Below are 72,089 nucleotides of genomic sequence, written 5' to 3'. Positions count from 1 at the left end.
AAATTACTTTATAACAGCCAAGTTGGCTGACTGAAACGCAGCGGCTGAGAGCGGGAAAATCCCTGGGGGAATGGGGCTGCAAAACAACTGAAATTAGGACTGCACGACTGGCCATATTTTGTTGCACTGTACTCCGCTTACTAATTAAATATGATAAATATGAGTAGATGGGGAAAACTTTGGTGCATCGCTTGTCACCAACTGAGAAGCGAGAAAATCCCAGCCCTACCCCGATCACCCCGATTTCCCCGGCATTGCCTGCACGCTTTTCACTTTGCTTGTCAAAGCTAATAAAGTTGCAGCTCGTGTTGCAGCTACTGTATTTTGTTGCAGTTTTCATACCCTGCCGGGAATGTGGCAACTAATTGGTGGCATTCGAGCCAGCTTAAAACTACCGATGGCAATTGAAATTACAGATTAGTGGATTTTCAGCAGCCCAAAGACAAATTCAATGAAGGAACCTGAAAGTATTTCATCAGCATGTACATATATTTTCCCTGCACTCAATTGGAAAAAGGTTAAAATTGTGTTGCAAGTTTCGCACAGTTTAGTTCAATATTAGGTAAGCTATAAAGTTCGTATAGCTCGTTAGTTTAGCTAGGCGTTACCCACCTGTTCACATAACTCTTACAGATTATTAAAGTTTTAAATATAATATATAGTATATAGTGTATTACTTATAACAAATTCATTGGCTAGCCCAGCCAAGCATTTCATGTCGTAATTTTTCGCCAAGGCCAAGTGCCACGCCCCCCCATGGCCGTGTCTGAGCCGCCTCCACCCCCGCCCACAAATACTCGCACAACAATTAGTGTGGCAAGAAAAGGAAGGCAGACAAATGGGGAATCAAAAAGTCGCGCACACAATTAGCCAGAGGCGGATGTTTTCAGACATCGAACAATGAAAAAGTTGTCCGGCTGCTCATATTGTCGCCGCCTTTGTATTGTGTATTCAAAGCAGCTGTTTACCACGGGGGCCGCTGGAAAGGGGCACTTTCCCGGGGGCGGGGCTGCACACGAGGAAAATGACTTTAGGCCTGCGTTGCGCCCTCATCTGTCAACCCACCATGTCATACGTACCCCACACCCACATCCACATTCTTATCCATAACCATATCCAAACCCCAAAGCGCCCCAAACTTCGCCTCCCGCTCGGGAAGTTTTTCGATTATGCGCTCGTAAAACTCGCCTCGCTTTTGTTTTTACACGTGCACTGAAACAAACAGTATCTCCTTTCATCATACAGATTTTAAGTTGCTTTCTATAGGCAATTTACAGCTATTAACATATTTTTATGGATTTTTATAGATATATAAAAGATAAGAGGGAACTTTGTTCATCATATATGTTAGGTCCAAGCCCGGTCTGCCTGATTCTGCCTAGAGATCAATATCAACACACATTATTTTCTTTTATTTTCTTTTTATTGGCGTGCAATACATTAACATAATTACTTGACGTTATACAAATACACTGTGCTCCCAAAATTAGGCAATACTTTTTTTCCAATTGTATGAGACAGTTAAAAGCTGTAATTGCTAATGAACTAATCATATACGATCAAATGTGTATGCATTTGTACTTCCTCCGACAGGAATCCATTTTTTCCTGCTTTTGTGTTGCCGAATCTAACAGCTCTGGCAACTCGCACGCACATGCAGTGCTAACAAATATCCTTTTGTCCAAACACACACACCAACAAACAGCCGAAACAAAAGATGGTGGAAAGTAGGCGCGGGGCGGTGCGGGGCGTTGGTCTGGAGGTGGGTGGTGGCCCCGCCAACGACAATGTCATAAACAAGCAATAAAAAGGCATAAAAAGCTCGGCTGGCGTAACAACAACAGCGCGACGGAGCACGATGCAAGGAGCAGTGATTACCATGTGATCAACATGGGAGAGACACCCCCTCCCGCTCCATCGCATTGAAAGCCCCCTGCTGATGACCCCCCGGGCGGCCGACCGCCCACCGCCCACTCCCACCACCCATCGGGAGGGGACGGATTTCCAATGTCCATGGCAAGGACCTTGTCGAAAAAGCTTGAGCCAGTGTGAGATTTTCCCTTTCTGGCTTTTACTGCCTCCTCGATTTCGTTTTATTATGTTCATCGCTGCTTTCTGCGGCTTTTCACCCCTTCGGGCCATATATAAATGCCATAAATAAATACGCTTTTGTTATTTCTGGTTGGCTTTATCGAGTGCATCAAGCCATCTTGCGAGGAGGAGGGCTTAAGTGCATTTACATTGGGAAGGGAATTATTCAATTGCTTGGGACTTGGCAAAATCCTCTCTTAAACAAAACTTAGCAAACGTACTTACAAGAAATATGTATCATATTTACATATGAAATCTAAAATACTTTAAAGTGGGCGTCAAATATAACGTTATATTTAAAAATCCAGAAAATTGGGATTAGGTAGCCAATGCACTTTAAATTATGTTTTTATTTTACAGCTATTCTATACTATTGTTTTAAAATCCAAACCGCCTTCATGCATCCAACAAGTATCTGATGGTAGAGGCAATCAACCTAACGTTCCTTTTTGCTTCAAAACATGTACATATGTAGTTCTTTGTTCAGGTAGTTTTTATTAAACAAGTAGTAGAGCTTATAAGTGTAACAAATCATTTATGTTCTTCAGGACTTAACACTTAATTATTTAAACTTATGACGAAATGTATTATTTAGACCTAGGAACAACCGCTCTTGGCAACTTTTTCACTCGACTCCACTTTACTCTACACTCGCTCCCTTTTTATCGATAGCGTGCTCTTGTCTAGGGTTGCATTTTAATCAGGGCTGCAATGTAGAAGTATCGAAAGATCTAATACCTATTACCACTGCGAGTATTCATACTTGAACCAATTCTCACATGTATCTGCCTATCTTTTCCCTCGAGCAATTTGAGCTGTACTTACCTTTCAGAAAGTTATGTACACAACTTTCAATTCAAATAAAACTAGCTTAATATCGTTGGCGGAACTTTCAGTCCAGTTTACTTTAAAGACTTAACTTAAAGGCGGCGATTGCAAATGCGTTTATGGTTGCCTGGATTGCAGCACGTACTTTAGCTTATTGGCACACTTAGGGGCGCCTAACCCCTTCAAGCCCCCTGGAACCCCCTGTAGCCCCATCCTCTCCTAATCTGCGCCCGTTAACCTGAACATCATTCATGGGACATCTTGCAGGGGGCTGGAGTCCTCGGATTTATCGTGAGCCTGAGGTTTCATTTGCGCTTTTCCTGTTTATGCAGCGGGTGTGTGTTTATGTGTGCGCGACTGTGTTGCTTAAAGGTGTGTTGGTGCGTGTCTATGTATGTAGGTGTACTTTAAAGTCAGCTCTGTTAGTTTCCCGCAATTTCTTCCAACCTGAATAACAAAACGAAAATTTGACACCGATAGTTTTGTAAGGAATTTCGTTGGCTCGAAAGTAGTGGCTTAACTCTTAGCAATGTGTTGCACTTAAATGGTTTAAGTAAATCTAAATCTCTTGCCCTGTTGTGCGTCCCTGAAACCAAAACTCCTTGTCGAATGCTTCCTGCCTACACCTACACAAACAAGTCATTTTTAATGCAAATATTTTTCCTTACCTTTTTTGCACACTCTTCAAGCAGGTGCCAAACGCTGGCAGCGACGTCGACTGAAGCAGAGGCAGAGGCAGCGGCAGAGGAGGGGCAGGGGCAGAGGCTCCGATCAAAGGTTAAAATAAACTGGAGCACGTCATGTAAATGTTTACACATCATCACCAACATTCAGCTAAGCAAACATATCGACCTCATCGGAGCAAGGACGTGGCAGCAGGTCCTGTTTGCCACCCCTAACCCCTAACCCCCAGCACCCATCCCCCAACACTCCCCTGGCCCACTGAGTGAGTGCTTGGTGGCGAGTGGCAAGGGGCGAGTGGCAAGGGGCAAGGGGCAAGGGGCTTCAACATTATTGGCGCATATGCTCAACACAAATTCCACAGATTGATGTTGGAATTTTTTTATTAGCATTTCTATTTGCCGTAAGCCGCTGTCCCAGTCCCCCGTTCAGCCCCCAATATCTGACCCCCTTTTCGGGACCCCACCCTCTTTCTGATCCACACACGACGCTCTTGTTTTTGCCATTGTTGCATTTGGTATATCCCCAAAATGTTCGTCGTCCTGTGCCATTGTCCTTTGTTTGCTCCGTGAACCAGGGCCAGGCGTACCCATCCACCCCCATATCATCCCCCCAAACAGAGGCATTTTTGAATTGCTCGTTCTTTTTTCCGTACAATTTTTGTTGCTCTGTTTCCTGAAAACAATGGAGGGCGACAAAAGGGAATAGCAAAGTAGGAAAATCGAATTGAAAGCGCCTAAAAGAGCAAATCGATTGATTTCATGTTGATTACCTTGATTTGTTGCCAGCTTTGTTTTGCTATTATTTTGGTAAGCGGCTTACGGAGTATCTCTCGATTTACTGGCTCCAATCCGATGTTTACATAGCCCCAGATGTAATCAGAATACGCGTTCCCATCAGTTCGATAAACGCTGCGATTTACAGATCACCAACTTTTCACCATTCGAATCTGTCGCTGATTGTCAAATCATCGGTTTGGATGAGTTACTTTCTGCCAGTCGGGCTGTCAAATGTGTGGACTTATTCCCACATTATTATTTTTGGCTTAAAAGCGAACAAAAATGTCTGTAACTCTGCACAAGCGAAACGTAACGTTTTTTTTTCCAAAAACCACTTTAAAAAGTGTGGTCGAGTAAATATAAATTTGATTGCTATTTGAATAAGCTTTATATTATTATATTATATTATAATATATATTATTTTTATTTGTTATAAAGTATAAATCACTACTTCAATGTGTATATCACTTATATGAGCCTTTATTAATTTACTAAGTACACATTACAATTTCCTCTTTCGGGATCTTTCACAAGAAATGAAATTCTAATAGAGCCGGTCATCAAGTCATAGAAAGTGAAAACTCGCAGTCGGCATCGCCGCATATTTACAAGTACATCAGCATAAGCACGCCATCAGAAGCAGCCAAATTCAATAATTTATACGTCCATCTTATCGGCTTTAACCTCGGCGCAAAAAGAGCCAAAATAGAAAATTCGGAAATCTGCAAATTGAAAGCAGCAAAGGCTGCACTGGCAAAAAAGTGGGTACATTTGGCCGAGGCGGGCGTGGCAGGAAGTCGAAGTGGAAGGCAGGCCAGAAAAAATACCCCCATTACGTATGCCAAACACGAATCGAAACTTAAAAACTTTGCACGATAAGCCGAGGGGTTGAGCTTGGTTGAGGCCATGGGGCGATGGGGCGGTGGGGCTGGCAAGGTCAGGGGGAATTTCCCCCTATAGCAGGTACTAGGGGATTGTAAGAAAGATGCGAGTGGATTCTCAGCAACAAAAAGAAATGTATTCAAAAAAAAAAAAAAACCAAAAGTATAAAGTGAATGAGTGGATCCATATAGAGGGGGCCAAATTGTCAGAGGTTGTCAACTAAAAAATGGCATTAAGGTGGAAAATCACGTACGCCGGATTTCTCTTGTCTTCCCTGTCTGAGCGCCCCTCCGCTCATCCCTTCATCTTTTCGAGAAGAATTTATCGGTCGCTGGGTTAAGATCATGATGACGTTTATGCATGTCGTAGGCCGTCGACGAATTGAAATCAAAGTGGAAATCATACGGGTAAGTGGGGGTGTACATCCTGCACAAAGAGAAAAAGCTCTCATTAGCAGGGCAAATTCAGCAAATCGTTGCTAATATCTAAACTTATATTTTTATTACATGAAATAGATTCATAAGAAGCAGTTTCATGCACTCATATTTCATATTTATAGAAACAGCTTTAATTTATTCCACGTGCTAAAAGGATTAAAGCCCATACACTACCATCTGCTTCTCGGAACCGTCAATTCAATCAGCCATTTTATTGGCAGTGTATCTCTGTGTGGACCTGTTTCTGCACGGGACATCTGAATCCGTATCTGTATCTTTTGCTGTATCCGAATCTGAAGCTGACAATGTCGAGGCTTTGGGGCCCGGTCCTCATTCCCCATTCCTCGAGCTGCTCGGCGATGATGAAGTTGCCGATAAAGTTGTTAAGTGAATTGGCCTGGCTCAGAGTTCGTTAGCAGGCTTAGTTTGGGCTCATGTGGCTGACCACGCCCACGGCCGTCCGCTTAAGCCCTTCCCCCGCTTAACCCTTAGTTGGCTGGTGAAATTTCGCGCATAAATGCGTTTTATCTTAAGGCAGAAAAAGGAACCGCAGGTTGCAGAGCGGCTTGGCCCGCAGATTTTCTCTCCCGCCTTCTCTTTGCCGGCTCATGCAGCAGCGTTAAATAAACACAATTTTCGCAGCTGTCCCGCCCCCTTTTCCATTTCCTTCGCCTTGCGGTCGCTTGTTTCATAGTTTCCAATTGCCAAGAGTTCAGCGGTTGTTGTCGCAGTTTTCCCTGTTTTTCCATTCTTTCCCAGCGAACTTTCCACCAATTTTCCACTCTCCGTTTTCCCCAGCCCGCATCTGCATCTTATGCAGCCCCTCGTGGCTGCGTTCCATTTGCTGGTTTCGGCTAACGAAAATTTTATTACAAGTTTTCTATAATCGACTTGCGGTCTGCGGTCGCCAAGAGCTGCAGTTTCCTCCATTTTCCACCCGCCCTCTGCGTTTTCACTCGCTAATATCGTAAAAATTCTTATCGAAAGTCCTAAACTTGTGCGAGTTTTGGCATTTTTGCCAGTGCATTTAACGAGATTTTTCAGCGAGAAGGTCTGTCTAGTTTTTATCGGTCGGGTGTCATCACAATCTACGAGCTTATCGTCTCTGCAAATTGAAATCTTTAAACGAAAGATACTCTGTGTGTTTTCAAGGGAATGGTGGGCAATAAACATGCTTGTTCATTTACATTTAATTATGTGTGTAAATATCACTCTAGACAGCAGTGCATTAAGCAATAAGGCGAAACAGAACTTTTTAACAATATAACAATATTTTTTCTCCAAAACTTGGCTATGACATATCATTACTTTTGGGTCGTGTATCTCTTAGATTTTATAAAACCGTTTCTTAGTTTCCGTAAAAAACATATGCCAATATCTGTGTTTGCTACAAATGTCACTGCTTAATATAAATCAAAATAATATTATATCGAAACCAATGTTTATCTGAAAAAGCCTTCGGACTTATTTAATTTTTAATACACTTCCAATGCTCTCTCCCGATTTCTCCTCTTCCATCCGGTCCAACTTTCAACCGACCCCCAGCCGGTTGGATTGGCCACAGAATCTGCTCGCTTGAATCGCAAAAGGGTCAGTGGAGCACATTTGAATTTTATTTTGGACCAATTGGCATCTGACAGGCGAAATCGAAATCGAAATGTTAAGTTACCCCCTAAAAAGGTGTTGTACACGGACGCACACACACACGCACACACTCACCTGTTCCACAAACAAGAAGTGGAGGAGCCAAAAGCCAAAATAGAAATAGGAGCAGAGACAGAAATGAAAATAGAAACGTGCTAAGTTCTTTGGACCGTTGTTGTTGCTGATTTTGTAGGCTTGTGGGTGCCCAACAACAAATTGCGGTACTCGTTATTATCATGACAGTTACACACACATCTACGTACAAGCGCGCGCACACACACTCACTCGCAGTGCGGAAAACTGGAGCGTGAGGCACTTGTGTCATTTGTAATTGAAAATGAAAATGCAAAAACAACAAAGGGATATGCCAGGCAATAAGAACGGAAAAACACTCACCCACACAGAGGCACTCAAACAAAGAATAAAGACAAAACGGGAACAATGGGGAAATGGTGCACTGAAAGAAAAGCCTGATAGCAAACGTTGCCTTTGGTCGGATTTTCTTCCTAGGTTTTTGTAAATTCGTTGAGAGCTAACTCGGAATTCTAGCTAAAGTGAGAAGAATTGACAAAGCCAATCATATAAGGAAACCGTTGAAGGCATTCGCTAATATATGAAATGTACTCAAAATTTGCATATTGGCAGAACTTGAATAGTTAAAATAGTTAAAAAAAAGTGTAACATAACGTACAAGACAATAATATGATTTTATTTATATACCCCTTACTCATAGAGAATACGATAGAAGGAAGCGTTTTCGACCATATAACATATAACTATGAAAGCTAGAAGGCTGGGATTAAGTATACAGATCCTAGAGGCATAGGCGCAGCGTAAGTTTGTAGACCCATGTTGGCCACTCTAAAGGCCGCAATCCGACCAACTGCCGCGAACACACTTCTAAAAAATGTTTGTTTTATTGTTTGTCTTGCTAATTTCTATTGTTATACCAAAACCACGCCCTCCTCACACCTACAACACGGTCACGCGCACACTTTGGAAACATTTTTAAGTTCTTTCTAATTTTACTCCCAATATCCATCGATATCCAAGAAAAATGATTTCCATTAACTGAGTAACGGGTATCTGATAGTCGGATAAGTCGACTATAGAATTCTCTCTCGTTATTTGTTTCTTTACTCTGATATTAAAAACGCCCCCGGAGAAGCACAAATCATTTTGACCAAAATCAATATAATTTTTGCTAATTACGGTGAGATATTTTTATCGTGTAGAAGAAAAGAGTGCTAAAAGCGTTGAGTTGCTTCTTTGACATAAATGCTGTGCAAAAAGCTGGCGGAAAGCGGAAAAGGGGGGAAATCCGAGGGAGACAGACACTGATAGCCCCTCTCCCTCGCTCTGCCTCGCCATATCTCTCACCCTCGCTCATTTGCTGTCTTGCTCTTGGCACGCGAACAACTGTCAATTTATATGCCGTTAGCGTGCTGTCAATGAGCATGTATATGGAGTGCTGTGTGCTGCCAAGGCCACCCTTTTGCCACCCCCTGCCATCGTACAACCGTACCTCTGTACCATCGAACCCTCACCCCCCCCCCCCCCCACTCCCCACCACCATCAGTGTAAAACGGAAACGCATTCGTCAGTTCCATCGGAAGGCACTAAAAACTAAGGACACACTAATCAACAAACATTTACGCTGACATTGCGTGCATATTAAATAAACAGTTTACTTTGCACAGGGGCTGCCTGAATGAACACCACCCGCAGACCACCCACCTCCACCCTTCGCCTGCGGAAAAGCCCACCCCCCTCGGAAAAGCCAAAGGCAACAGCGCAAGAGTTATTAACTGGGCCTGCCACGACGTCAACGTCAAAAGGAGCAAATGCTTATCCTGGCACCCCTTCTCGGCAGTCCCCCTCCACCTTCCACGTAAATTATATTCAGCAATTTATCATTTAAAAGTTTAATGTGTTTCTATAAATTTAAGTTGCATGGCTCAAGTGTCGAGTCAGGGGTCCACGGGCGTAGGGTAGAGGGGTAGAAGGGGTAGAGGGGGTAGAAGGGAAGAGGGGGTCAGGGCGCAGGGGCGGAGCGCTATTAGTTGCAAAATAAATTGTTCCCACACAGACCAGAAACCAAAAACAGGTTCATGTTCATGTTCGGTTCGGTTTTGGTTTAAGTTTCGGTCCTCAAAAGAAGAACACCGCCAACCACCCGCACCCATTCCTATCCCACTTCTGGGCCCTCCTTGCGGAACTTGCGGCCCTCTTGAAGGTCAAATGCCGTGCCAAGGTGAAATGGATAAATGCTTTAACATGAATTTCAATTGCCAATCGACAAATGGCCATTTGTGGGCGGCGGGTGGAAATGTGCTTCGAGAATAAACACCACTTACCACAAATTGGAGAGCTTGAAGGGCACATTCATTATAAAAGTCAACTAGAATATTTACACTCGATACCTCATTGATTGAAATCAGCATTTCTACAATAGATACATATTTATACTTTTAAACGATAACATGCAGCCCAGAAAAGTATGCCATTAGTGCGACAGACACTCCCCAGCACTGCGTTTTTACAGGGTATCATAGTATGATCTCAATTCTGCAAAGTGTTCAGTGGCTTACGAGCCTTTATAGGATCGAACTGTCAATTAGTAGTACATATCTATATCATGGTTTTATAATCGGATTGATCTAAGCTTTAATTTTGATCTTTAATAATATATGTACAAAAATTATGTGCATACATGTATATAAAAAATATGCATGAAATCCATCCACATATGTAGCCCATTAAATGCATTATGTTTAACAATGGATTCTATGCTCTGCTGTGCACTAGAGGACGCATCTGGCGCCTCGGAATGAGCTGCGGTTGCACGGAGGAGTCCGATGCGTGAATGGAATTGCGGTGGATTCGGCATGGTTGAACCGTTGCCGGACCAAGGAGCCGTGAGTCAAGGGAATCCAACCAGGCGACCGAATTCCAGCTCCTGGGCATCCGCACAGCAGGGCACATTATGGAAACTATTTGCCACCTAGTGGAAGATGGCAAGCGGAATGGTGGGCGGGAAACTGGGAAACTTGGAAACTGGGCGGTGGCGGTGTAAAACGGGGTGAAGTTTCCCGGCAGAGTCGGCAGAGGGACACTTCACTCTGTCGGCATGTAATTTGTTTAGTGTGTGAAAATGAAACATTTTTGTTGTCGCTGCCACTCCCCCAATCTGCTCGCGCCAGGGTTTTCTGTGTCGTCCTGGAGGACATCGTAAAACACGGCGAATGATTGATGGTTTTTCTTAACGAAGAACGGGACAAACAAATGAAACTTTTGTTTCTTGCATAATAAAATAGCGTAAACAGTGGCGAGGGGGGGATGTGGGGGCAGGACTCACCAGGACTCTCCAGGACTCACACACATACCAACCGAAAAGCGAAGACAGAAAAAAAAAAGCTGGGCAGAAAACAAAGAATCAACTTACTCCTAATTCCTTATACAAAAGAATTTTTCAATTTTACGCCAAAATAAGTTTGGCCATGCCAGTAATTTTTCACCCCAATGCGGGAGTGGGGCCGAAAGTGCGGGTGGATCCTGCCGGAGCCCAGGTTGAGGACTAACCGAAGCCTAAGTGCATCGTAATTAGTTGTAATCATTTCAATGTACCGACGTTTTAAACCCATCCGTGGTTGCAGGGGGTGGGAAACGGCCACAGGGGGTGGGATGGGGCGGCTGGAAAACCCTGCCGAGTGGCTCGACATGTTACCGAAAACCGAAAGTGTCAAAGCTTATAAACGTCAGCCATAATTATGCCTGCAGGATAATTGTTTAGACACATGAGCATAATGAAAACATGACATGGCATCCTGCGAGAATCAAAATGCGCCCACCGCCAGCTACCCGCCCCCCTTCACCATCACCACCTAACCACCCCCATCCCCCCGCACACACACACACCATGGAGTGAGTCTGTGTGTGTGTACTGATGTGTAAATGTTTGCTCGCACACATACTCCCATGTTTGCCGTGTGGATGGCTGTGTGTTGGTATCCTGGCTCTTGGCAACACTTGGGCAATAAACAAGCGCCCAAGGTGGCATGGACGGCGGGCCGGGGGGGATTAGCCGGGGGACGGATGTGCGGATGTGGATCTGCATGAGGATGAGATGTTGTTTTTCCCGCCCAGGAAGCGCCGGCAGTAAAAAGTACAAGGAAGCAAACATGCGGCGGCCACTATAACGAACAAAGTGTGGCGAGGTGAGCCAAAATAATAATTAGTACGCTTGCTTCGAAAACTGTTTCAAATTTGTGCATTAACATTAGGTAGTTGCATCTCTTTTTCACTGATTTCATAAAACTTAAGATATTATTATATGCAATTTAAACTGTGATGAAGAATTGAATTTATGATAGTTTTTCTATTTTTCAATTTAATATTTCGTAAAGAATTTAATCAGGTTAGAAGTCTTAAAACGTACCAATAGAGAGTAATACAACAGTTTAATTATATCATATTCAATTCATATTCGGGTGCTGACTATCCAGCTACGATCCTTCTGAAGAGTGCGAGTTCGTGAATTGGGCCGCCGCATAAACGTAGAAAAGAGCAGCGCCGGCAGCGAGTCAAAGTTCATCAGAGGCGGGTGCTTTGATGAAAGGACGTGGGGATGTGTGTCATACACACACACAGGCACACATGTTAATTACTGTTATCATTATGAATCGCATACAGGACTAATTAGTGTGTTACACTTTCATTTATTGTTCAGGGGGCGAGCGAGCTGCGATGACGAGGCTGACAACAACTCTCTTGTATAACAACCGAAATGCAAACACACACGTGCACCAGAGGCAACCATCCCCACCCCCTCTACCCCCCACTCACACACACCATGACACGACACAACACAGCACAGCAGAGCGCACACACACGCTCACGCACACCCACGCATGTTAAGTGTTTAACATAATGAACACGCGTATTACGAGGGAATTAACATGACATTTAACAACGCAACCGAGACAAAACCCAACGAAAGCTACAACAATTTGTTGCTGTCTGTGATTAAAAGTGCGACATTCTGAACTTTTGCTGAGTAATCCCAAAACTCCGAGTCCAGATTTTCTTTACATTCTTTTTTAAAGCGAAAATCGTTTCCGCTTCCGGCTTTGGCGGCCTGAACGGATTTCTCGCCCTTTTCGGCCAGGCCCGTCGCATTATCGTCGTCCTAGCCACTTCTATTGGATTTTATTGTTATGCTTATGTGGCACTTTTCAGTCCGGTCCCTTCATTTTCCGCGATTTTCCTCCCCGGCTCATCACATTGTCATTGCATTCCGCCATTCTGCGCAAACTTTCTGGACGAGTTCAAAGGAAGAGAGAAAGAAAAGCACTGCAAACTGTTGGCCAACTAAGTTTAAGTAGCTGCAACATAGATTCTTAGGACTTCCGCCAGTCCGCGAGGCCACGACCATAGCCCAAGGAAGAATCAGGATGCGGCGCACAGTGCGCCAGGATACGCCATTGCACCTCGAAATTAGCAGAAACTGGAAGCTGGAAAACTTTAATAAGCGTACTCACAACTCGTGATTCGTGTTTCGTATTTCATGGGCCAAATGTGAATGCTACGTAAAACCATAATATAACCTATTAAGGAGACGCCATAAGTAAAAATGCTTAAAGAGCTTGTTAGCTAATATATAATAATAATATAATATGGTAAAGCTTAATACTAATATTCTCCGATCTGTACTATTAGGGAACGTTTAGAAGCCATAGAAACAATTCTTGGTCTATTGAACAAAGGGCCCATAGTATACATCAAATTATTTTATTAATTTTTTCCAGTTTTTTATGATTTTAATGGACAGATAATTTAATCAGTTGAATGACATGCATTTATTTAAAAACCACAATTTGTAAGGCATAAAAACTTTGTTATACTATTTCACTATTTAAGGATATTAAGGTGATCAGACACAATATCATTAGATTCCAATTGGCTTCAGATTAAATACATATCAAATTTATTATATTGTAAATAAAAATGAAGCTAATTTTATTATACCCGTTACTCGTAGAGTAAAAGGGTATACTAGATTCGTTGAAAAGTATGTTACATGGAGAAGGAAGCGTTTCTGACCATAAAAAGTATATATATTCTTGATCAGGATCAATATCCTAGTCGATCTAGCCATGTCCGTCTGTCCGTATGAACGCCGAGATCTCAGGCATTATAAAAGGCAGGAGGTTGAGATTCAGCATACAGATTCTAGAGAGTTGACCCATTTTTCCAAGCCCACAAGCCGCACAAAACTGCCGTGCCCACACTTTTGAAAAGTGGGCTGATATTTTTTCACATTTGTATTAGTCTAATAAATTTATATCGACATGCAAAAAAAATTTTATCACGCCCACTCTAACGCCCTAAAGCCGCCCACAACTGCCACGCCCATATTTTTGAACAGTTGGATATTTTATCATAATTTTTACATAACTAAAATTTCTATCGATTTGTCAAAAAACTTTTTTTCCACGCCTACTCTAACGCCCTAAAGCCGCCGAACCGGTCACGCCCACACATTGGAACAGTTTTTAAATTGTTTCTCATTTTATTCCCCAATATCTATGATATCCCATAAAAATGATGGAATTTCGCGTTCGCATTCACACTAGCTGAGCTGAGTAACGGGTATCTAATAGTCGGGGAAGTAGACTACAGCATTCTATCTTGTTTATTAGTTATACCTGCTCTTTTTATTTTGTATTCTTTTGTTAAATCTGACTGAAATCTAGCTTCACTACGGTTATTATCTCTAAGACTTTAATTGGCCAGGATAACGCCATATTAAGCTCGTTTGTTTGCGCAAAACCCGTAACAGATAAAATTAAAATAAATTAATTTAGCAAGCCCCAATAATAACATCCATTTAATTTAATTAATAGCGTTACGTACATATTTTTCAATGATTTGACAGCGAATCAATAACAAACTTAAACAGAACAAAAATGCCAAACGCCCATATGGTAATCCTATCAGGAGCATTAAATAATTTATCACGAATTAAACAAATACGAGAGCATTTTTCATTAATTTTGCTGCTGTATGCGATTTGCTGTATGAGCAGGGGGTGTGTGGGCGAACCGCGGCGATCGGGATCGGGGGTGAGCGGAGGAGGAGCGTGCTGAGCAGCTGGACAGGAGCAATCAAAAATGCAAAATGCAAACATTGTTCGGCACTCGCAGTTAATAAATGGCGTCAAAAGGACATGTCCGCAAATATGCGTGTGTGTGAGTCGCATTGTTTTTTGATTTTATTTCAGATTTAACGAATTCCCTTTCTTCTTTGTCCTCGACGTTGAAATATGCCAGCCATGTTGATGCTTCTCCTGCCACGCCCCCACACCCACACAATGCCGCCCTCAAAGCTGCGCTAATGTTGTGTGTGGATGTGGGCAGGAGTGTGTGTGTGTCTGTCCATTATGCAAATTAATTTTTGGTAACACCAACACCAAACACCTTCACTCACTCAGACCAACATTCGCAGAGGAAAAGCAGCGATAATAGTGTTTAGGCTGCCGACAAAAATAGCAACAACACCAACAACGCCAACAATAACAACAATAGCAATAATAACGAGAATAACGGCAACAACAACAACAACAATTGAAGCGACAACAACAATGTCGGGCACACCACAAGAATGACGACAAAGTGATGACCAAAAACGCAGTCAGCAACTTTGTGACCATTTGAACAACAAATTTTTGCACCCCCCGATCCCTCGATCCCCGACCATCAAGGTCCTAATGCGAGGACTATCGTCCACAGCCCGCCCCACTTCCATGACCATTTTCATTTCCATTCCCGGCCCAGTTGCATCTGCCCAGAGAGCTGCATTGTTTTGGTATGGTTATATCGCGGGGTGCAGATGGGTAAGATGGTCAAAGTGGGGCTGGACAGGTAATACCATTAAGGTCCAGGGTAATACCTCTGTGAATCGTTTTCAAAAACATGGTCAAGCGACAGTTTTAATAGTGTACAAAGGTAGATTATTCAAATGTCAGTTATGGTGGAAAAAACTCGACAACCAAAGTATGATCAAATCTTCCAAAGAACTGTCGATCGGTCGAGGGAAGACATAAATCATTTTTAAAATTTAGTTTTAACGTCGGGCTTGGCGAAATCAAATGTGTTACCTAGTGTATTGAATACTAATAGGTGCCACAGCAAAATTTTTGTTTGGCCACTTTCGATTATTTACAATATATAAATTTTTTCCATATAATTTAAATGCACTTTAAACTATGGCCCCTCATCTGACAGTTTTAACGAAAGTTTCCTCACCCAGACAGCCTTGATCCAAAGCATTCGAAAAGGACACTCGCCGATCGCTGGAAGGTGGCTTTGCCAGCCCTGGCAAGTTTATGTGGCCGCAAAACACTCGTTCATGAATAAACTTTGCATACTTTGCAGGCATTCATGCGTGGCTATGTGTGTGTTGGTGAGGCCCCAACACCCCTAACACCGTGCCATGTGTGGGTGTGTGGGACGGCGGGAGTTGCGTGTGTGTGTGCATGTGGTCGCCATCAAAATTGACAAAAATGCAAATTTATTTACAACTGCAGCCAGCGTCAGGGTCGAGTTGACGATGACTATGGCGATGGCGATGCCACGTGAATGAATGCCAATGGCAGCTGAAGGTTTAACGTTGTAGAATGGAAGCAGGGGTGTAGAGGCGGAGGAGGTCCACAAAACAACTCGGCAAAATCAACATGCAACACACGGACACAGATACGCGCACAGATACACCCGCAGCCGCACCTGCTCACACTCACACACACACACAGCGACACACCGAGCACATTGCACTGACAGTTGGAGCTGTCAAATGTCGCAAGTGTATTTGAAAAACGCGGCGGCGAAATGCGCAAAACATTTCGCCTGGAAATACTTGCGTGGGCACCCGTCGCATACTCTCCGTTCTTTCCGACCGTTTTTGGCGGCCTTTCCAGGGGATTTTCGCCCAAAAGGTGGGCTCCCCAAAAAGGTGACACAGGTGAGTGGTCCACTTCGACCGAAGTAACCGAGTTAGGCGCACCGAAACAACTAGTTCGAAATGCGCTGATTTCTTGTGTTGTTGCCGGACTTTTCTGGTTTTGAGTCAGCTTTCATTGCTTGAGTTTGAAGGCATTCTTTTATCGGTTATTTTGATTTCGTTCGTGAATAGGGGAATTTTGAACGTTTTTTTAAACTTAAAATTCCGCATATATTTATTAGCATACACTAGTCGGCATAAGTGTTTTGACAAAATAAACGCTGCAAGTTTTACAACACCAAATTTTGTCAAAATAATACAAAGATCGGAGCACACCGTATCCAAAAACCTTATTCATAGCCAGCCATTTTTTAATCGTAGAAGTATGGTAATACTAGGAGAGTAGTCCATAAATTGGACTATAGGATTCACTCTTTTTAGATTGAATGTCCTATTTATAGTGTACCAAGAAACATTCAGTTCAACGAAATATCCAGTTCCAACCTCATGGCGCCAGGGCAAATACTAGGGAGTTGCAATGCCCGAGCCACCACGTTGAGCAAACAATGCGATTGCCACTATGCAATCGTCCTCGGTCAATTATACCGGATGGCTCCCGATAAGGAGCGAGGTGCAGACCACGTCCCAGACCAAAGTTGAGAAGCCCGTCAGTCGATTCCTTCGATGTCGGCGACATGTTGGCAAGCTTGAACCGGATCACTGGCCTTCCCGCCGAACTGCTGGATCTCTACGGGCTGGTGGTTCACTTTCTGCTGAGGGGAGAGACCACACTGGTGTACTACAATCCCGCAGGACTCGACTGCAGTTGGGGGGTCCTGTGGCAGCGGAACCTGACTGTCCATCCGCAGATCGTGTGGCAGCGCAACTATTCATACCCGGACCTTTACGATCAGTTCAATGCGGAGCTCTTTGTGCTGGCTTGCTTGCCGATGGACTCCACAGCTGCAATTCAACTAGAAACCCTAGCCAATAGCCTAAGCCACCTGCGTACGGTGGTTCGATTGCTTATCGAAGTGGCAGGTCCTGATCAAGAATCGCTGGCCAGGCAGTATCTCTCGTTTTGTCTGCGCCGGAGCATGCTGCATGTGGAGCTGTACTTCCGGGACTACCACCACTCCCTGATCCTCTACTCCTTCCAAGTGTTTCCCAGTTTCGAGCTGGTAATGCGTCGGATTTCAGGCGGTCAAGGCGTGAAATTGTTTCTCCATAAATTGGATGATCTGAGGGGACATCGTCTGCGTGTAATTCCGGATCTCTCGCCGCCTAACACCTTCTTCTATCGCGATGCCAGGGGCGACAACCAGGTGACCGGTTACCTGTGGGACTTCGTGGCCACTTTTGCCGGTCGGGTTAATGCTGGTCTGGAGGTAGTTCGTCCCAGTTGGCGGGCGGGTTCGGCCTCTGATAGTTCCTACATGTTGGAGTACTCCGCGAAGGGCCTCATAGACGTGGGCCTGACCACCACGCTGATCACGAAGCGGAATCACTGGGCCATCCATCAGTATACCTATCCGCTATTGGTCTCCAGCTGGTGCACTATGTTGCCGGTGGAAAAGCCATTGGCAACTCCAGATCTATTTGGACGGATCGTGTGTCCAGCGTTGGCGATGACCCTGCTACTCATCATCCTCGTAACCTGGCTGGTGTTCAGGCATCTGCGTTGCCTGGCACGTTGGAAGAACTCAAGACCGGCGCGGATCGTGCCCCACCTGCTGGCCCTGCTCCTGCTGACCACCTGCAGTGCCCAACTGCTATCGCTCCTGATCTTCCCGCCCTACCACGTGAGAATAGCCAGCTTTGAGGATCTGCTTCGCGGTGACCAGAAGATCCTGGGCATGCGAAACGAGTTCTACGACTTGGATGGGGCTTTCCGGGCGCGGTATGCAGGCGTATTTCACCTGATTGACGATCCCAACGAGCTGTACGATCTGCGCAACCACTTCAACACAACGTGGGCCTACACCATGGCCTACATAAAGTGGCTGGTGATTAAAACCCAGCAGCGACACTTTTCCAAACCGGTTTTCCGTTGGTCTAAGGATCTCTGCTTCTTCGACTTCATGCCCACCAGCGTTATTGTGGCCCCCGATTCGATTTACTGGGAGTCCTTAAAGGACTTCACCTTTCGTATCCACCAAGCAGGTCTAATGAAGCACTGGGTCCGAAAGAGCTTCTACGATATGGTCAAGTCCGGCAAGATGAGCATTAAGGACTATAGCGATCTGGAGACTATTAAGCCCCTGAATATCCGGGACTTGGATATCGTCTGGCGGGTCTGTGGAGCAGCTATCGCAGTGGCCTCTGCGATTTTCCTGATGGAGCTTTTGTATTTTTACATCAACGTGTTTCTCAATAGCTTGTAAGGTATTTTTTGAAATTAATTATTACATAACATATAATATTCAAACATCATTCAAAGAGTGTAGCTATTAATGTATATTGTCTTTACTATATAAATAAATAATAAATAATTTCTTTATAATATATAAAAAAATATAATCATCATACTAATGAGCACTTCAATATATATATATAAGTTTCATTACTTTCGTAAAATGCTATTAATATATAAAACTTAAATGCCTAGTGTAATTGCCTCTACAAATGCTATTTTTGTCTTACAATACAATATTATTCATGGCAAAAACTTTTGCGTTCAGAATCCTTGGAAATCTGTTGGGTTAAGCCTGGGAAACTAGTTAAAGTTCATGGGGAAAATTGGCGCTGGCAAATAAAATATGGGACTGTGGAAAAAGAATACGAAAACGAAACTTGACGCCAAGGAGATACAGTAAAATTAGCTCTGTTTGTTTTCCTTCAAACGCAACGAAAAGCGATTAAGTGAAAAGTTCTGTACGCTTCGGAAAAGCGGCGTTTGGCGGTGAATGTCTTCTGCTCGATTTGCTGGCAGCGGCAGCATTCAAATTGTGTTTGCATTCGTCTGGAACAGAGGGAAAACTTTTATTCTGTTTTCTATTTTACTTTTACTTTACTGCTGCAGCACGCCCAAGGTCGTCGCGGAAGAGGCGAGAGGCGGCGCGTCAATTCGAAAATAGCCCGCCAAAAGGTCCTTTAATGCCGTCCTTTAAATTGGCGCTTTCTTGCGGCCACATGCCGTACATATGGCTCATACGTAAGTACGAGTACAGCAGTCTGTACATTAACTGCCGATATTCAATGCCGACCGCCGTCCAAGTTCTCGTCCTTGTCGTCCTTGTCGAACTTCTCCTCCCCCGCGCTGCCGGAAGTGGCGATGATAACACCCCAGAAAGGAAATGAACACTTTTTGGGCAATGGGGCGCGATGGAGTTACTGCAAACAACAACGAGAGCAACTCACGAGACCAACAACATCGCCGAATGGCTATATTCACTCCACATAACAACGAATAGGGGACACTCTTCCAAAGCTTCTAACTCCTTATTGATCTCTGTGTAGCGAGCTTCGAGTGCTTGGACCTAAGATTGAAACTTGATTAAACTAAATAGTTAAGCCAAAAAGGTATCTAAATATACATATATAATTTATTTGAACGACGTGAAAAGTGGTCGATATAAGCTGACAACTTTGATTGCAGAGTATTCGGTGGCTGGGACTTCTCTTGCTTCCCCGCCCCCTTCGTTATCGGTTGTCTTCGCCTGTGACCTCTGGCACCCACAACCCCAGCCCATCCCCCCCCCTCTACACCACCACTCCTTTCGTCTGCAGCCTTTGGGCGTAAATTTTATTGAGGTCGAATTGAAAATGTGGCCAAGTGGGCGAAAGTCGTCAATGGGGGATGAAAGGTGCACTGTGCAGGGGTGGGCGGAATGAAGGGCGTGACCGGAGGGGGCGGGACAAGGCGGAGGCTGTTGTCTGAGAGCAGCAACAGTAACAACAACAACAACATCAACAACAACAAGCGAGGACAAATGTAACGAAAATTAAAAGCATTTTATGTGCAAATGGCGCGCGGTGTTTAAAACGAATGCGAAATATGGTAACACGCGATTTGGCGGCCCCAGCTGACAACTCCACCTAAACACCAACAACAACATCCCCCACCCTCCCACTGGGACTAACCCACCCACCGACCGGCAGAGGCACCGCCCCTCTACCCGCAACCATCGCAGTGCGTATAATTTATGTGGCATTTAATGAAAACGGAATTGAAATTTAGTGCGAATTTATTAAATGATTTTAAATTGATGTTGGCCTGTTGGCCCCCAGCCGAAAAACATTTAAATTATTGGCCGGGTGAGGATGAGTTTTGAGGTTGCTGATGACAGCCGCGCTGCGAAAGTTCGGCGGCGGAAGTTCGGGGGGCGGGTCAGCGCGCTTGTTGCTGTTTCAGCGAGTCGAATCGAAGATAATTGCATTTCGAAAAATGTACAAAATGTGCGACTAGGAAAGCGCGGGAAGTTATTTAACAAATAAAAAGTTATATTATCGTATAACTTTAAAGAACACTCATTATATAACTGTACAAGTTAAGTGCCTACAATTATCTAAAACAAGTTAAGTGCCTACAATTACCTAAAACTTAAAAGTCTAGTAACGCGCGACTTGATACTTGCTACCTATAGCGAATTAGTTGTAATTGAAACAAGTAATTTGGTTTGCATTGCTTCGTAAATTGGGGCTGCGAATTTTCGAACGGCTAATTAAGCGTAATTCATCAACTCGGATAACAATAAACGGAAGTGGGAGGCGGCACCAGGGGGTGGGGCACATGCGATTCGACGGTGGTCAGAGGCATACTAAAAACAAAATGCCAACTGCACTAAAAGTGAAAATTGCGCATTAATTAAATATAAAACGAGAGGAGACCGCGCATCATTAGAGTCGCACAATTAATGCGAATATTGTTGCACATGCAACTCACTCTGCGCCACGTGAAAAAAACCGCAGAAGGTAAACTTTTGGGCCAAATGGCCAATGCTCCTGTTTGCGGCTCGTGTGTGCAATTAAATTGTATAATTTTACAAAATTAACAAACAAACAGAGTGAAAAATTGGAAAATCTCTCTGCAAACAAACGGTTAACATATGTGGCAGTGGCAGTGGCAGTGGCGGTGTCCTGTGTGCGTCCTTCTTGCATTAATCACGCGCATTGCACCCGAATCGGAATAATTTCAGGTGTTATTAATTTAAAAAAAAATACGCCCTTAATTATTCACATAAATAATGTAAGCCCCGGACGGACGGACGAAAAGCGTGGGCGGAACGCGCGGAAAATACTGCTCATTATTCACATTTGTCGAGCATTCCATCAAACTCGGATTTCAATGGTTCGAAGGACCTCGAAAACGGGACACATGACCCGAAAGGCTCAGCTGCAATCGGTTGATTTTACAGTCGCTCCTCGCCTGTAAAGTTAATTAAAATCGGTAAATTTATCTAGCACCCACGAATTACAAGTTTACACCTTGGTATCTTCATACATTCTTGAGTGCTTGAATTGCATTGAGATCTGTTTTATTACCTACAAATATGCCTGCAGCGATCTTATCGATTTGGGTGTAAATACCTTTCCATTTTAATATTAAATAATGCTACCATCAATTTTTTATTGCCACAATTAATTGTTCATTGATTGCAGTACCGTTATGCCCGGCCAAAGGCCCTGCCACACAATTCATGGGCCGTAAAAAGGACATGAATAATAAAGTCGGACTGCAAACTGCTCACTTACTTTTTCAGGTCGAGTTGGCTGAATCATTAAATCCGTCTGCGGCCTGTTGACAGCACTTATGCCTCATCATCGCCATCATTCGCATCATAACCGACTCGATCGCATTGTGGCGACATTTTTGGGTGCTGTGAAAAGCGGGGAGTGGAAAGTGAAAATCGGCCAACAAGTTACCCAACGTGGGCGAAAATAAAGACCGCAGCGCCAACAATGACAACAATTGACCAACCGACCGACTGGGGGTGCGAACAATCCCCGGCGAACCCCGCTCCACCCCCTGCAGGATACCCTGCACCCACCCGCTGGACTTCCCTTTTAATTCCGAAAATACCGCCAAACGCTGCCGCAAAATGTGAGTTATTAAAATTGTGCAATATTTGTTTGCATTTTGCCATTCCGTTTGCCACCGCCGCCGCTTGCCGCTTGCCGCCTTCCCCCTGAAATGCCATTTCTCTTGGTCCACTATTTTCTTTTTATTGTTATTTGCATTTGCTGTCGCCTTTTGTGCACTTTCCTACTTTTCTTTTCCGTTTTTTTCCGTTTTTTTTGCAGGTTGCACCCCAGGTCGAAGGGGCGGATGAGCACAAGTCGGCCCAGTTTTTATCCTTTTCTGTTTCGGCATTCGGTGAGCCTAAATATGTTTTGTGCCCTCGTTCGAATGCCAAACTCTGCAGTGGAAATAAAGCCGCACAGTGACTACGTGACTGCGTCCAGATCATAGATCGATCGCAAGTCCAGAAAAAGATTGCCAAATATAGATTAAAAAGCCAATATGGTCAACTATAAAGTAGCCTAGTAGCAGCCTAGTTCTAAGACATTTTTATCATTTGGCAAAACTTTGGTTTAGACCCTAAAATTTAACAGAGAAAAGCAAATGAGATTTGATTTTTAACACGGTGTTAGACGGACTTTACTGATTGATAGTTACTCTTCCTCTTACTTACTAAAGTAAGGCGACACTCTACCTACCCAATTTAGGTGATACAAAAGACCCACTTTGATGAGGGCTGATGAGAGCTTAATAAGGGACCAGAGCCTGGCCACGGTGATTACTCGCATCCACGACCCGCCGCCACGCTGCAACAAAACCCGGACCGAACGAGAGTGGAGAATGCAACAATTTTTATTTGTTCTCGCGTGGCCATGTCGCTCAAACGTTTTGGTTGACATCCCATCAACGTGGCTGTCTGGATTTCGGTGTTTGGTATTTGGAATTTGGCCCCTGGCTGACTTCTAATGGCGGCACACACACACATGTGCTTCCCTGCTTCAGTGTGTGAGTGTCCGGACATTCATTATTGCTCCCTTCATTTCCCACTGTGTCTGTATCTGTATCTGTATCTGTATCTGTATCTGTATCTGTATCTGTATCTGTATCTGTATCTGTATCTGTATCTGTATCTGTATCTGTATCTGTATCTGTATCTGTATCTGTATCTGTATCTGTATCTGTATCTGTATCTGTATCTGTATCTGTATCTGTATCTGTATCTGTATCTGTATTTTCTGTATCTGTATCTGTATCTGTAGTTTCTGTATCTGTATCTGTATCTGTATCTGTATCTGTATCTGTATCTGTATCTGTATCTGTATCTGTATCTGTATCTGTATCTGTATCTGTATCTGTATCTGTATCTGTATCTGTATCTGTATCTGTATCTGTATCTGTATCTGTATCTGTATCTGTATCTGTATCTGTATCTGTATCTGTATCTGTATCTGTATCTGTATCTGTATCTGTATCTGTATCTGTATCTGTATCTGTATCTGTATCTGTATCTGTATCTGTATCTGTAATCTGTATCTGTATCTGTATCTGTATCTGTATCTGTATCTGTATCTGTATCTGTATCTGTATCTGTATCTGTATCTGTATCTGTATCTGTATCTGTATCTGTATCTTTATCTGTATCTGTATCTGTATCTGTATCTGTATCTGTATCTGTATCTGTATCTGTATCTGTATCTGTATCTGTATCTGTATCTGTATCTGTATCTGTATCTGTATCTGTATCTGTATCTGTATCTGTATCTGTATCTGTATCTGTATCTGTATCTGTATCTGTATCTGTATCTGTATCTGTATCTGTATCTGTATCTGTATCTGTATCTGTATCTGTATCTGTATCTGTATCTGTATCTGTATCTGTATCTGTATCTGTATCTGTATCTGTATCTGTATCTGTATCTGTATCTGTATCTGTATCTGTATCTGTATCTGTATCTGTATCTGTATCTGTATCTGTATCTGTATCTGTATCTGTATCTGTATCTGTATCTGTATCTGTATCTGTATCTGTATCTGTATCTGTATCTGTATCTGTATCTGTATCTGTATCTGTATCTGTATTTCTGTATCTGTATCTGTATCTGTATCTGTATCTGTATCTGTATCTGTATCTGTATCTTTTGTATCTGTATCTGTATCTGTTTTTTTTTTTTTTTTTTTTTTTTTTTTTTTTTTTTTTTTTTTTTTCTTTATCTGTATCTGTATCTGTATCTGTATCTGTATCTGTATCTGTATCTGTATCTGTATCTGTATCTGTATCTGTATCTGTATCTGTATCTGTATCTTTTTTTTTGTATCTGTATCTGTATCTGTATCTGTATCTGTATCTGTATCTGTATCTGTATCTGTATCTGTATCTGTATCTGTATCTGTATCTGTATCTGTATCTGTATCTGTATCTGTATCTGTATCTGTATCTGTATCTGTATCTGTTCTGTATCTGTATCTGTATCTGTATCTGTATCTGTATCTGTATCTGTATCTGTATCTGTTTTTTGTATCTGTATCTGTATCTGTATCTGTATCTGTATCTGTATTGTATCTGTATCTGTATCTGTATCTGTATCTTTTGTATCTGTATCTGTATCTGTATCTTTTGTATCTGTATCTGTATTTTTGTATCTGTATCTGTATCTGTATCTGTATCTGTATCTGTATCTGTATCTGTATCTGTATCTGTATTGTATCTGTATCTGTATCTGTATCTGTATCTGTTTTTCTGTATCTGTATTTTTTTTTTTTTTTTTTTTTTTTCTGTATCTGTTTTTTGTATCTGTATCTGTATCTGTATCTGTATCTGTATCTGTATCTGTATCTGTATCTGTATCTGTATCTGTATCTGTATCTGTATCTGTATCTGTATCTGTATCTGTATGGTCTATCTGTATCCATGGTCTATCTGTATTTGTATTTGCGCCTGTATCTTCCCGCTGTTTCCTCCATCTTGGTTTTATTTCTGCTGCTGCATTGTGGCACTTATTAAAAATTTTCTGGTATTTTTTCTGGGTTTTTGTTACAGCAGGAACCTTGGAGCCTTTGTCTGTCCACCGAAGCCACCCACAGTATGGGTGATGGGCGGTGGGTGGTAGGCGGTAGGTGGTAGGTGGTAGGTGGTAGGTGGTGAGCGGTTGTTGCTTTGCGGGGGAGTGGGGCTGTGGTGGCATGGCTAGAAAAGAGAAGGAATCTTCTTTTGTTTATTTATCTTTTCGCTCGGTTTCGAATAACAAATCCTTTTGGCTTTACACATATTATGCGGTGGCAGCCGAGCAACACAGCCGCAGCCCCCAGCAAGCCCACTGTCATTGTGCAACGTGCAGGCTGCAGCCGTTGCAGTTGACTCCACTTTTGTCAAACGTATTGTTTTAAGCTGAACCGAGCCCCTCATTCGCGGGGAGGAGTGGAAAGCCCAAGCCGATCCCAATTCGTTCTGCTGCCGGTTTTTTCTTCTTTTCACTCGGCGCTTTCCCCGTGGCTTCCACTGCGTGTTTCTTTCCTTTCAGTCCTTCCTTTTTTATTGTTGCCGCAGATTGTCATAGATACAGATGCTAACGGTCTGCTCTTCCCGCCCTTCCGTCATTTAACCCTTTTTTCTGCGCCTCTGCCCGCCTTAGATACATTTTATTGTTTTTGCTGTGGCGCTTCTTCATCAATCTTGGTTCTTTTTTATGCCTTCTCTCCAGGGACGTAGGAAGAGGGGGGCGGCAGTGGGGATAGGCAGATTTCTATTGTCATTGTCGCGTTTGCCTCGCATCTAACAACAATTTCGCATTCATTGTTGTTGTCTAACTGCATAAATGTCAGCATCAGGCCATTGTCTCAGCTCGCAAGGGCTGCTGGTTCCCAAACTCATTACAACATCATCGTCATCATCGTTACTACCATTATCATCGGCGAGGTGCGCGCTTAGCAACCACAATATATCTTAAAGACTTCGACCTTTCGACTTTATATCAAACATTGTCAACAAGTCGCGCAAAGTCTTAAGGTACAGATTCTTTTGTGAAAATATATTAAGAGCTTTAATATTTACATTTTTAAAAATGATATAGAATACTTGTTCTTTCTATTTTATCTTTTTCCTATTACCTTCTACCAAAGAAATAAATAAAAGCAATTTCTTTTTTATCTAATTGAGATTGATAATTGAGTGTATGAAAATTGAAAAGAAAACTTTCTAAATAATTAAAGATCAGAAATTTCGAAAAAATCAAATGAATGTTATAATTGTGGCACGGGTATTTCGATTACGAGATTTACCACCTGCACGGCGCAAATCTACTTTGCGGAAGAATGTCCGGCACAGCGTTCTTCGATCGGGCTTAGGTTGCAAGCCGATTTGAAATGGCTGCCTTATCGTGCAGCTACGGCCACACTGGCAGAAAGTGTGCCTTCTAAGCAGCTTTGTTCACATTTCCTCCTTGGCGACTTTTGCTGCCTCACCCAACGGACTTCGCCTGGGATTCCCCGGTCAGGGTGATTGTTACGGCCAAATACGAAGCGCAGCAGGCGGAGAGGCGAAAGGGCTTAAGCCTGTCAAACTGTTGCACCTTAAATTGCGACTTTTATTCCCCGAGTCCCGGCTGTCGACTCTTGGTTCCTGAGTCCCAGGATACCAGGGTCCCAGGTTTCTCTGGCCTGGCTCTTATCGCGTCGCCAGTCCGCTCTTCACGCTCCAGAAGCGAAACCGGATGTGACATCCTTTTAAAGTCGGAAGTACTTATGCTTAAGCGTGCGTCCACCAGCGACGACGTCGTCGCCAGTCCTTCGGCCCTTTAGTCCTTTAGGCGTCCTGCCCCCTGGCTGTCAACCTGAAATTCCGTCCACCCCGCCACCGCGAACTCCACTTCCCCACCGCCCTCTCGTCGGCTGTCTTGCGTCATTTTTGTGCTACTTAAAAATTGTTGGCAACATTAAAAACGCCATCAGCTGTCCCTGTAGCCCTGCACCGCCTTTCCGATCCCATTCCCTCCTGGTCCTCATTTCACGTCTTTCTACGCCCACATTTTGGACGAGGGCCGGGCCAATATGATGTTCTCGGTTGCAAATACATCATTTGGACGGAGGCTGACGGTCCTGAAAAAGTTAATTCACTAAGAAGGCGACTAAAGCTACTGAGCTTGGATGGAATCGGGATAAGTAAAGTTAAATTAGTCACTCTACAAAATTTGACATGATGCATCTTCCTTGTTATAGTCATTAGATTATAGTAAAGTCGAAAGTACATTAATTTGCAACATTTATATAGCTTAAAAAAACAAGAGAGAAGGGCATAGTCGAGTTTCCCGACTATCAAATATCCGTTACTCAGCTAGTGCAATGCGAACGCGAAACTTTATAATTTTCTCGACGTTCCTTCGGACAGACAGACGGACAGACCTAGATCAACTCTATTGACCCTGATCAAGAATATATATACTTTATATGGTCGAAAACGCTTTATTCTACCTTTTATATACTTTTTTTAACGAATCGAGAATATTTTACTCTACGTGTAACGGGTATAAAAACAAGTGAAAATGAACGAGAAATTGCAGTGACTACTTATAAAATGTAATGTAATTCTATATAATGGCTTTTTTACTAATTTTTTGACCGATTATACGTGTGCTTATGCTATTGAAAAATATTTTGAATGTTTTGAAATTAAATATTTAAATATATTGTTTATTAATTAGCTTTATTAACAGTAAGTGAATTTCCTTTTCATTATTTTCCTAAACTTTTCGTAATCCTATCAAAAATGGAGCTGAACAAGATAATTATTTATGAAATCAATAATGATTATATTATTGTTGGCTTATCAACTAGCTGAGATGCCTTTTTGTTGAAGTATGATGCTAGTATTTGGTCAGCCACTGTACGTGCTTATGTACCCGCTAATGCCCATTCCAGATCGACCGAAACGCCAACACTCCTGCCCAGCTCCTGGTCAAATCGCTTTACACCCGCCACTCGAACTTCGAACAGCATTCGGCGCTGTCTTTACGGCTATTTAAGTGCCGTGGTACCAGCCGGAATGGAATGCCAGTCCTGTTCAGCTCAGCTCAGTTCAGTTTGGTTCGGGTCCGTTCAGCCCGAGTGGTCGTGGTCCAAGGATTCCCGACTCCGATTCCGATTCCTGCCGGGTGCCCCGTATTTATTGGAAACAGACACGCGACCGCTGCATATTTTATAAGCGCTAATGTCGGACGCGGTGGAAGTCCCCCAAGGCCCCCGGAGCCACCAAGAAGCCACCAAAGAGCCCCACGAACTGGCAGGACACCCGGAGCTTTCGGGGCTCTCGTTACAAATTGTAATAAACCTGCACATCCGCTGCCATTAAGTGACTTCTAATCAACTTTATGGCATCATTTTTTCAGCAGCCAGGCGAGAGTCCAGGTGTTAATGATTCAATAACATTAGCCTTTGATAGCCGCTGGCGTTTGCGAGACAACCACCGACATTAACGTGGTTACTTCCGCTTTATTGAGTTTTTTTTTTTCTTATTTTTATAGCGGTAAGAGGACAGCTTCGAATGGCTGGGGCTGGTCAATTGTTGCGTGACTTTCAATTTGTTAAACATTTTCGCCCGTAATGGGAACAGTCGGTCGACGGGTGGGTGGATGTGGATGGGTGTCCTTAATGTATGCCATGATTTTTGCCTTTAAACCTAATCAATTTGCCTGTCTGGTGACACTGCCACCGACCGGAAGCTGAAGCTCACCCGCTCCGAGGCACAAGTCCGATTCGCGGGCATTAAAAGCAGTCATTAACTTTTAAATGAAGCAACGGAAACAAGATAAGCACGTGAGGTGGCAGGCGAGCCCGCGACCCTCTGATCCCGAACCGCGTCCGACCCCCGCCCACAGCCCACTGCCACGCCCACCACGTCGCCGCAACCAAATGACCCATAATTATTCAATAAGAAATAATAAAGTGTGGGACAGAGGAAGTCGCAACGAAAACGGGGGGCACATATTTCCACTGATGGACACGCCAAGGCTCAAAGGATGCGGGGGAAATGGGAAATTGGGATTTTGAGGGTACACTGCAAAAAAACCCAAAGCTCGGGGGCTCAGCAAATTGAACACTCTTGTGGTGTCTGTATTAGAAATATTAGAAATTAGTTTGTAAAAAAACAACGTTGCATAAATGAAATTTTAGTTTTAAGAAATCTTTGATTTTTGCTTCAGATTACAGGGCTTGGTTTAAAATATTTTTAATACCACCTGTTACATTACCTACTGACAAGAAATCTAAAGTAGATTTCATTTCGTTTCTAAGTTTAATTTTTTCTGTGTAACTGGTATTTGTTGACGTTGACTCGGGCCAAATGATTGTTGCGTGACTGGCAAGTTTTTTTCAATGAAAATTCCTTAATTTGCCAAGCCATAAGGTCCTCCGAACGCCCGCTGACCCGTGACCCCTGAACTCCGCAACGCCCTGCGGCAATGTTGTCGCTGTTAAGTAGTTACATTTTGTAGCGATTTGCCCGACAACACCAATATAGCATCAAACAGAAGGGACGGCACGGAAAAATAGGGATTTCGATGGGGGCAGGGGCCAAGTTTGTTGATTTCCGAACATCAAATTATAGCCGTGAAAGTCGGGACCTCACATTCTATTTTCGAGGGCAGGGGAATGCGAAAAGTGACTGATTGGGGACTGGTACTCAATCTCGATAACATCCCCACGAGAGTGACTGACCTCTCGTTCTCTAGAGCATTGAATAGATGTTGCGTTAAAATATATTAAATTCATAAATGTAGAATGCAAGCTTGTAGTGTTTTGAGCATTTAAGAAATCATTAGTTTAGTTGCCAAATACCGGACGAAAAGACTTTGCCATAACTACTGAGGTCGCGATTTCTTTTGTGAACATTCAACACGATAGCTTACAATGCATCGATAAACATAACATAATGTTCAAAACCTTTGGAACTTATTTTTTTTAGCGCATACATCGAACAAATTATAGAAAGAAGTTGGCTTATCATTCACAAGAATTTTAATATTACCCAAAAGAACCAACACCACACCGCCTCGGCTATCATATACCCGTTACAAAGCTCACAAATTTTAAAATATAAAATAACAAACAAAAATTAATTTAATAAAAATTTCAAAGATTTTTCGGGCAAACATCTGATCCTTATCAAAAATATATTTTTTTTATTGGGTCGTACTTGTTATTTACATTTTAAATCTATTCCACACACGTTACACTAAGAGTTAGGCTTATATACGGGTATGTAAAGTAGTTCACTCGGTTTTTACGACAAAGATATGCTTAAATTGTATTTCTTTATTACCGTATGTTTAAAACTCCAACTCGAAAATTACAGAATTCAACAAACTAACACAGTATTATTTCTGAATTTGAATTAAAACTAGAATAATAATAAACACTAACCCCAAACCGAGATTTCCCTAGATGCCGCAAACTTACAACAATTCCGATTAGTTACATGCCCCATAACCCAAACGCTATCAACGGTTAGCCAGATCCCAAATTGTATGGTTTTTAACACGCATCTTTTGGTACCTCCGGTGCAAAGGTTTGGGAAACCGGAATCCGAGGACGGAGTCCACTAATTATATGATGTGCTGTCATCTGTTTCGAATGGCAGATGTTTATTGTTTTTGGCAGGATGCATTGCGGATTAGTGGAAACAGGAACCCAAGGCTTTGTTATGCAAAAGTTCCGGCCCAAACAGGATGCGGGGCTTTCGAAGCCTTCGTCGAGTATTTAGTGTCACATCATTGAAATCGACAAACAACTTTTGTGAAACAACAATTCAGCAGAAACTAGGATGCTACACCCGCCCGGCCCATCCGTTCATCTATTCTAACTACGAGCGAAAATCTACAAAATTAATGAGTCATCGTAAAAGTTAACAACTTGCACAAAATTGTTTATCTAAAGTGCTAAGCTCCTCCGTTGGCAACTCTATAAATTGATGTCCTCGATTGGATTGCTCCCAGCAAAGAAGGGTCTCTCCATCGGAAAGGAGCAAAGTAACGGGGGTGGAACACGCAGACGTAATCACTTTTTAAGTGTTAGACAATTTATGATACATGAAAATGTTTTTCCTGCTTAGCACACACACCTGTGCACCCTTCGTAGGCTGACAGTAAGACTCAAAGATTACTTTGGGCTCGGTTTACCTCAGTCCTGCTCAAAGGGTTTTCCCCGACCCTCGAAGCTCTGTGATGTATTTACATGTTTCGGAGATGAGTGCGTGACTTCTCTGAGAAGTCAGCATTCTCTTCCAGGAATATATTTCTTTCGTAGGGCCCAGTCTGTTTTGTTTCGGAAGCAACTTGCTCAGCTTGAGTACTGAGCCCAAGCCGGGCTTGCAGCGCAAATTAAGTGATTTTGAAGTCTTCTTATTGAAAATTAAAATCCACTCACGCACCCACCGCTGATGTAATTCTTGCCCGGGTTGTCAGCGCAATAAACACCTCAAAGTTGAAGACATTTCATTAAGTCCTGGGTGGGGGTCGCGGGAGGAACAGGCTGGCGTGCCAAATGAATTTACTTATGAAGCATGAAAGTGGGTTTCTTTGGTTACTTTCGGGTATACGTAGACCCCCATTTCGCCCATTTTGTCCCAGACATTGATGAAAATTTTCGTGTTCATTTGGTGAAAGGTTTGACGACGTCGCCGCCGTCGACACATTGAATTTCATTAAAACAAGCGCAAAAGTGCTTTTACCTAGCTCACCTATGCCCATCCATCCACCTATCCCTACACCCACGCCCACTTTCCCACACATGGAAGGACGACTTATGATAGGCAAGGACTCTCGCTCTCATCGCGAGCTGGCTGACTAAGTGTTGCCGCCTTTTTGCCTTTATTGGTCTCCTTGATTTGCCTAAGTGATGTGTGGATGGGAAGGCCCGGATTGGAGAATGGGGAACGAAGAAAGGCAGGGTAAGAAGTCCTTTTTTAAGCACCTGTGAGTGAATTTCCCAGATGGAAGGAGAGCGCCAACAAAGTGACTTTGATTGCAAAAGCCGCAGTTATTTAAGTTATTTAACGCTCCTTTGCCGCCTGCAGTCGTAATTATATTTTGAGAAGGAGGGATCCAGAATATAAGGAACATCTCAGCTGTTCAAGAAAATTTGGAAGTACTTTCAAATGATCGCCACAGCTAACCGCCTGTCTTGCTTTACTTACCTACAATTGCAGTCCTTATTTTTAAGGTGATGTGTTTAAAACTTGTCTTACTACAAGTAAGTATGTATGGTAAGTATGGCAAGTATGTAACAGGCAAAAGGAAGTGTATAAACACTAGTGACTAGTGACGCCTTCACAGCACAAATTATCTTCAAACGTTATAGTTATAGTAGCAGTTAATGTCTAGCTAAAATTCTAACTTTCCTAACTTTCCAACACAAATATAAGTGTCAAAAACTGCTTAAATCGAACTATTGCAAACCTCTTAAAAGTTAAGGAAATGTCTTTTGAGAGTTCTGCACGCTTCCACGTTTTCATCTCCCTTGCACAGTCCTTAGGTGATTAATAGATATCTGATAGTCGCGACACTCGACCACAACGTTCTCTCTCATTCATTAAATTCGTTTTTGGACACTTAATCAAAATGTTTTAAAAAGTTAGCATGCAAAATAAAGATATATTTTCAAACGTTTGAATTATTTTCCATATGCTTTCGACTTTCTTTTACTTTTCCTAACTTAATATCCGCACAAGATAAAGTTAAAAATATCTTCAAAAGTCGGCTGATATAAATTCTATATGTATTTCAGAACAGCTAAAAATGTTATATCCCCTTAGAAAAATTATGAAAGCGAACAACCGAAAAATTATCTCTCATATCATACTTCTGCAATTGGTTTCTGTATAACCTTAACTCGTTTTTGTTTTCTTTTAGAATGATTTTCAGCCAATAATAATCAAATGGGCTAAACTAACTACTTATGCAGATCTCTGCGCTTCAAGGAAAGGCAATTGCTTTGGTAAATTTACCAGCTGCGAAATGTTGCTGGCAACATGTTGACAAAGGACAAGCGCTGACGCCTTCGTCCGCCACACGAGGGGTCCTTCGGAAGCACTTCCTCGCTTCGGCTGGCCTCGGGATGGCAGGCACGGGACACGGGACTCCACAGTGCCAGGACATCGGAAGTCGGGAAATTGGGAAATCGGGATGGCCGTGCTGCCGAAGGACGAGCACATTGCGCTAGGTCGGCCCAATGCGAAACGCGCTTGGCGCGACAGGTTCAGTGCTCGGGCAACTTCCTAGCGCGTCGGTTCAGTTCAGTCCAGTGGATTCGAGACACGAAAGGACTCAGTTTCAAACTAAAAATTCCAAAGTTTCGAAAAAGGGTTTCGAGTGGCGCGAAACAACAACGAGTGATACAATTACTCTAGCTGAAAGTCAAGAGAAGAGTTTTTGACAAGTGTTAGTTGATTATTTTCCAAGTTTTTTTTTTTAGTGTTGGCCAGTGCTTTGGACCAGTTTCGAAGCTTCGCTTGTTTTTCGAACAAGGTAATTCTAAAACCCAAAAATTCAAAAGTTTTTCGCGGAGCATCCGATGTGAGCTGTGACTGCGTATTCAGAAATTACTACACCAGTGAGGTGAAGTCAATCCCTCGTTCAGTCCTTTACTCCATTGCCCGTCGATCGCTGCCTAAATCATTTCACATACGCTTGTTCACTCAGTTGTCAATTGCATTATCGGTATGTTAGCATTCCCATTCTTTTCTCAGCCTTTCAACCAATTGTTACACCAATCAAGTTGTTTCCTTGCGAATTCCCTCGCCTGTTCATGAGTGAATACCTTTTCAGTTCATTGCATTTCTATGTCCTTTCCGTTTTCTTACATTAACGTTCTTTGTTTGGATTTGTGTGTGTCTTAAGTCACTCGTTGGAATCCTTTATCCTCGTTTCTTGTTTTCAGTAAATAAAACAGTTGATTTGCCAAGTTGCAAATTAACTTTTGCCAGTATTTTCCCAAGAACAACTATCTTTGTACTTTCGTGTATAATAAGGCATTCACCGTTTCTTACCAGTGTTGTGCAGGGAAAATGTAGTCACCTTTTATGGTCAGAATCGTATCGTACATTTTGGTGCAATGTAATGTCAAACTCCACTTAAAATGTAATTGCAGAGAAGAGCGACAAAAGACTTGTCGCATACTAACGATTTGATATATTGTTTAACATAATTATAAAACTATCTTCTTCTTCTTTTTGTTTTTAATTGTTTGTAATTGTTTATTTTGTATAATATGATAGCATATTGCACATTGCACATTGCAAAAATTAAGAAAGGTTTTCCATATCTTTTTTACTGGTTTGCAAAACTATCCGAGTTATATTTTATTTTAAATCTGGCATCCATGTATTGCTTTGAACCCGTTTTGTGTTTCGGATTTCCTTGAAGAACTTCCACCCACCTGAACTTTAAAACCCCATTCAATCTCTCGCTCATCCCTCGCCATCCGCCACCAGTTTGGCACATTCTTGAGGTACCTTTTCTGGAAGACTCCTCCGAAACTTTTTGCCATCGAACAAAAGGCGCCAAAATGAGACTGCAGCATCCAACTAGCAGGCCAAGTTTTTAGTTGGCAATGATTTATGTTTTATTAATATTAAAAGTGATTTATTAGCCATGAAATTTGTGAGCCAACTTGGTCGTTGGCCCTTATACGACCAGGTGAAGGGCGTGCTTGGCTGCATGCGCGATTGTTTAATTACAGATGGAGTGGGTCAGGGAGTCCTGTCCGGCTGCAGGCTCCATTATCCTTAAGCGTGGACCCGGCCGCTCATTATCCCGCCGTCCGAACTTAAGCTAAACTGCTGCACAGCGAGATTAAAATTGTAAATGACAGCCAGCGTGACAGGACAAGGAAGGAGCAGGCATCTGCTCGTCCTTTAATGTCCTGCGCCGCCCAGCCCCGCCACGCCCCTCCGCGCCACGCCCACCAGCCGTCGCATTTTGTCGTGTTTTTAATGAAAATTAATTAATTAAATAACGTTTTTACTCATTCGCATCGCCTTGCCCAGCAATTGTCTTCCCTTGTGCGCAGGTGTGCGTGTGAGGATGCATTTTATATTAAATAATGAAGTGTGTACAATGTATGCAGTGGCACACAAAAGGAGCAAAGAGGCAAATGAAAGGGCTTTATGCGGCAAATGTAAATTTGGACCTTTTTGGGGACAGGAAATCTCGAGCTCCGCAGTGCACAGAGAGAATTGTAAAATTTTGGGGAACTTTACTTGTAGCACGTAATTAATTTGATTATTGGTGTCAAATAATAAATATGTATGTGCCACATTTTGTCATTATATTTTGGAATCCAAATACCTAAGCAAAATACAACGAAAAAATGTTTATTGAACTCATGATTGTTGAGAAATTCCCCGAAGTTTCCCAAAGCCATTGCCAAATTTTGGCATCTTGGTCAAAACAAAGGTCATGCACTTCAATTAGCGTTAATTTGAAATTTGACTCAGACTCATCTTGATTCCATCTGGTTAACCGGAACCAAGGCAAGAAGCTTGGCAACTCCGGTCTCGCCTTCGGATCTCCGTGTCCGCCGTGTCTACTGGTTAATCAACTAATGTCCCATAATATCCGAATGGAATCCATTCGAATCCATAATAGAAAAGGGGTCTTTGGTTTTGTGCTGCGTCTGGGAGATTTTAAATATTTCTGGATCTTGCAAGACATTTTACCTTGGCGTCCATAACTCTAGAACCTGTCTGGTATTCAGGTTCACGCTTTAACATCTTGTTGAAGGTGGAGAGGAATATTTGATTATCACTATCCATCCACATGCCAAAAATTGTTTGCATCCATTCATTAAAATGTTACCAGCAAATAATGTAACCGCCACTGGCGGAGCTCCTAACCACATCCTCCATTTACCTAGCCCTTGGAGTTATAATTAAAAATGAGGTCTAATTAAAACTGTAGTTTACCCTCATAATTCGTTTATTTTTCAAGCTACTCTGTCTCAGACTCTGACGTAGCTTTCGAGACTTTGAAAGGATATTTAAATGTCGGCTTGTTGGGTCCAAGCGAAACAAGTTATGTACGTATGAATAGGTAAGTTTATGTAACCGAACAATCGAAGCACAGTAATAACAATAAATTCGAGCAAAAGCTGCACTCCAAGTCGGATGCACTCCGCATTGTGCCTGGAATTGCGAAGCTCCGATTTCCCTGTCGAATGGAGCAAACTGACGGGCTGCCTAGGGCATTTAATCGGCGCTATTTGGAAATAGGATATGTCCGAGCAATCCGAGTGCTGACTGATGATGTGGGCATCAAAGTGCAACGGAGGGAACATGAATTTTGGGAAAAGTGACTGGTCATGTTACCTGCAATTAGTTGGCAGTCGTTCGAATCAAATCTACATTAAATTATGGAATCATATTTCCCAAAATTTTGTTTTCTGAACCCCCTCTTTTCGATTCAAAATGAAACTTCGAACAATAATTATGGGGAAAATCGGCAACAAAAGACATTGCCGAACAAAGGACGACCACGGCCACCGCCCAGCGAAAATTAAACGAAATTTCGCAAGCATTATTTTTCGGTGCAGACCCGTTTCCGCCTCCCCATTCGCCCCGAATCCTGTTGTAAATAACCCCATTTGCTTGTTTAATTTTTTGTTCCGGCGAAGGCAAACGCAGCGGAGAATGGCTCCTGCATATAATGCAAAATGTCAGCGAATAAATCAGGCTGCGATACATATTTAACCCCAAGATTGATCGAGCCCCCAGTGAAGATATATGTATGTTTGGTGGAGTGAACGAAAAAGTTCTTAAAGCAGCATGATTTCCGTTTTTTGTGGGCTAATAAATGACGTGTCAAAGCGAAGCGGAAACAAACACAATTAAAAACGCATCAGTGGCGAATGGTTACACATGTGAGAGTTGGCGCTCGGGCAGCAAATGGTTAAGGACGGGGTTTGGATGGCCAACAAAGCAAACCACAAACAACCAGAACTTGCACATTAACAAAAGGCAAACAACGGCGGCAGCAGCAACACAATAAAAGAAATATTTTCCATACATTAAAAGAAAATTGCACAAACAATTGAGAGGAAATGCCGGAGCGCAACGGTTTCAGTTGCTTTAAGTGAAAAAAAAATAATGCCACTGCAACAAAACCGAGAAATGGCAATGGCAAAAGCTTTTCCCCAACAGACCACGCTGCGTATGCGTAATGTAGTTGAGCAGGGACAGAATGCATAGAAAAGCGAGGGCAATTTGACAACAGAAATTAGCCAGCGAGACAACAACAGGTAAATAGCGAAGGGAGGTGGTGGTGGAGAGGCCAAGAAGGGGGCAAATGCATCCTGGGAAATACAAAAAACCATAGCTGTTGCAGGAAAATTGAAAAGATCAACTGCGCACGTACAATAGATGAAAATAATGAGAAGTATATCTAGGCGGCTGCACGCGGAAAACAAAAATATTATTGAAATTTACAAAAGTAATTGGCCATTATAAAAGTAGAGATGAGCACTCGAGCAAATCGTTCATAGGCAAACTATAACTCTTTCGAAATGAATAGAAATTCTATCTTTAAATGCACTCTGCGGAATGCTCAATTGGCTTTTATAAACAATTATATACAAATAATACTACACCTGAATTAAAGATTACAGTACGGAACATGGTCTGAGAAAAGGTTTTCTAAAAATGAATATTTGTTTCGATTCATATTCGATAAATATTACTCTCAGTTGTGTAAAAACTATAAAATCAGCTTTTTTGATGCATTTAAGATATATTTTCTAACCGAATATTAAATTTTAGAACGGCAGAGCTCAATTGTTACTAAGGTTGCACTAAAATATAATAATAAGGGTTGAGTCCAAAATAGTGCATAAAGTACCATTCATATTCGATTTCCATGCTGTAGAAAAAAGAGAGAATGCTATAGTCGAGTTGGCCGACTATCAGATACCCGTTACTCCTCTACTGTGAAGAGCAAAGCGAATTTTCGTAATTTTTTCTTGGATTTCGATAGATATAGGGGAATAATATATGAGATAATTTAAAAATTATTCAAAAATGTGGGATTGGCAGTTTTGGGTGGTTTTAGGGCGTTAGAGTAGGCGCGGCAACTTGGGCAACAAACCTGCGCTGCGTCTTTATCTCTAGAATCTGAACCTTCTAGCTTTTATAGTTTCTGAGATCTCGGCGTTCATACGGACAGACGGACAGTCGAACACACGGACATGGCTAGATCGACTCGGCTATTGATCCTAATCAAGAATATATATATTTTATATAGTTGGAAACGTAACGGGTATAACTATTGCTTATGCACTCACGAATTGCCCCTTTTCATGCAAAGAGGGAAAACGTGAAATGGGTATTGCATAAACCCAAGATGTATCGAACTGTGGGCTCCTTCCTCCGCTTTCCACAATTTCAACACCCATTTAAGCTATTTTCGAAAGCCTTGCATGCCACCCTCCCTTTCCCCCTTTTGCATGTGTAGCTGCAATAAGCAAGTTGAGCAGATCATTTACACAATATTTGCATCGGGCCAAAATCAAATAGAACACGGAGTGCTGCGTGGGTGTATTTGGTGGTAGGCCACTTGAATTTTGATTAGACTCGCTCGCAAAAATGTCGACACAAATATTCAGTTGGATATCAACAATAAAGGCCGAAACAAGAAAGCGAACAACTTAATGCATGGCAGCAGTGGCATATTAAGTGTAATAAATACAGACGTGCGTGTGCGGGTATTAGCATACATACTAACATATGTGAGTATTTTTGGCCTGATTAAAGTACCTGCCTCAAGTATGGGCTTAGGCCGAATTTAGCTTGTGGCTTCCCAGTAAATTGAGTAAGTATGAGCCCTTTGGCAGTTATGGCTTGCCCAAGATATTTCACACTTGATGGCAAATATTTGCAGACATCGAGGCACAGCTTAGCTTGGCCATAATTAAAGCCGATTTAATCGAAATTAATATTGGAACTTAGGGGCTCTTTAAAAAGACAAAGGAAAGTATAATGTTGATTAACTGGGCGGCCATGAAAGGCATTTTCGCATTGATTGATTCGCACAGTCGGTGGGTATTTATTGCGAAATAAGGACTCAAATCAATTGGCCATTTCCATTTGCTTTCGGCAAACAACAAAGGGGGCCCAACAATTCTGCAGCGGTGTTTATAAATAATATGGAGTAAATTCTACAGGCAATTGCAAGTTCATTGCTTTTGTTGTAAATCTGCTGTTGTTGCCGCCTGGCATTGCCAACTGGCCACGAAATTTAATTAAAACGATTTTCCATTGGCAAACAAACTGCGGTGTGGTGCAAAAGCGAAATTCCTCCCCATATCCCAAACCATTTTTGTCTCGCGGTGCTCGTTTTGTCATTAATTTAAAAATTTGTCTGAACCCTTTTCAACTGACAAAATCGGGACATGCAGGAACACGCCCCCACAACGCCCACCTCGCCCAGGCCGCACCAAAGTCCACACTGAAAAAAAGAATATTCGAAAAAAGCACTTTGGTGCTGAGCGAAATTCCTTTCCCTGATGAACGCCCTCACATTGCTGAATATCGCCAACTTTAAAACACAAGAATTACATTTTGACATTACTTTTTATATCGCAATAGGCGTATCCTTTTGTGTTACTCACTGCTTCTATGGGCTGCATGATGCACCTACCTGGAAATTTTTCCCAGTGCAGGCACACACATATGCATATGGCAAGCCCTGCTTTCGTTTGCGGTTTCCATCCTCTCGCTCTGCCCGCTCTGTCGGTCTCTTTCTCCGACATGAAAAAGGATGTGTCCTTGCGACGTTGACTCATTGCATTGCACACACAATCGCACACACGCGCACCCAGCCAGCCGCACACAAGCACACCACACACACGCTTACACCCACACAGCTAGAGAAAGAGCAAGAGCAACAGCAACAAGTCAGCGAGTCATGTTTTGCTTGCCATTTGTAGAGTTGACCTCAGCCTTTCCTCTCTATTGAATGGGATTCAGCTATTTGTAGCATTTAATACACATCCGCATGCCCCAAGTGGTTACCCCAGTTGACCCCACACTGACCCCACACTGACGCATCCCTCCTGCTCCTGGTCCTGCTCCTGGCACTTGTCACTTGCTCCATGCTCGTCTATGGTGCTGCACCACCTCATTCGCTCTCTGCTGCTGGCATCTCCTGCTTGATGGACTTGGAGGCGACACACGAAATGTTAGCAAATTGTTGGGATTCACAGCCTGTCACCACGAGAATACAGTGCGCACTCGGTAAATGCCATTTGCTGCGGACCCGAGTTCCAGTATATGTTGGAATGTGTTTTGTTAATTAATGAACAGCGTGGAAATGTACACATACGAGCTGCTAAAATGTTTTAAATACAATTTTGATACTCGCAACTCGAAGGTTTTGCAAGTTCGCGTTAAGGCAGCTCATCGTCCTTTTCAAACATGAAGCATTTATTCGCAAACACTAACACTGGACGCACATTCAAATAATGTGTGACATATTCTGAACAGCCTTTCCAGCGACTATCAATCACGGATTACATTGTTTCGCCATTAAGTCAGTTCTGAGCAAGCAGGCAGTACTTTGTGACCTGATTATGCGCCCTCATAGATGGGCAACACCCAGCCCACATGTCCTGCCCTTTCCTTTGCCTGCCCCAAGAAGTAGGCAATATTTCGTTGGCAAACAAGGGACCAGGTAAACAGAGTCCAGAAATAACGAAATTCATTCGCCCCAGCAATCGGATTTCTGCATGTCAACGGGCGACAAAGAAACACAAACGGTCAGACAGACAGACAGACAGACGGACGGACAAACATCAACCGCAGAGTGACAGTCGCTTGAGTGCCGGTGTGCGGGACAGGTGGACAACAAGCGGCCAGTCAATGACCCACCCACTAGCCATCGCACTCCATTGGGTGTCCAGACGACAGTTAATTTCCTATTTGATATTTGCTGTTAATCTAATAAATTTGCACGTTGGCTAAATCGACAGGCGAGCGAATGAATTGAAAGCCAGCAGACAGGATAAGTGTGAAGGGGTGTTAGCACACACACACACACACACACACACTTGTCCAGGGAAAGGACATCCAGATCCAGATCCCTGCGGCGGCCATTGTTGTGTTCCTGCTTAATCTCGGAATTAATCTCATTTAACCTACAAACTGCACTGGCCACAGCCACGAAGCCACCTCCGCCAGAATCCTCCTTGTAATCCTTTTGTCACAGTTCATGACTTGCCAGCTTTTCGGCGCTCCTGCTCCCACTCCACCTCCAGATCCAGCTCCGTGTCCAACTCGATCTTCGCTTTCTCCATCTGCTCCACTTCCATGCACTCCGCTCCGCTTCGTCGGCAGCCGAAAATGGGCAAGAGTTGGGCGAAGTCTGCTGCTCATAAATTGCTTTTCCGGCAGGATAGGAATGGACCCAAGATTACCTCGAGCCGAAGTGTATCGAAGTTTAGCAATGAAAAATCAATTTTAAACAATATACATACACACGAGTATATAAAAAAAGGGAGTTGAATAAAAGGATTACATTTATAGATTTAAATATATGTTTATAGATAATGCATTTTCAACTGATTACCCTGCGCTTTCACCTAGAAAACTGTCTAGGTTTTATTTATGAAATATTATGTAATGAATGTTAATCTCCTCAGGCACATTGTACACATTGGAGAACCAACAGAACCCTTTTTCAATTGAGTTTTAGCTGAAGCCCCTTTCTATTGTTTATTTTACACCTTCATAGGAACTGAATCCACAACAAAGCTACCCCGGACTACCCCTCACTGCGTACCCACTCTCGTTTTCGCAGCTCTAATAACATTTTACATTTCCCATAGTTTTTCTTTTCGCCTTTTTGTTTTCCCCCATTTTTTTTTTTTTTTTTTTGGTTGTTTGGTCTTGCTCGAGTTGGGCAAGATTAAAACTGAAGCTGTGGCTCCGACCAGACATGGGGTGCCCCTCATCCCGGCTCATTCCCGACCCTTCACCCCGTCTGAGGAGATAGTCTGTCGGGGATCTGCGGGTCTCGGTTGCCATCTCTGTTACACGGCAATTACATGACAGGAGCGTGGAAAGCTGGGAAAAGCAGCTTCTCAGCTTTTTTGGGCGACGCGGGACAGGGGCAAAGTCGTTTGTTTGCATACCTGGCTAGCTGGTGATAACAATAATCCTTGACAAGCCATAAACATCTTAACGTCCTTGCACCCGTCGCCGCTTTTCCGCTTCCCATGTACCATTCCCCGTTCAGCATTCACCATTTACCATTTACCATTCGCCATTCGCCATTCGCCATTCGCCATTCGCCATTCACCATTCACGATTCACTATTTCCATCCAGCGCAGACAAATAGACTAGAGTTACAAGTGTCGCAGGAGTCACAGGACTCGCAGGAGTCCTGGGGTCGCGGGTTGCGGGGTCGCTCTTTGAAATTGTAAGCCCAACAAGCGCTCTCAGTCGCCAAGTCAATTTAAATGTTTGTCCGGGGGATTTGCCTTTTTGTGCGACCTTAGCACCCGCTTTTTTACCAAGAGCCCTCGGGTCATGGTCCTTGAATAAGCAGCTAATTCGTTTATTATTTTTATTGTTGCGTTGACATTATTTACGTAAGCTGCTTGTCAGCTTTTTACTTAGGGAAAAGTGGGCGGAAGAGCGATGGCGGAAGACTCCGCGTCGGAGACTTTGTTATATTCATTTCCATTTTATTTGCCCATTTACAAGTTTCCATCTTTATGCCTTAAGTTTCGGCCCGTTCGCCCCTCGTCGTCTCATCTTCGTGGCCATATCCTTTTGGGCAGGTCGGATGTCGTGTCCTGACTGCCGAGTTATGCCTTTATTTGGCACTTGACGGCAATTGCCTTCACTCAACTCAGCCAAACCGAATCCTGAACTCAGCTGAGCCGTTGCTCCTTGCTCGCTTATTGACTTGGCCGGCTATTGATAGAGCTTATTACGGATTACGGATTGGGGTTTGCGGATTGGGGATTGGAGAGTGGAGAATAGAGATTGAGGACTGAGGCCAACGGAGCGGATGGGTGATGGGTCATGGACTTGGGTGCCAAGTGACTCGGTATTTTCGCTTCATTGCCGTTGTCCAGGGAGACGTTCTGGCAGTTCATTTTCAATCGAAATCTCATAAATTCTAAAAGCTTCCGTCTTAAAAATTTCAAATCATAATACTCCATAACACGATTTCAAGACATACAGATTGTTTTATTGTCGGTCGTCTTAAATACTTAGTTATCAATAAAACTTTACGTTTTCATTCTGAACTTTCAAATAAAGAATAGAATACATTGTCGAACATTTGAAATAGACGTATTTGCAGCTATAAACAAATACATGTTTTCTTTCGAGCTTTCGAAATACAGCTTCTAAAATCTCTACGAGATTTAGAAATCTGAACTTACGTTCAATTAAAAATACCTCACAACCCAAGAGACTAAATTAAGGAGATTTGCGGCTAAGAAGTGGCCGCAAAACGGGAAAACAAATCCTCAGATCTGGGCTTTCGACTTCCTTCTCCATTCCCATCTCGGAGTAAGGCACTTTTCCACTTGAGCGCGGGCACACACAGCATAACTAAGGATAACTAAGGATCAGGCCAATACGACAATTGTCCAGCCATGGTCGTGGCATATCAACTGCCCCTTTCCGACCCGCTACTCCTCCTTTTAGCCGGCTCAATGGCCGCCAGGTCAGGTTGGTAGAGATGATATTGAAGTTAAAGCTAAAGCCAAAGCGAAAGCCAAAGCCAAAGCGGTCAATTAGACCACAAGGCGTGGTGGGCAATGGGCGGTGAGCAGTGGGCGGTGGGCGGTGGGCGGTGCACGGTGGGCGTGGGCAAGTAACAAACGACAGAGCCAAAGAGGTGGAAAGTTGGTGAAAAACTGGGAGTTGTGCCAGCAAATAAAAATATGACACGAACTGGCATTTTTCTCGTGCATGTGGACCAGTTGACACCCACGCATATTCAGGCATTTTCTCGCTCTGGCCAGCGGGGGTGTGACAGGGGCGTGTCATGGGGCTAGAGAGCCCCAGCCCCCGCCCCACCTACTGGGCGACAATTGCGCCGCTGGCCACACGAGGCGAGAATCTCTGGCCTGGACTGCTCATTTACACTTTGCCACATGTCCCAGTGTCTCGGAAATCTGTCGCATCAGCACTAAAGTCCCAGACTAACACGAGGTGCATGTGGGCCATTCCAAGGGCGGGGCATATGGGGGGTCTTTCAACAATGGTTGGGGCAAGTCAAACGGTTTGCTGCATTGTTGAGCGAGGTATCTGAGCAGCTGGAGCTCGAATCGCAGCTAATGAGCACATGGGCCTTGGCTTATGGTTTCTGGTTTTGGATTATGCATAACTTTGATAACCATAGTGCTATTTATCCGTTAAATTGAAAAATATTACCAAAAGATAACGATACTTTCCACATGGTGTGAGCACATGTCGCTTTGGGAAAACATAAACCCAGTCTAAAAACGTCTTAAGGGCTTTTAATGATATGTATATGCATATATTTTTGAAAACACTTGAATGAAATTGGCACAGAACATTTGGGTAAGGGGTACCAAATAGTTGGACCACTCAGCTCGATTGCTAGATATTTGGATTTCATACACACACAACTATGGCATGTGGAATTCTCGGTGTGTGTGCTTGTTAGATGTTAAGCAAATACAGTTATACCAGTTGTTCAGCGATGTCCAAGCCCATTCCAGCCCCCAGAAATCTCCGTCCCCATTTCCAAAAGCGCCGCGAGAAGTAAGTTTTGCTGACCATGACAACGACCACGTTGGGGGAAATTGGGTGGGAAAGTGGGAAAATGAGCACGTTCCATGGCCAGTCGATGGCCAGTAGTCATCTGGCCCTCATCCACCCACTATCCCCCGAAACTATCTGTTTAATTCTGTTTACTTTGAAGCAAAACTTGGCATTCCCAAGTGTGTAATTTAAAATGTCAGCAACAAAAGCACACAAGCTTACTTGGCCGCAAACACAAACTGATTTACTTAAAGTTTTCGGCAGGGAAGGCAGAGAGGAAAATATTTTGCTGCAGGAAAAATCACGGAAAGAACACGGGAGTAGATGCAAGGAGAATGCCACTTAGGCAACAAGCAAAACAATTAATAGCCAGCAATTTCCGTTCGCCTTCTGCACAAACAGAAATTATATTAGGCTTCCTGAGCCTGAGATCTCGGATCCCCTGTCCCTGTCCCTGTGCCTTCCCAAGGAATATTATTTCGAGGCACCGGCAATATTTACTCTAATATTGAGTTTCAGCCATGGCACTTTGTTTCAATTAAAAGCCTGAAATGCCTGTTGAGCTGGCAAAAGGGCTGGAATTCAGATTGGCCGGCTGTGGAGGCCACCTACCTGCTGCTACCTTTCGACCTGACCCTAATAAGAGTGCACCCGACAGAACCGTCCATTTGCCCTGTTACAAGGTAATTTTTAACCATATTGTTAACTCTCCCTGTGTGCAGCCCAAAATCAATATAGTATTATCCCCGGTAATTCAATTTGTTCTGTCGAAAGTGCAGCGTAAAGTAAATGCGCTCTCCACGCGGCACACGTACACATTTTTAAAGGACACCAGATTTATTTAAGCAATATTATTTACATTCTCCCACAGTTTTCATTTAACCAATTCTGCCCAAAAGCTCAAAAAATTTCAGCTCGAGCAGAGCAACAGTATCAAATAAATGTGCCTGAGTATTTTGGGTATTGGGCATGGGTATTGTGCACTTGCAGTGAATAAACTGAATTTTTTGTGAATTTCTTTACGTAACTATAATCAAGTTTTTAATAGAGCAAAGAGAATAAACTGAGAAGAAATGCATGAAAACTAAATAATGTCCTTTCAAATAGCATGAACAGGTTTTTTGTACCTACTCAATTTTAATCCAATTACTTACCAAAGCTAGAAATATGTAATAACTTTTCGCTTTTCAGCTAGGGTAAAACATAGTAATGGCATCCGTGTTTGGTTGAGTATTTGCTAATAATAAATTAATTCATGTAATTATTCAGCCAAGCACAATAGTGATTAATTGGTAAATACCCGAGAATCCAGTTGCGCAAACTGTGTCACTCATGGTGCAGTCAGACAATTATTTGTATGGAATTGGGGTGTCCTCTGGTATCGGGACTACACCCACCTATCATTTGGCGATCTCAACCGGCTGGGCCACCAAACTGGAACGGCAACTGGGACAAGTGTACACAGTGTGGAAAGTGTTTGAGTGACGAGTGCACAAAAGACGCCCGCATAGGCGGCATCAGAAGATTATTGTGGGGCGACAAGGACCGAGGACTAAGTGCTGAGGAGCTAGGATTGGACATGGGCGGCAGATAGGACACGTTTCCAATAAAACCCCTGGCACACGTCCCCCCACTAATGTGCTGGCTGCGATCCAGACATCGCAGCTCAAATATTTGGGACCAGCTTTTGTGAGCTCATTAAATTTCGTCAATGTAAATATGTGTGCCGCTGCAAAGGAGAATGCAACACGTTGGTCCGTGTCCGTGTCCGTGTCCGTGTCTGAGTCCGTGTTGGTGTCCTTCGAAAGACGAGAGAGGAGGAGGCTGAAGGACGGGGAAGCCAAACGACAGCCGGCATATGCACTTCCGGCACATATCCTGTTACGACTCCTAGTCCTCGTCCTTCGCTCTCTGAATTTATTACGTGCAAATGTAAATATCGGCACGTGCGGGCTCCGTACCCAGAGCGCTCCGCTGTCCTTCGGCTTTGTGAAAGGATCTAGTGCCATGCCAAGAAGAACCAGATACACGTTAGAAAACCATGCTAAATATTTTTCCAAAAGACTCAGCTATATCAATAACTTATTACATATTTAACATTTTGAATACACTGACTGACTACCTTGCTTGAGATATGAGATATGTATAAGGATAGCATTGCAGAGGGAGTTATAATACTGAAAAACTACTCAGGCACATCTTTCTATCCGTTACTGTGCCTTTCGAAGTTCATAAGGACGAACAGACAGACGACGGACACGGCTGCATTCACCGCCAAATGTTACTGACCTACAATATGTACACCTGATAATATGGGTTACGATTCATTCAGCTTGTTAAGAAGTTTTAAACGAAGCTGGTATAATAATTAACTCTTCGAGTGGAGGGTGTAAAACGCTTTACCCTATCCATATGAAAAGACGTTTTTCCTCTGTACTCAAAAGGTTGTCGCTCTTTGTTGCCTTTAAAATTCCTACCGCCGATCCTTCGTTGGCTCCTCCGCTCTGGCAATAAAAAAGTTGGCGTCGCCAAACAAAGGCGAGGCAGCTCGTCGTCTGAAGTCCCTGGAGTCGGGTCCGGAGTCCTTGTGCTCTGTCGACTAGTTGCCACACTGGGCATGCAACGCTCTGTCAATAGATAATGCAGCCACAAGACACAAGATACAATATACAAGCTACCAGAAACCAGATACCATGGCAAATAGTGCAATATGTACGTACGTATATTTAGATTCTTTATTTTGACAATTTGACAGTGCAGAAAATGTGAACGGAATTGGAGACAAACACAAGCATTAGAAAGGCAAAGAAAGGAGTGCTTAAAGTGGAAGACCTTTATTTAGCTAATTAGAGTTAATCGGTGGTCCTGTTGTGGATAACTGAGTGGCACTTTATTGCTTACTATTTGGATGGGGGAAAAAGGAAAATTAAAATGATCGGTGTATACTCATACCCATTGATTTTATTTAATTACAGGAATCAAACATATCGAATCCTACAAACATTCGATATAAGTATACTCGTACCTATAATTGTTAAAGCATTTGAGAAAATAAATTCCGAATTTATACTTATTTCAGCATCCCCATCAGAGTAAATACATGAAAAGTCATGCCAATGGAAGCTAGGACAGTATTATGATGAACTTGCTGGTGGTGAAGGAGAGCGGCGAGCGGATCGCCGACATCAGCTGTAGCCAGGAGCATACTACCCAATATTCACCAAAACTGTCCCAAGTAGCCAAACATCGCAAGCTGGCGCAGCTCGAGATTGCATCAGGATCGGGATTGTTGGGATCAGGAACGGGAACCGGAACCGGAAGTGGGTGCGGTCCAGCTATTCGGTGGCAGCTACTGCTACTGCTTCTGCTCTGTAACTGCATTGGTAAGTGATGACGGATCCTGAAATCAACGAGCTCTGGCGCTGGGCAAATGCCGATTAATGTTTTCGCTTTGCTTCCTTTATTACGATAATCCTGCACTATCGAATGGCTGGAATATGGGTAATCGAGCACTTTACTGTAATCGATTTACCTGTATTCCAGCTTTTACTACGTTATGCCTGCTTGATTTTCCCGTTTAGGTCGATGGCAGTTATCGACCTAATTGGTTTGTTCAGCTTAACCATATTGATTTGCCTACCGTTAAAAGGCCGCTCGCTACTGACACTAATCCACTTGTACAGAAGCATATGCACGGAGAAAAAATATACAACACCATATGAACATTCTAATAAATTACCCGAATAGCCGTAAAAAAAATTCTAAGGATTTCTTTATGATTCTATGGCATTAACATGGCGTTCAAAGCATTTTAAAATACATAAAGAAAGTTGGATTTCCATTTTGTGATGGTTGTTGATATGGACATACATTTTTCTTCTCTGTGCACTATCGCTCACACGCACACATAAACATCCACTTACACGCACACACAACACATAGCATATGTAAATTTGTTCGAAATTGTGTTAATTGTTCAATCAATGTCTTCTCTTCATGGAAATGTCAATTGAAATGAAGATCTTACCGTTTCGAACAAAATCTCCTCAGTGGGCGCCTTCGAGCCGGACTTTGTGATTCCGCTGGAGAACGTGACCATCGCCCAAGGTCGGGACGCGACCTTCACGTGCGTGGTGAACAATCTCGGGGGTCATCGGGTGAGTGGTGACGGTTCGTCAGCCCCAGCCAAGGTATGTATCGGTTTCAAGCGCAGCGTTGAATTCTCAACTTCCGTTCCGTTCCGTTTCGATTAGTTTCCGGTTCGTTTCGTTTCGACTTCTTTCGTTTTGTTTCCGATCTCTTCCGTTCCGTTTCATTTGTCATTTCAAGTGCACAATATGCATATAACTTAATACCGTTTTAACGATTTTCCAATCTAAAAGGCACCAATAACAATAACGAGTTCCCAACTGCACCACAATTATCGCAATTATGTAACCGTTAAGCGCACCTATTCCTATTATACGCATATCTATAGTTAACTACCAGTATAACAATCATAGCACCATACAATATTTACGATATATATAGTACCCACAAAAAATATGTATATAGAGCACTCTGCATATTAAACGCCCCGATGCACAGCAAAAGCAACAGCAACGACTGAGGCAAAAGGACCAAACAATAACAGTAGCGAAAATATCAACAATCGCATTGAATCGATTCGAATCGATTTGAATCGCATCGACGAATCGAACAGCGGCATCAAAATAAATTTAAATAAACATGACACAATTTGTGCGATGCGAAACCGAAACCGAAAAATGCATAGCTTATTGTTTTTATCATCGTATTATATTATTATTAGCACTCACATTTAATTTATAACACTCACAAAGCGGCGAGTCCGGGGACCCGGGGATCCGGGGATCCGGGTTCCCGACTCCGGCATTGTGCCAAAGAATTTAAGCGATAAAAGAGCAGCGCACAAAAACCACCAGCTGAAAGCGATTGTTGTTAACAACAATAAACAATCGTGAATCGTTAAAACACAAAAAATTAATATTACAATAATAAATGCGAAATAGCTTTTATTCAGCGCATCCCAGGGGGCTGTACTTACATATATGAGGTCGCATCGCACTGCGTAAACAGTGAAAACAAATTAAGTCGTTGTATCAGCGAGGATTTAATCTCTTTAAAGCCTGGTTATCCCTTAATCGCGAAAGTCATTCGTTCTAAGCGAACAACATGGGATTTTATGCGATTGTTGAATTCCATGAAGCACGATGGGTTAATTGATAATTTTTTCTTTTAAATCCCTGTAAAAACATGAAATGCATACAAAAATTAAAAGGAGTTTTAAATTATCTAAGCATTACATGTCCATTTTCTAAGACAAAATCCATGAATTCCTTTGTAATATCCTCTAAATATCTATTACCTAGAGCAATCGTATCGAAATTATTGAAGGGAAAATATTCCCGTGAAACTAAACAACAACTTTAAATGTGACCCTGTCGGTCAACTTCTTTAAATTTTCTTCTGCTTCAATTTTCGATGTATTCGAGTTAAGTGCGTTTTTGAGTGTACAATGTCCACACTTTTTCGAATACCCATTAAATAAAATTCAAATGAGTTTCTGAATTAATAATAAAAGGTTTAGTTTCAGATTATCCAAATTTAGTCACATAGTCTAGCCATTGAATCCCCTTAATATCGACTAATATCTTACCGAAATGCATGACTTCACATATATTCTTGGGTTCCACAGTTTTTGTAACCCCATCAAAAAGGGTATCTGGTAGTCTTTGCTACCACTCTTTCTTTCGTCCGACTATCCGACTTTGTCTCTGTCCCTGTCGTTTGCGTCGCGCATCAAAGAGTGTTAATCAACGAAATGGCATCATAAATAAAAACGCCATTTCATATAAATCCTTCGATGTTTCAATCAAACAAAGAGAACAAAGCCAAACTGCAATGAAATGGCTGAATCGGACAGAAAAAGGAAAGTAGTAATGCCCCATGTCATTTCATTTAAAGTACGAATATATTCCAACAAATAAGTTGTTTTCAACGTAATAAAACAAATGGCAAGGCGATGAATAACAGCTAACATTGAAGAATATTGGATGCCCCAAAGCTTAACTACAATTAATTTTGTTGGTGATAAAATAAAATAAGCTTACTAACGTAATATTCCATATTCTGATCATTCGTTTTCTAGTTATATATAAGCTAGCATTAAATCAGACTTGATCAAATGGTCAGGTCGATAACATCGTCCGGTTTTGTATTCATGGGGCTGCTCTGCATAACATTCCCCTAACATAGAATGTCAAGTGTGACCAGGATTCAATCTGAAGCAGTCGCTTGCCATACACTCAATTCCTAGTCGGCTTTGCATAATTAAAGATTTCTTTCACAGAAAACTTTGGATGAATTTGCGAAACGCGACTTCTGCTGCTCATCCATCATCTGCGAACAATGCGATGGCATTGGCATTGTTTCATTTGTATGTTACCCTCTCGGTCGCACTCGCACTCCGGGTCTATCTCTATCTCTGTCCCTCTGTTTGTACTTTCCTTTCCGCTTTTCGGTTCGTTTTTAGCCCAAATTCTCGGGCATCTTTTACTGTTTTTATTTTTGGTTAGTAAAATACAAAAAATAATAATAAAAATAAATTCAAGCGCACCGAGTTCAAACCGAAACAAACTTTGCACCATTTTTGTATATGTATATAACATACGTATGTATAATCCATGAGAGTGCTGGTGTGTGAGTGTGTGCGAATGTGTTTGTGTGTGCGTGAGAGTTGTACTTTATGTAGTAGTGTGTTGTCCATGTAGTAACTGTAGATTTACTTTATGACATTTGCTCGCTTTATTTGCATTTACATTTGAAAATTTTTTGCAATCCGTTTTACATATCCACTTCCCCGCTCAGATTTTTTGTTGGCCCACTCTTTGTTTGCCTGATTTTCGTCACAATCCGTTTGAGCCTTTGTTTGAAGTCCCCGACCCTCCAAAAAGCCCCCGGTCTTCCCATCCCAACCATGCATTACTCAATAAATTTGCTTTATTGAGTAAATAAATAAAACGCCAGTGCCGCCGTCGCGCTGCAACATCAAACGTTCGTCCTGGCTGCCGTCCATGGGTATTTATTTTCCAAGAGGGCTCATAACCCATCACCCGTACCCCGCACCATCCGCTCCACATTTCCGAGCAGCCACCTTGCAACACCAACCCCACACCCACCGAACGTCCCGCTATTGACACACTCAATAAAAAACGAGGGAAAAAACGAAATGCGAAGTATGGGTCTCAGCTGTATTGGCATTCCTGCTTATTGGATTGCCGGACCCGCTACAATGTAAACGTGCAAAACGGCTGCCTGGTTGGTGGATCACAAAGGACTAATGGCAAATATTTTATCACTTTTTAGTCAAAAGTTGTATCAATCAGCAGCGATTAAAAAAAGAACCAGGGCCATGGGGATTTCAGTTTCTAGCTTTTAGAGATTCAACACAGTGCAAGGTTTTGCATCTGCACTTTGTGCTTTGGAGCTTACAGAGAATTGCGTTACTTAAAAGAGGCCAGAGGCATTCATTAAATACACCAAAAGATATATTAACGCAGTATTCTAGAACAAAAGTTTGACAAAGTCGTAAATAAAGGAAAAAATTGAAATATTTAACAGAAGCACGAGAATTTGTTAAAGTTTTAATTATTATACTTTTTAGTCTTAACATAGAGAATGACAAAGAGTAGGCTATATTGCAATAGCAATAGTTTTCCATGTTAAATTCATCGTAAAATACATATTTCCATTAAATTGTCTTCTTAATGCTTGGGCGATCTAATATTCGCTTTTAAATTAATACTCTCTAAAAACAAGTCCAGCTCATTTCAATCACCTTTTCATCAAATAAATAAATGTGCTATCATCAACTAAATAAATGTGATATTTGAAATTGTAAGCCAAGGGCTCTAATTGTTTGGTGACCTTCAAAATACTTAAAAACAAAATTTCAAATCAAAATCGCCATGAGTTACCAAATAAATAGGCTTAAAAATTAAACTGTTAATTGAAAACTTTTTTCTTAAAGCCATATATATACGCTACTTCCTCAGAATAATGACTTGGGAATTCTAAGCCGCGAAGACACCATTCGGAAATGGAAAAAATTCGTACAGGTTAGAAGATTTTTCGTAATACTCGTACAAAGCCTATATGTCCAGTTTTCTCCTGAGTGTACCGATCCGACTTTATCGTTCGTTAGTTCCTTTTTCCTTTCTCCGTCCCCGTTCCCTTTCCCCGTTCCACTTTCCGGATTTGCGAAACCCGTTTCGTTTCGTCCGCACAAAGCCGCTTAAGCCTATTAGCTAAAACCCCTAGACTGCTCTCAGTCGGGACATCATAATGTTAATTAAAACTAGGCGGAGTAGAGGAGCTGGGAGGGAACGGGGCGGGGCTGGGATTAGTGGAATGGGGGAGCATTGCGAGTGTTGCAACGTTTGCCTGCCTGCACCATACATGTACTCATATTTATCCTTTTAGTCGTTTTCCCTGTACCCATCCTCTTCCCGTGACGTTCATCCACTCTTTTTTCTAATTGTGCATGCGATGTTAATGCCAACTGATTAGCCGCTTTACAACGCACCGCCAACTGCACCCATAATTCATGACTCTTGTGTTTCCTTTCCCTTCGTTTCTGTCTGTCAGACTATCTCTTTTTCTCTCACACTGTCTCTGTGTGTGTGTCATGCACATGTGAGCGTTACTTCCTGTTGTATGTACGTTTGTTTTATCATTGCTCTTTGGTTACGAACAAAAGGAAAAGAACATGTATAGAAACGCATAAGAAATAAGAAGCGATTGCATAAGCGCAAAATGTTAACTAATTGTTGAATGTTCTTCTCTCCACACACACACACACGCACACAAACTGAAACCCATATCAACAAAAAATACACTAAAATCCATTCGCCAAATGGCCAACGATGGACGCTGAAAACCGAAACCCGAAAACCACAAACCCAATTCCACTAATTGCACTTGAAATATCCCTTTTCATATCCACCGACCATAACAACACCACCAACAATGACTCTAACAATCTGCTCTCGATGCCAAAACCACCGAAAAAAAACAAAACCCTCCAACCCAAACCAACCCATTCCACCCCAAAACCAAAAACTTGCAAAAACTTCTCCACTGCTCCTGTGCGAAATGGAAATGGCGTCAAATTGCGCTGACATCTGACGATGACAACAACAAAAATACCAATAACAATGCTACTCCAACACAATACAACAACGACCTCAAATCTGAAACCAAACTGACTATCAACACTATCGCCGGCTCCTTTGAATCCATTGCAACGGCACTGGCGCAAATGGCCAACCTTGGGAATTCCGTCACACAATGGAAACCCCACCCCTGCCCAACCCTCCAACGGACATAAAATTAACATGGTCAAACCAATAAACCGTGTACCCCAAACATTTAATAATATTTCAAAATCAACAATGCTAATATTACACAATATTCAACAACTCATTTGGTGTTTCTTCAACAACCGTACTTAACCATACGAATGTTCGATATCCAACTTAACCTGGTGTTAATTCAACAACCATATGATCCCGTGAACCTGCGTTCGTTGAAATCGACACCAACATTGGACCATCTTAACGCTCGGGTAACCAAACAACAACACAACAACGCGACAACGCGCGAATGTTGCCCACAATGGCATTAACTAAATATAATGACCCCGAAACTTTTCCTGTGGGTGGATATCAAACTGCAATTTCCGAACATCTGGCGTCCGCTCACATCCTCACGTTCACATATATCCTGAAACACAAACACAAACAACACTTTGACATGCAACAACGGCCAACCGCTGTCTTCATCAACGCACTCGGACACACACACACGCATGGACATCCAAACCGGCGCTGTCATCAACTCAACAACAACAATGGTCATCCCTTTATCCCCACCACCATTTCCCCGATTTCCCCGTTTTCCCACGACTTACCCCGACTTACCCCGATTTTCCTCGATTTCCCTTGATTTCCCTGGCTTTCCCCCCCTATTGTGCCCATTGTGCCCGACGTCACCCCCGTTTCCATTTGGCAAACTGGCACCATCAGGTCGCCTGGATTAAGGCCGATGCCAAGGCAATTCTGGCCATTCACGAGCACGTGATAACCAACAATGATCGATTATCGGTGCAGCACAACGACTACAACACATGGACGCTCAACATACGCGGCGTCAAAATGGAGGACGCCGGCAAATACATGTGTCAGGTCAACACGGATCCCATGAAGATGCAGGTGAGTGCGGCGAATGCACAGCGGGCTCCGACTCTCCAACTGTCTTGCCCGGAAAAACGAATCATTTGTTTTCTGTCCAGATTATAATAAATGTCACTGCCACCGGTTACTCTGCCAAGTTGAAAAGGCCATAAGGGCTTGCCACAAGCCCTCCTTGACTTGATACAAAGTAGAACTGTTGGCCAACTCGCTACCCACAATATTTGCTATTTGTTGCATTTTTAATATTTTTCGTAAGCAAGATGGTCGAGATGGTAGCAATTTTTTGAGAGCTCAAGGGTCTGCTAGCTGTAATAAGTTATGCTGATTAAAAAGGAACAAGAATATAAACTGCTTGTCTTAGGTTAGACGCATTTATTTTATGAATGACGATAGAAAATAAGTTGATGTGCAAAAACGTTTCATATTTAATTATACTTCAAATATAATATTCCTTCGTATTCCTTTCGTGTTAGCCACCCCCAAACATTTTCAGTTATGTTAAGATCTGGAGAATTATGAATATGAATTGTCATGTTTAAAAATCCAAGGAATTGGTCCAAAGAAATCTTTTAATTTTGGAAATACGGACACAACAATGTTTTGAAGCGATCGCCATTCATCTTTCGATCGATAAGAATCAAGACAATTGTTCGATAGAATGTGATAGCACCCCACACCATTATTCCCCCTTCTCGACTTAAATATAGCTCATCTTTCCGCCAATCGTCATCAGGGCCATCTAAATTAAAACGTTTTTCATTAGTAAAGACAACTTAAAGCTTCATGTATTCTTATATTTATATATGCGAATAGAAGCCACTTTTCCATGCGTATTGCATTCAAAGGGGCCTTTTTTCTGATTTTAAGACGCTTCAGATGTTCTGCATTTCTGATCGTACGCTGAATACTGGAAAGATTTGCTTTTACTCCGGCCAATTCCTTGATCTTAGCAGCAGTTAGTCGAATTCCAAGCAATTCTAACACTGATTATTTTGATAGTCCCTTATTTTTAGCCCTTACTTGTTTGACAATGTTCCAATTGGAAAGTCCTTGCGAGTTAAGAAAGTACTTTTTCACGTTCCAATAAGCTCATAGGCATTTCTCATTTTGTATTATACCCGTTACTCGTAGAAAAATTTGTTGGATATTTTTTCAAATTTTATTAGCTTGGTATACTTCTATCAATTTGCAAAAAACTTTTTTCCACGCCCACTCTAACGCCCTAAAATTGCCCAAAACTGCCACGGCCACATTTTTGAAAAATTGTTGGATATTTTTTTCATAATTTTATTAGTTTTGTAAATTTCTATCGGCTTGCCAAAAAACTGTTTGCCACGCCCACTCTAACGCCCTAAAGCCGAATTTCAGAAATCTTGAATGTACCGCTATTTCTTCGCAAATCAAGCAGCTGTAATAATTTTTTCGAACAAGATACGAACTTACTCTATATACATTGCTGTATGGCGTGCACTAGGCGTATGCGTAATATATTTATAAGATGTTGAATTTGCGAAACCTTATGGGGAATTTAATGTGTATCCTTAATGCTTTCGCTTGCAGACGGCCTTGGAAGTGGTCATCCCACCGGATATCAAACGGAAAGCATTTTAGACAATTAGAACAAACATGATAATAAATAATGGACTTTGTTGAAAAAAACGATGGTGCGTCTAAACTAAGACCAGCAGTGTAAAAACTTTTCGTGCAATATGATTATTCAATACTCCATTTAATGACTACTTTCGCCTGTATAGTTTGAGTAATGTTCACCTGAATTTGCTAGTTTGCATTGAACTTTAGGTAAAAGTTTAGAATGTTCAGCACATCAATTAATTTGGCAATTAGCTTATGCTTTTGAAATGAATCAAACAGTTTTTTTATGAGTAGAACGAAGCGATATCAACCATTGCAAAAAACAGACATCACAAAAATTGATGATAACTTTTAATTACAAGGGGTGATTTAAGAAAAGGAATAAGTGCCATTTATTTTGATATGATTTGTTCACATAATTCAAATCAACTCTGGCTTGTGTTGACGTATAAAATAAAGTATTTTAAGATTAAATACTAAAAGGACATCTGCTATATTGTTATATAATAGAGAAGAATAGTGCTTGCAATAGCAATTGTAAGAACCAGAACATGCACTACCCTTGAAAGATATCATGTTCTCCTTTAACAAAGTGTTGCCTAATCCTTTCCCTTATGCAAATGTTCGGCATAAGGCGATACAAAGAGGTTCACGTATGTACATCAATCCCGTATTTTTTTGGATCTATTGCTGAGGCGAGGCATCAAGTATTTGCATCTCCCGTGAAAGGCTTTCATTTTTTGCTGCAGCCTAATTTCTTGAAACTTACAAAGCATCAAAGCTATCAACTTTCAGTTGCCTCTCTCCGAAGGCCGGCGCAAAAAATTCCTAAAAGAGTAGGGTATAATGAAATTATTCCGAGAATGTTGGAGATCCCTCTTGGGCCTTCGCTTGTGTTGGTGTGTGGAGTGTGTGTGTGAGAGTGTGTGTGTGTGTGTGTGTGCATATATCCTGGCCTCCTTCTATTTTTTCCCACTTCTTTGTGTCTGTGCGGGGTGACATTTAAACACGATATATAAACAATGAAGCGCTTTAATGACAAAAATAAATAACAAACACAGCGCCTCTGCAATGTTGACGTCACCAAAGAGCGCTTGTGTGTGTGCGTGCGTGTGTGTTTGCGGGGGTCCTCTGGAATTTTGCGGGGGAATTTTCCTATGTGTGTGTGCGCGTCGTTTTCATCTGACGTTTGGTGTTACTCGAGTCGAGGCAAGTCGAGTCGAGTTGAATTGAGTTTTTTTTTTTTATGCAGCACCACCCCGCCATTAAGCGACATGTGGAAAGCGATTGCGTTTTCAATTTCATTTCATTTATGCTGCAAAGATGGCGATGAGGAAAACGTGGGTGGGGTGGCGGTACAACCCATCCCCGGCCGCCACTTCCCACTTTCCACTCCCCCCTTTGTAATAAAATCAACCTAACAAAGCGAATTGAGTGAAAAGCAAATATGAGACAAATAAAACGCAAACAGGCTTGACATTTCTCCAGCTTTCTCGCATGCCGTCCTGCTTTCCAGCATTTTTTACCCACTGCCGTATAAATTTCGCGCTTGGCTCGTTTGGGGTTTTCCCTTTTTTTGCTGCCAGCCAGCCTCTCCTTTTTCCCAGTGACGTCAACTTTATTTTATGACACAACTGTCAACTGACAACGACAATGATAGCAGCAATTCGGTTATTGTTGCTAGCAGCCAGCAACCGCAGAATGAAACAAATGTTAAAAAAGGCAAAAAATGGTACAAAAAAATGAAAAAAAACATTGGCCATGGGACATTGGGCTCTATAATGAGACGGCTATTTGCCGCTGAGTGCAGCTAAAATGTTGACCAACACTTATTAAAAGGGCTCACATTAGGTGCACCTACAATTGCATAAAGCGTTGAACATTGATTCAAATGTACGTATTTTGAACTCGATTAAAGAAACAAATTATTTCGAAAAATTGCGCTCTAACGAATGAAATTTTAAACATTAATTTAAGTGTGCATACTTAAAAGTCTATTAGGGCAACAAATGATTTAAAAAACAGCTAAGTAAATACTGATTCGAAATCATCAAGTTCTGCGTTAAAGGATAAAACTTTAAAATTATCTAAAAGAACTAACTTCATATATATATACCATGCTGTATGACGGTGCACTAGGCGTATGCGTAATATATATACAAGATGACGAATGGAATTTAAGGGAATTTAATGTGTATCCGTAATGCTTTCGCTTGCAGACGGCCACCTTGGAAGTGGTCATCCCACCGGACATTATAAACGAAGAGACCTCCGGAGACATGATGGTCCCAGAGGGCGGATCCGCCAAGCTCGTTTGCCGAGCACGTGGTCATCCGAAGCCGAAGATCACGTGGCGACGCGAAGATGGCAGGGAGATTATTGCCCGCAACGGCTCGCACCAGAAAACCAAAGGTAAGTGATATGATTCCTCCTCACCACCGACTTGCAAAACTGAATTATTGCATTTAAAAAAAACATATATGCTTCCTGCCTGATTTAAAGACAACTGCAGACGCACCGAACTACACATGTACACAATTATTTAAACAAAGGGCTCCATTTTAAAGCAACCACCACATATTGTTATATACTCACCCCTATACCCCAATACTCATTTCCTCGCCCACAGCACAATCGGTGGAGGGCGAAATGCTGACGCTGTCGAAGATCACGCGATCGGAAATGGGCGCCTACATGTGCATTGCCTCCAACGGAGTGCCGCCGACGGTGAGCAAGCGGATGAAGCTACAGGTGCACTGTGAGTACCACTACACTATATATATCTATCCATATATGATACATGATAAATGGGTAGCGCCACCTGCAGCTGTTGGCCAAGAAAATGGCCTGATTTATGGCAGTCGAAGGCAGCTAATGCCGCATAATAATCATAATGGTAACATATAGCCCCGTTCGGATGTGCTGTGCTGTGCTTGTTCCAGAAGGGGGCTGCTCCGTATCGGAGTCGCATGTATGGCAGAACTATAACCGGAAGCGGAAGAGGAACAGGAACAGGAACAGAACCGCAGCAATAACGCAGCGGCGGCAACTGCAAGTGTTTCCGTTTCGATATCCGGCAGCTTCCTTCACGTGGCCGACAAACTTTCCAAATGCATTAGGGCGCCAAACTTGTGGCTGTTGGGTCAAAGGGCATTTTTCCCTACGAATATGGGGAAAGGGGAACGGGAAAACGGGAAAAATGGAAAACCTGGGGGGGAAATAGTGTTTCTTGGGGTAACGCAACGTCACGTTTCTGCAGTAAAACTTTAAACTTGTGTGTGTTGGCGAGTTTGTGTATCATGTGAAGTGGTAATTGTTAAGGGCAGTTCTGCACTATCCCACTGTCTGCCCACATAAAAACCCCCTTTAAGACCCCTTAAAACCCCCCCTGTAACTGTTTTACCTTCCCGCATCAAAGTTAATGAAATTTCCAAAAGGAGCAAAAGTTCAAACGACGACAATTTGGCAAGCGCAAAAGCTAGAGGAATGGGAGAACACAGAAAAAATGCGGAAAAGGGGGAAAAGTACGGGAACATGAAGGGAAGCCGTAGGGGAAAGTGGAAGAGGGACAGCGAAGAATACCCAGAAGCATCAGATTCTCTGAAAACCCAAAAGATTGTATCCGAAAATTATATTGACACGGTGGTGAAAATGTGGCGCCAGTTTCTTCAACCACACACACACATACTTTTGACACTCGACTTGCCGCAAAAATTAATTTTCAAATTTCATTTTCATTTGACTCCAAGTCAAACCCACCTTCCGGTCCTCGAAATTTCAATTTAAAAATCCATATGTGCGGAAAGCGGGAAAACTCGCGATTCTTAAACGCCACCCACTCCCGCCGCCCAACTAGGTGTCCTTGTCTCAGCCGCACATTTCACTCGACGCCCTGATTGATTCTAATCAGAAAATTAAGTGGCTCCTCGAGGTCTTTTGCCATGTACATATGTATTAGCACTAATGTTAAAGATTTCTCTTCCTCGACATCCGCAACTCGAATTGGGAAAGTCAGTCTGCTCAGCTTTTCAGAAACTTAATCCACATCTAAGCCTTTAATGAGGGTATTCCTCTTGTTTCTAAACTCTATTATGTTCGATATTCTATCCATCTTTTTTATTATTACAAGAAATATATGTTTATTACTTGATATAAACATTGAAGACTAAAGGCGTAAATATAACTTATGAAACTGAAATCTTGGTAGTTGGTGTGGATAGATTTTAGACATAAATAAATGAACACATATTTAATGAAAGAAGAGAGAATGCTATAGTTCCACTATCAGATACCCATTGCATGCGTTTCAACGAATCTATATACCCTTTTGTTCAGCAAGTAACGGGTATAATATGTAAATGAATAAATCAACAAAAAATCGCATTTTTCCGACTGAATTAAAGATTTTAAGATAACTTTTAAACGAGTGCTATTAGAATAAGAAAAAAAACATAAACTCTTGTTTCTCTGATTAAGTAACCCAGTTGTTGACTTTTTTCTCAAATAAACAAAATAAATAAACAAAGATTTGCAGTAGGGTTATAAACCTTCAAATAGGCATTCATTTTCTTCTAAGCAAATTTACAATTCGTCTTAGTATTTGGCTAACGTTATGATTGTTTTTTGGTTGATTGTGAGGATTCTGCGTAAATGTCTGTAAATCTCCCCCTCTGACACCGAACTTTTTTCAAACTTAAACGGTTGGATTAAAATAGAAAACAATGGAACTAATTCAAACATGTACCAGCTGTTGCCACACGAGGAAAAAAACAAGAGAAACACACGGATTATTAGATGCGAAGAATTCGCGCTCAGCTCTTCAGGGAGTTCTTCGCTCTATTTTCCATTCTTCGGAGTATCCAGCTAAGCACACAGCCGATGCTGACGTCACGGGGGATTCTTGGCCGGCTGATGGATGAATTCGACACCGAATTTTTGGGTATAAAAGGGGCTTCTTGTAGGTAACTAAAATCAGTTGCGATTGGAGCAAAAGTCCGACAATGCGTGCCTACATTGCAATTACCCTGCTGGCCCTGGTGGCAGTTGTCGTGGCCCAAGGAGGAGGCGGAAGACGTGGAGGACGCGGTGGCGGCGGAGGCGGTGGCCGCAGTCTTGGAGGATTCGGAGGACGTGGAGGCGGTCCAGGTGGCTTTGGCGGTGGTCCTGGCGGTCCTGGTGGCCCCGGTGGCTTCGGAGGACCCGGTCGCTTTGGAGGCCCTGGAGGATTTGGCGGTCGTGGAGGATTCGGAGGTCCTGGCCGCTTTGGCGGGCCCGGAGGCTTCAATGGTGGATTCGGCGGTCCTGGCAGATGGGGCCCACGTCCACGTCCTCGTCGCCCAAGACCTTGCTGGACGACAACGGAGAGTTCCTTGGCCGACAGCAGCAGCACAACCAGCAGCTCCTCCAGCTCCACCGACAGCAGTTCCTCTGACAGCTCCACTGATAGCTCCTCTGACAGCTCCACTGATAGCTCCTCTGATAGCTCCTCTGATAGCTCCACCGATAGCTCTACTGATAGCAGCTCCACGGAGAGCACCACTGGTTCGGGATAGATTCTAAATCTCGATTGCAGCGTATTGAAAACATTCAGGGAATGGGTATGAAAAATGTATGAAAATAAAATCTAATTGGCACATTGAAACTTCACTTCTTTAACTTGGAATATATTAGTCACATATCAGCCGAGTTAGCCGAGTCTATTCAGCAATATCCGTCCGTATTAAGACGGTTTGATTTAAAGCATTTCTGCACCAAAAAATATCTCGGTTAGCTTATGAGTGCTATCTACGTGCCATTTAAAGCCAATGAAAGTTGTCTCATAAGAGAAGTATCATTTCTGGTATTTCTTCGATATCGACACCCAGCTATTCCAGCTTGTGACGAGCGGACATGCCCAACCAGACAGCAGTCACTGGATTAGATCGTAAAGATGTGCTGATTGCTACATATGCTGGCGACACCGCGGTACTGACAAAAAGCAACAGCATTATCGAGGCCTCAGACGCACTGCAAGAGTACTTGGACGCATTCCAGAATTGGGCGGAGTTGTGGAACACCTGCATCAATGCCGACAAATGACCACAAGTCATCATACAAATATGTTGGAGTGATTATAGATAGATACAGCAGTCCTTTAAAAAAAAGGGTTTCTAAAATTCCATGGTTAATTGCTGCTCGCAACAAGCTTTCCCTCGCCAACAGGGTTAAAATTTACAAGAGCATATTAGCTCCTGGTCTATTCTATGCTATACAGATGCATGGAATCGCTACCAAAACGCACCTGAATAAAATTCAGGTTCTTCAAGCAAAAACTATGCGGAAGATCACAGGTGCAAGGTACACTCCTTGGTACACGAGGACCAGAGATATCGAACGTGATCTGAATGTGCCAAAAATTGGAGACAGAATTCGAAATAGCGAAAAAATACGACAGACTAGAATCTCATACTAATAGTCTAGCTAGATGACTAAGTATCGCAGCCCAAAGCCATCGGACAAGTAGGAGAAGAAGATTGAAACGCCAACACCCTCAAGACCTGACTGACAGTGACTTGACATTAATTATATCTTCTAAATATTACTGCCTAAACATTCCATTTCTTTAATACTCTGAATCATATAATCTTTGTAAATAACTTAGATATTAAGAATCGTTCAAATTGATACCGATTAGATTAAGTTGCCTAAGAAGGGTAATAGTGCACTAGTCAATTAATCTAAATAATTTCATTTGATAAAAAAAAGATATCATCATTTATTATGGCAAAGTAAACAGCATAAAGGCTAGTTGTTTTGATAATTTAATCCCGAAAATAGTAAATGATTTTAAATTTCTGCCGCTCGCCAGCTGCCGCCTGCCGAAAAGCTCTATTAGGGCAAATTGAATTTTCAATAAGTGGTAGGCTAAGCGGGAATTGGGCATAATGATGGGGCACACCCGACACCGCTGAGAACACCACATGACATATGCTGCACGATGTCGAGTCCAAAGGGGTGGTGCAACGAACGGTGGCACGGGAAACGTACGGGGAACGTACGGGAAACCTACGTAGTAGGGACCGAAAGTCCGGACGCCATATGGAGCCGGGCTGAGAGTGCGGAATGCCCAAATCCAATAAATTGACCAATAATGAACGCTCGAATGCAGCTCGAGGCGAGAGCGCTGTGCAGTGGGCAGTGGGTGGATGTACATAGGAGCAAAGTTGAAAAGCCAAAAAACAATGATGGTCAGTGGCTCTGGCCTGCGGTACTTTGGTCCTTCGCTTTGCCGTCTGCGCTCCCTGGGGCGGCTTCAAGACAACGTCAAAGACAAGGGCAAGGGGCCAGAAGCTCGAAAAAAAAACACGAAAAGAACGCAAAAATCAACTTGCAAAAAATCCGAAAAGAACAAAAAAAAAACAAACTCAACACGACACGGACAACATGGAAAGGCTCCAAAGGGCAAACCCAATGAATTAATGGCACGTCCTTGGCGAACTAAAAATGCTCTATTCGAAGGAAGGCAAACGTAAAACAATTAACTCGTTGCTTAAAAAGTTGCTTCTTACAAAATCACACACGTGCAATATGAAGATACAAACTTGCTTAATCGATTTCATATATTTTTTCAATACTTAACTTTATGCTTTAGATGCCGAAAACTTTTGATTTTAAGTAGACTGATTGAGCTCTTTTGTTGCGTAATAGTTCCTGAATAAAAATCTTACAAATCGCTGAAGCAAGTACACGAGTTCAAACGAAAGACGCTTTAGCAGAGGAATCATTAAACCGTTCTGGGATCATCACTCCTCCGACAAGGAAAGCCAATTCCCAGTCCAGCCAGATAAGTGACTGTATTCCTCGTAGGGAGTGAAAAATAGGAAAACCCGGAGAGAAGCTGGCAATATGGCTTGCTCGTTTTATTTGCCACTGACTGACCACTGGGCGAAAACGATGGATGATGCTGCCGCTGCTGCAGGCTCCTAGTTGGTCCTGCTGCTGGTCCTGATTGCTCGCCAGGATTGCTGGCTCCCACTCTAACAACAAAATAATTCATTTTCAATTAAAATCGTATCAGTTGTTGTTGGCGCTGCCATTAACCGACAGCGAAAAAAAAAACAAAACAAAAATCACAGCTGGAATCGGGAATCCGGAGTCCGACAAAGGGTTTGAAGTTTGACTTTGCTCCCTGGTGGCCAGCTTAATTGCCGCTCTAGTCCACGGGGGCAACGTTGGGGGTTACGAGTTGGGGGTTAAGGGCGGAGGGCAAGCAGATTCAGCGAATTCTGCGGGTTCACGGGGTTAGCCGGCGGGTAGGCAAGGTCACAGGCCACTGATGGCTTATCAATTGGCACTGCCACCACCCACACTGACTCACCCCATTTGCTCCGTCTTCTCCTCCGCAGTTCATCCGCTGGTGCAAGTGCCAAATCAATTGGTCGGCGCCCCGGTCCTTACGGATGTCACATTAATTTGCAATGTCGAGGCATCGCCGAAGGCCATCAATTATTGGCAGCGCGAGAATGGTAAGTTGCACAGCAACATCTTAAATGTCATTTCCCTGATTTCCATTTCTCCCACAAATGAACTGCCCGATACAAAACTTTTTTATTTTCAAAAATTATGAAAAATCTATTTTTTAATTCATTTTAATTCTGAAAAATAATGCGAAGCCAGTTAGTTTTAAAATTTATTCAATTCGCCTGGGGTTTTCATAACACTATATCGACTTAACACTGAGCTCATTGCGAAAAAGCTTCATGTTCCCTTTTTATTCAGAAACTGTATAGTGTCACTATGTACCTTACATTTATTGCATTTTTTCTCAGTGTGCCTGATGAGCGGGGAGTGGCCACGAATTGAATTTTTCATTTAGCATCCGCTCGAGTTGGAACTCGGACTGGTTCAAACTTTATAAACCTTTCAATGCCGCAATTTGTCTTTATTTGGTTCGTGTTCCCAGCTCAAATATTTTGTTGTCCCCCGGGAAAGGAAGGGGGGGGGGGGGGGGGGAATGTGGAGCAGCACGAGCTGGGGGAGTACTGGCTGGCTGGATCTTTCGTCAAGAGCATTTGACGTATATTGCAGACGTGACGAGAGCCGCCGCGTAAACGTGAATCGCTCGACGGCAATGCCAGAAATGTCATCATCCATGGCTCGTCTCCTCGTCAACGGAGTCCCTTCAGCCCCTTTCTCCGCATTTCTCCGCCTTTCTCCTACAGTCTTCCCCTCCCTTCTCCACCCTTGCACCTTTCTCCTCACGTAACTCGAGCTCATTTGGCCCGATTCCCTGCTTCGTATTCATGACTTCATTCACACCTCAACTCATCACATCACATCACATCTCGTTTTCATCGTTGCTCATTTCGATTTTTCTAAATTTTCTTTTACCTTTTTGGCCTGGGAACAGGTGAAATGATTATTGCCGGCGATCGTTACGCGCTCACCGAAAAGGAGAATAATATGTATGCCATCGAGATGATTCTGCACATCAAGCGGCTGCAGTCAAGCGATTTCGGTGGCTACAAATGTATATCGAAAAACAGCATTGGCGACACCGAGGGCACCATCCGTCTATATGGTAAGAAACAACATCTTGCACACTTTTAAAGAGTATAGCTACATTAACGACACCAAAAAGTTGCTCGATTTAATGGCAAATATGGTCACTCAGGAATATTGGGTATACCACTACGAGCTAAATTGAAGTAACCAATCGATGCTAATCTAATTCATAATCCTGCAGTAGTTATATGTACACAGATGCCACTAAATAATTCCCTGATTGATATCCTGACTTATAGCAATTAATTAATATAAATTAAAGCACACGCCCTCTGCTCTCTACTTTGTGTTTCCAGAAATGGAGCGTCCCGGGAAGAAAATCCTTCGTGATGATGATCTCAACGAAGTGTCGGTAAGTTGAGGCCGCACATTAAGGTCCTTGGCATGCCCGAGCCCATATATTTAAGAACTTGGCCCAACCTTTACCGAGACAATTGAAACGGAGCATAACGAAACGAAACAAAACGCACTTGCCTTCTTTCATTCCGCAGAAAAACGAGGTGGTGCAGAAGGACACGCGCAGCGAGGATGGGTCACGCAACCTGAACGGCAGACTCTACAAGGACCGCGCTCCGGATCAGCACCCGGCCAGCGGGAGTGACCCGCTGCTCGGACGCGGGACAATGCGGCTAATCGGGACATTTCTATTAGCCTTATTGGTATTATTCACGGCGCTGGCCGAGGCCGGGCCAACAACATTGTCCTGCCGCACAAAAGGCGGCAGACAAAAGAAGGCCAAGGAAACGAGCTGGAACGGGCGGCGGGGCAGGGACGGCAGAGAGGATGGGCACGCGGCTGAGTGGAGACAGTGCTGGGAGAGATCGGCGCTCAGTTGGAGGCGGTCAGCGCCTCCGGAGTTAGATTATTATAGCTTAATTCAATTGTAATTATACAAACAAGATTATGATGCAAGGGGCTCCTGCTCCCGAGTCCCGCTCCTGCCACACACACACACGCTCACACGGGCCAGGAAACGAAGGCATTAATCAATGGGGATGGCGGGGTCACCACCACTTCACTGGCTAATCATCTACGCCCATGCTAATTGCAAGGGGGGACGGGACAGGGCTAATTGAATGCATATTAAATCAAAAGGAAGAGAGAAAACTAAAGTGTCGTAGTTAAGTGGAAAAGAAAACTCGTTTAAATGTTACCTCGTTAGTGGAAAATGATGGCAAGGAAACCCCAGTCCCCCACAACTGGACGTCAACTATAAACCATATTACGATTAAATGGTGTTCGGCTCTTTAAATGGCTTTAGCTACTATAAAGTAAACAAAAGTACGCCCGCAGAAGGATATTTGCGTACTATAAATATTGATTACGGTAAAGACATTGATACGGATATTTCTACATGTCTATATAATAAGTAACGTTTGCTTTCGTTCAACTAAGACCCTAATTTGTTGAGTTCGTGTTTCTAGATGAAATATATACACGTATACATGATTCTATATGTATTAGGTGTTTAATCAGAAGTTCTGTATATATATTTAAGGCGCCTGCTCAAAGAGAAGGACATCCGCGGCTAAAGAAATACGTTTAGACGATCCTTGCATATCGTAAGCTGTAAATATTTACACCCTTAGTGAACCCGAGAAAGTTTCGTTGTTATTATGGTAAAAATGGTTCTATTTTGGATCCCTTTGTTGTCACCTTCGTTCTCACGGCTCAAAAGACTAATGCGGACCCTAGATTTAAGCCATATTTGGAATCCCATAAGCATAGTATCCGCCAATGGTGTGTGTGTGTGCGTGATTTTAGCTTAGAAAATTTAACACGACTAATGTTCTTATACTTTAAAATATCTACAACACTGGAATGTTTTTTGATTTCGGTGTGTTGAGTTGGAGTCTGGGCACTCTAAACTCGATGCATTGGGAATTGCATGTATGGTATAAAAAACGCAGTAACGTGCACACTTTCAGGCGACTTTAAATTGTTTACTATGTAGGAAAGCATCATTATACTTTTGAAAATTCTTGATTGCTTGAATGTAGAAATTCAAATAGTTCTTCAGACCTTATTTTATTTATAAAGGATATTTGGGGTCCTTCAATATTAGATTTGCGACATACATTTCCTAACGCCAGACTCACACACACACACTGAAACCAGCCGCGTACTTGTTTCCGTATTACTCATGTGTGCGTGTCCAGCTCAATTCCATGTTTAAATAGAATGTAAAGCAAGGGAAAGGAAATCAGAATAAACAGAAATAAATGTGCCAAAAGCATTAAAAGCAACTCGAATTAAATCAGTGCGCGAGGCGAAGAAAATAAGCAGAGGTAATACCGAATAAAATGTGTGTGTTCATATCTGAAATACAAAATACAAAATACAAGATACAAAATACAGTAATACCCAGACATATGTATAATCCGCATATCCAACTCCGTTCCCCCAAAATCCAGTTGGTAAGAATTATTTGAAGGCCGACTACTCAGATGTACTCTGACTCATATATACGTACCAAAAAGCAAAGGGAGGGAGTATAATACATTTTAAATTTAATGGAGATATGAATAAAGTAAAGTTAATTAAATATAGGGAATATTTTTTTTTGCGGGTACGCGAGTAACGTAATCGCCTAGCAAATCAAAGTTACGTTTAACCTACACGTGTAAGGCAAGGAAAATAATGATGAACTCATCGAAATGGAATCCCACAGGCCATCGCATTGTTGAAAAATGATAACTACGAGTACATTTAGTGGAAATTGCGGGCGGGGATGGCAGTCAAGGTAAACTAACCTATAGTAAAACTTAAGAATTAACGAACTAAGCCAGAAAACCATTCAAGTCATAAAGCATTCAATGTCTACGCTACAGCCATACGAAAATAAACCATAAACGAGAAGAGTATACAAATATTTGACAACTACATATGCAATGAGAATATCCAACAATTTCAAGATGTAAACCCCATGTAAAACAAAAACGAAAGTTTGCTGCGAATTAATGCGAAATTCCATGATTCTTGATTCAACAAAATAACGTAAAGATAAAATAGCATTTAGTTGGATTTGTGTTTATGTATGTACATAAGAAATGAGCGAAAACAAATGTTTGTACTGTAAAATCTGATTATGAAACTGAATATTCAAAACGCGCAATCGAAAAGACCCCACAAACAAAAAAAAAAAAAGATAATAAAAAAAGGAAAGTAAATAAAGAGAAATACCTATGGAAACCTAATAAGCATTCAATCAATTTAACATAGCACGGTAAGTGGAAATGGTCTAATGAAAGTTATCCCCAGTCAACGCATTATGTATTTTATTAACTTTCCAGCGGTTTGATACCCGGAAAACTATTTTCAGCCGAAAACTGTGCTGTAAAATATATGAATGGCAATATTTGTATCTTTGGCAGCATAAAACTGAGGTACCCTTAAATCCCCTGAAACTCTAAAGCGTCACAAAATGAACTGTGAATGTCAAATGTATTTCAAAAGAAGAGAGAATGCTATAGTCAAGTTGCCTGACTATCAGATACCCGTTACTCAACTAGTGTGAATGCGAAATTTCACCATTTTTCTGGAATATCGTTAGATATTGGGGAATAACATGAGAAATTTAAAAATTGGGCGACAGAGTGAGCGTGGCAAAAAGTTTTTGGCAAATCGATATGAATTTTCAAGACATAATAAAGTCTTTTTTTTCAAGACTTAAAATTGTGGAAAAAATATCGAAAAATGGTTCAAAAATGTGGCCGTGACAGTTTTGTGTGGTTTGTGGGCGATAGAGTAGGTGTGGCAACACGTCAACAAACCGGCGCTGCAAGTGTGGAATTTGTATGATGAATCTTAACTTTATAGCTTATATATTTCCAGAGATCTCGACGCTCATACGGACAGTCGAACAGACGGACATGGCTAGATCGACTGATCCTGATTAAGACTATATATACTATATATATAGCCGGAAACGCTTCCTTCTGCCTGTTACATACTTTTCAACGAATCTAGTATACCCTTTTACTCTGCGAGTAACGGGTCTAACTATTACTTTTGCATACATTCATGAGTCTGATTAAAAAAAAGAAACCACAAGGGCAATATAGAAGCTGAGGCATCGGAATATGAGGACTGAGCTCGATTTGTCTCGTGAAGAATAAATACAAAATTCGAACGCAAACCGAAACACAAACACAAACAGGAGCTGTGCAAATATTTTCGATGTGTGTGCGAGTGTGTGTTTTGAATTGGTCAAATGATGGTTGGCTGCAGCAGAGGAACTAACTAACATTTTGTATTTATTTTAAGTTGTACGGGCAGTTACAAAATATGCACACAACTCCGGCCGAGTTATTTATATTGCACGCCCCGCTCTGCCACACAATGGATGAAACTGTGCGACAATGTTGCCCCAGAACGTTGCACTCACCGCAACTCAGCACAGAATCCGAACCCGAATCCGAATCTGAATCTGAATCCGTATCCGACTCACAGCCCCGCCGCATGGCCATCGCCATCTCCGCCTGCTGCCAGCCTAAAACAAAAATGGAAAATGGAAAAAATATCTTTGCATTTGCATCTTTTATATTCACACGACACAAATAAAGGCCAAGGGAGGAAGCGAAGATTGCGTTTATAACAATGTGCAGGGTTATGTCAACCAGAACCAGATCCTGGAGCAGAATAAGGACGAACATTGCCGAGGGAACAGCCGGGGGTGGGTGTGCCGGAAATGCACTGGGGGAAAGGATCAAGCTTTCCAAATGAATATGCCCAGCAGATCTACTTAAGCAAGACGAAGCTATTATTTGCTGGCTTATGGATGTCCTCGTTGTTTTAATGGATTTCAAACTCATATACCTATTTATTATACTTTGTGAAGTCTTTTTGTTATTATTCAATGCATTTCTTCACAATCTATATTTATATTGTCATGTTCTAACAATTGTATTTCTGCTAATTGGATAACAACGAATAAGAACAAATCAAATTATGGCCTAGGTATTTTAACTTAAATCGCTGATCTCTAAAGGGATCTGTAAAACTAAAATGAAAATGGTACAAATTGGGAATCTTTGATAACAATTTTTTAGGTAACAGTGTGCTGATCAATAAAAACCTCATTATATTGTTGATATAACTTTCGAATTCAAGGTACAATATGCTTGCATACTTTTAGCCACCTTTTGCATACTTTTACACTTCTCGCACGACGTATTTTTCGCCAGTGTAGTGATGAGCTGGGAAATCCCAACGGAATCCAGCTGCCTAACGATGGATGCACCTTGCAGGCGGATGAGAGTCCAACATTGTTGGCAGAGTCAGTTCGCTCCATTCTTTGCTCTTGCCACTGCTAATAGCTTAAATTCATCTGCATGTCTGTGCCTGGTTTCACGCTTTATGCACTGCTAATGATTTGATGTCGTCTCCCTTTTCCGGAGGAAAAGCGGGAAAGCTAAGGCCTGGAAACGTGGGCGGGAGGAGTGGGGCCAGCAATACAGCAGCAACCACGTGACGACGTCAAATGCAAAACTCTCCGGCTAATGCTTCTTCATCCGCATCCACACATCACATCTAAATGTATGTACATACATATATCTCGAATATTTCCCAGCAATGTACGCTGACTTTTTGTGTGC

The 72,089-nt window shown here is 42.4% G+C and overlaps 2 protein-coding genes across 8 annotated transcripts; both read left to right on the top strand.

Moving 5' to 3' along the window:
- Positions 1–16,587: 16,587 nt before the first annotated feature.
- LOC6726612 lies at positions 16,588–18,729 on the top strand. The gene has a single exon (XM_002107525.4). It carries the CDS (start codon positions 17,035–17,037, stop codon positions 18,721–18,723), a length of 1,689 nt encoding a protein of 562 aa, XP_002107561.2. The 5' UTR covers positions 16,588–17,034; the 3' UTR covers positions 18,724–18,729.
- Positions 18,730–33,525: 14,796 nt separating this feature from the next.
- Positions 33,526–69,600, top strand: LOC6726609 (neurotrimin). Of its 7 annotated transcripts, XM_039296632.2 has the most exons (12): positions 33,526–33,811; positions 36,275–36,376; positions 48,162–48,465; positions 49,103–49,239; positions 53,158–53,220; positions 55,189–55,374; positions 59,169–59,361; positions 59,579–59,707; positions 65,334–65,453; positions 66,338–66,508; positions 66,789–66,844; positions 66,984–69,600. In XM_039296632.2, the coding sequence occupies exons 3-12, from the start codon at positions 48,219–48,221 to the stop codon at positions 67,377–67,379; spliced, it is 1,698 nt and encodes a 565-aa protein (XP_039152566.1). In that variant the 5' UTR covers positions 33,526–33,811; positions 36,275–36,376; positions 48,162–48,218; the 3' UTR covers positions 67,380–69,600. The 7 variants fall into 7 exon arrangements, with proteins under 7 accessions (XP_039152566.1, XP_016040288.1, XP_039152567.1 ...); XM_016172275.3 differs by lacking the exon at positions 36,275–36,376 and having other exon boundaries at positions 49,133–49,239; XM_039296633.1 differs by lacking the exon at positions 36,275–36,376.
- The last annotated feature ends 2,489 nt before the right edge of the window (positions 69,601–72,089 follow it).

Source organism: Drosophila simulans, chromosome X (assembly GCF_016746395.2).
Source record: "Drosophila simulans strain w501 chromosome X, Prin_Dsim_3.1, whole genome shotgun sequence".
NCBI lineage: Eukaryota > Metazoa > Arthropoda > Insecta > Diptera > Drosophilidae > Drosophila > Drosophila simulans.
This window is presented reverse-complemented; position numbering and strand designations above follow the sequence as displayed.

Bases quoted from the DNA above. Each gene is read 5' to 3' on its own strand.
- LOC6726612 (XM_002107525.4), top strand. From the start codon at position 17,035: ATGTTGGCAAGCTTGAACCGGATCACTGGCCTTCCCGCCGAACTGCTG.
- LOC6726609 (XM_039296633.1), top strand. From the start codon at position 48,219: ATGATGAACTTGCTGGTGGTGAAGGAGAGCGGCGAGCGGATCGCCGAC. The intron at 53,221-55,188 runs GTTAGAAGATTT...TGGCACCATCAG, and splicing joins AATGGAAAAAATTCGTACAG to GTCGCCTGGATTAAGGCCGA. The intron at 59,362-59,578 runs GTAAGTGATATG...CCTCGCCCACAG, and splicing joins CTCGCACCAGAAAACCAAAG to CACAATCGGTGGAGGGCGAA.